This window comes from Tiliqua scincoides, chromosome 1, assembly GCF_035046505.1.
Source record: "Tiliqua scincoides isolate rTilSci1 chromosome 1, rTilSci1.hap2, whole genome shotgun sequence".
In the NCBI taxonomy this organism is placed as follows: domain Eukaryota; kingdom Metazoa; phylum Chordata; class Lepidosauria; order Squamata; family Scincidae; genus Tiliqua; species Tiliqua scincoides.
The window spans coordinates 29,975,646-30,047,734 of NC_089821.1; the positions used below are offsets into that span (position 1 = coordinate 29,975,646).

Genomic DNA, 72,089 nt, shown 5'->3' on the forward strand with positions numbered 1-72,089 from the left:
ATCACCAGTCAGCACTGGACCTCGGCACCAGAATGATGCGCTGTGGGAGCTATAGCTGTTACGTGTTTCCGCCAGATGACTGTGAGGTTTTTGGGGGCAAAGGGAGAGTAGAGGAAGACAGGAAGAGCTGAACTGGGTGAAGGGAGGGTAGACCGATGGCAGGATCAGGGCTGGGAGGGGCAGGGATGGTGGCAGAGTGTGCCACCAAATCCTAGGCCCCTCTTGAGCGTGAAAGGCCAACATGGGTCACCTTGATTCTGCACCCACTAAATAGCGGGTGCAGCTCCAAGGACACCCATTGCCAACAGCAGAGCCTGACACGGGGTAAGGGAACAACTGTTCCCTGATCCTGAGAAGTCTCCGGTGGCTGCCCTAGCTCCATAGGATACAGCAGCGGCCATTTTGCCACTGCTATACTCAGTGCTTTTTTTGTAAAAAAAAAGAAAAAAGAAAAAAAAAGTGCAGGAGCGTTGTTCCCTTGTGTTCTATTACAAAAAAAGCCCTGGCTATACTGCTGGGAACCTTGGGGGCATGGGACTGGGCTTTTTGTCTGAGATATAGCACGTGGCTCAAGGTCAGTCAGTAAACGGGGGATGGAGTGGGAATCTGAACTGCATCTCTGTAGTGCATTATCCTAATCTCCTGCCTCTTTTTGTTTACTATCTTTGTAATAGTCACCATCACATTTTCAAGAAGATTTCTGTACAAAAGTGGGTGTAGATGTATATTTTTTAAAAACAGGTTTCTACTTTTTGCATTTACATTTTCAGTCTATTTTAAGGACAAACTAATCTCATCACATACTGAAATCATGAAAATTGGCAGCCAAGTTGAACAGAGGCGACTATAATGGAAAGCCCGGTTTTTCTCTCCTTCTGGGATCGTATTGTGAAAAGCAGCAGTATAATTTGGAGATTCTGAAAGCACCTTTGATTATAACCATTATAAAGGTAACATTGTTTGCAGAATCTCTTTGAGACAATAGGACTTCTTGTGGTCCCTGGAACTGCCTTCATTTCCAAGGAGGAATCATAAAATCAATCATCTTTGTGTTGTAAATGCCAAGCCGCAGAAGGGGAAAAAAAAAACAAAAAAAAACAGAATGTAAGTCAAATGTGTACATAAAGCATCTTCTATGCTTCATGAGGTACCATGTTTTTGAAATCCCCGTATGCATTAATGCCAAATAGACTATAACCATATTTTTTTAAAAAACTGGAAATTAATGCTGTTTACTGAATTAATGATAAGGAATAGGTATATAAATAGCACTTTCTTATAACAAACATCACAACTTGAACTGTTACTTTGGTACATTAAAGCCGCACTGATTCAAAGGAACACTGCCTTAAAAAAGATTTAATGGGACATGAAAACATAAAAATAATGCATTATTTTATAAGCCACTACGGCATTCCTGAAAGAAAAGCTTCCCACACTCAAGGGCTATTTTATAGATCCGGAAGCCCCTCTAAATGTTCATGTTGATTTCTCTACTTTTCAAGCATGCTATTTCTTTAGTAATGGGAGTTTGGACCTGCATAGCAGTACATCTGATAAAACATGGTTTTCTTCTTTTCAAGATGTGCATAATGATAATTCAGAGTAAGTCTTTTTTTTTTTTTCTTCTTCCCAGAAACCAGAAAATGTTCTACAAATGCACTCAGATCGTGGTCATATTTGTGGCACTGTTGTATATTTTGTGTTGGAAAAATATTCTTCATCTGTACATAGGTGATGCGTAGAGGTGTGGTTTTTCGTTTTCATTTTTGTGTAGATTTTGTTTTTTGACAAGAATTAGAAGTGCAGAAAGTGGTGATATATGTTTTTATTCCAAGGCACATTTTTATAAATCATAATTATATAAAAATTTAGAATTTTTATATTATTACCATTATTACCATTGCTTCTAAATTGTACTAGGTAGGTGATATAGGTGGTATAGTGTCAGCAGATGCAGCCACAGTCATTACCCCTTATCTACGAATAATGGAATCTAACGGAATGAAATTATTCCATTAGACTCCATTATTTACCCCATCTAGTGGCTGAATGTGGTATAGCATCTATATTGATGCACTTGGGGGCAAAAATGGAAGAACAAGAAACCCAAAAGTGGGTCATTAAAGTTATCTTTAACCCTGAGAAATTTGCAAATGATGCGGTTTAACAGTGTGAAGGTAGGAAATGAAATTTTTGCACTTTCCCCCTTGTTACAAGACATTTAAAGGTGGACCCTGGTATCAGTGGCGAGTCAAATCAGTGGATGCCAAATCAGTGGATAACAAGGCACGACCTGAGCAGCATTTCTGCCTACTGATAGTGCTCAGCATGGTGCAGCTTCATTAATAAGTTTAGCAAGATGTATATAGTTTGCCAAATTGATAACACAAGGTCAAAGCACATACCTAAGTTAAAGCATTTTCAGCCCACACAAGGTGTCATTTTTCACCTTGTAATACACAGAACCCATATGGATTTTATGAATCTATAAGAAAGCTAGTGGCCTACTGTGTAGTTTGGCATATAGCCATCTTAGGGTCATCTCAGGGTCACAAGAGCACTGCAGGCCTTTATTTCTCTGACATCACCTCTAAAGAATCTGGGGGTCCAATCCTAACTAAAGGCCACTACAGGGCATAGCAATTCCAGCGCGGGCTTCACTGCATTTTGCAGGCAGCCAGAGACCATGCTGGGGGCAGAGAGGTAAGTAAACGTTTCATTTACTTACCTTACTCTGTTCCCACATGGGCTCCTATGGGTCTACTCGGGCCAGATGAATTTCACAGCCCATGTTCTGGTTTGTCTACTACAGTGGTTCTCAAACTATTTGGGAGATTTACTCCCAAAGTAAGTCTTTACAGGGGAGGGGCGAGGGCAGCAACGCGATCCCCAGGATCATGTAGCTATGGGGAATAAAGGGGGGGGGTGCTTTTATTAATTATTTATTACATTTTTATACCACCCTTCTTCCAAAGAGCTCAGGGTGGTGTACACAGCTGCTCCTCTCCTTTTTTCCTTACAACAGCCCTGTGAGGTAGGTGAGGCTGAGAGAAAGTGACTGGTCCAAGGTCACCCAGGAAGCTTCATGGCTGAGGGGGGATTTGAACCTGGATCTTCCAGGTCTGAGTCCACCTCCCAAACCACTACATCACCCTGGCTCTCACTTTCACTTACTTTCACTTACTGAGGGCTGCTGGAGGCTCCAGGAGTTGTGGCGAGTCCTGTGCAGCACTCTGCAGGGCTCTCCGATGCTTAGAACCTTCAAAAAAGTGATCACAAACCACTTCCCTGAGCATGTCATGGAGGAAGTGAGGCTATAAGCCTTCATATACATGAAGAAGCAGTCATTCTAGAAAACCACTACCAGATGCCTCAGACATGGGTTGATCACTCAGCTGTCTCAGTGTTGTAAGTCTGGCCACCATTTCTGCAGCATATATGCTGTGTTTGTAAACGGAAGTTGGCAGGCAATCCTCACAGTTGTATCCTGGCATTCCCAAACCTGATGGTTTGGATGACAGAGTTTAACTTTTCATGGTGGTGCAAAATCTCTGTGTATTAGACTGCAATTTTCCATTGCAAATGGTGACATTAGCAAATTGTCACTGGGGCATTGCACTGTGAGGGGAAATGGAGACGTGAAGGGCATTTTTTTTTTTAGAAGAGACCAAACTCTGGGGCAGACAGGAGCACTAGGCAGCACTTTTATAATAGCCTTCATTTACCTCCCTAGTTTCAAACAGATGCTCAGTGCACTCCACTTACCCATGCATGCCCAAAGAGAGACCAAAAGGTTTCTTTATTGACATTCACAGCGGCTGTGAATTTCTGGCATTTCTGCTTAAGTGTTTGGTAGAAAACCATTTCTGGATCACTAATTAAGGCCAAATGCATGCAAGTGCCTCAGTTACAGAGTGGTCTCTTCAGTATTCAGGTTGTCCAATTACCTTTAAAAAGTTGTGACCAAATGTTTGCAAACAATTAGGTTTCTGAACTTCCATAATCTTTGAAAACCATTGCCTCTGTGCTTTCATTGAAAGCAACACTGAGAATATGTCTTTTAACTCTTACTCTGCTCTCACATGGGCCTCCTTTAACTGGCGCGAGTCAGAGTAGAGGCAAGGGGATGTGTAGGAACCAAAACAGAGTGATTGGCTGAACCATAGCTACTGATACTCACCCCGCCCTGCTATGCCCCCCTAAGGCATAAGAACATAAGAACAGCCCCACTGGATCAGGCCATAGGCCCATCTAGTCCAGCTTCCTGTATCTCACAGCGGCCCACCAAATGCCCCAGAGAGCACACCAGATAACAAGAGACCTGCATCCTGGTGCCCTCCCTTGTATCTGGCCTTGATCCCCTCTCCATTCCACTGACTTACTGTTACTGGCAGGATAGCTGGGTCTGTCGGTGAGCCTTCAGTGCCACTGTCATTTTCAGTGGCACTTCTAAAATAGCCATTGGCATTGCACACACTCCCAGAGACAATTTTGCAACAGCAGAACTCTGTTCCACTGTTGTTAAAGCCAGACCAGCCCTAGTTAGGATTGTGTTGCCCATCTAGGAGAATCTGGACTATGTCACATCCTCAGGCACCAATGTGAGTGTTGTTTCTTTCTGCTGCTGCCCCCACAGTGGTCCAGCAATGTAGGAATGAGGTTCCGCAACAGAGGGGCTTGATTACATTGGATGAACTGTAGTAGTGCCAAGTCTATCCTCTGATTACATGGCATTTCTGATATTATCACAACCCTCCCAAATTCCTTCATTCCTACACTACTAGGATTCAGCTATAGGAAAAAAAAAATCTCCACACCACTCCAGGTAAAAGGGAGTTGATCCTTTGTTAGCTATGCTAGATGGTGTGCCAAAGTCAATAGGAGGCTGGTTGAAGGCGGTATGGGATCTGGTAGGAAAAGAGGATCAAGAATCAGTGGGGAAGAAGCAGACCTGTGGCTATAGCATCCAACACCTAGGGCTGATTGCACATGGATAAACTCTCGTGATGGCAAGTAAGTGCAGCCTTCAGAGTGCAGAGAGCAAAATCATGCAGGGGATGGACAGAGTGGATAGAGAGACGCTCTTTTCCCTCTTGCATAACTCCAGAATGAGGGGACATCCACAAAAGTTGAGTGTTGGGAGACTTAGGACAGACAGAAGAAAATATTTCTTTACCCAGCATGTAATTAGTTTGTGGAACTCTTTACCACAGGAAATGGTGATGGCATCTTGCCTAGATGCCTTTAGGAGGGGATTTCTGAAGGAAAAGTTCATTATGGGTTACAAGTCATAGCAGGTATGTGCTCTTGGTTTTAGAGGCAGGCTGCCTCTGATTGCCAGATGCAGGGGAGGGCACCAGGACACAGGTTGTGTCTGTTGTCTTGTGTGCTCCCTGGGGCATTTGGTGGGCCACTGTGAGATACAGGAAGCTGGACTAGATGGGCCTTTGGCCTGATCCAGCAGGGCTCTTCTTATGTTCTTATGAGTGCTTGGCTTTCCTGTGGGTCCTGTTCCTTCCTCTTGAAGCAATCACTTGTTTTTTCTTCATTCCCCAACAGGAAGTACAAAAGGAGGGAAGAGTGAAAGAGGAACTCACATTATAACAATCTTCCTTTCCTTTTCCTACAAAATTGGGAAAATAATGGTAAGGACATATTATTAACATTATTATTAACAGTATTTATATACCGCTTTTCAACTAAAAGTTCACAAAGCGGTTTACAGAGAAAAATCGAATAACTAAATGGCTCCCTGTCCCAAAAGGGCTCACAATCTAAAAAGATGCAAAAGAATACCAGCAGGCAGCCACTAGAACAGACACTGCTGGGGTGAGGTGGGCCAGTTACTCTCTCCCTGCTAAAAAAAGGAGCACCCACTTGAAAAAGTGCCTCTTACCCAATTAGCAGGGGTTATCCTGCTTTTTGGATATGTCCTGCTGACATATCCTTGTGTTCACATCAAAAAAACCACCCTAGTTTACTCTTTTGGCAAGGACTATGATGGCTGTGAATATGGAGTAGAGACTCGCCAAGAGTTGACACTGAACATGTAAAAAATGACACCAAATTGTGCCCCCCTTCTGTGTAAGTGCATGTGAGTGCACCTCACATCCTAATTACACACCTGAAAATATAGAAAATCATCAAACCGGTGTTTTTACAGAGTTCTCAGTAAAAGCTCTATTCCCTCTGTGTTATTACAGTAAATGACAGTAAACACCATTTCAGCACTGGGTTATTCCAAGATCAACACTGAAATTAATGAAACTCCCTTGATTAATCAAAATTATATATTATCATTCTGATTGCAATCATCTATCAAAGTATCATTTTCCTCTGTAATTTTTAAGATGCATAATCAGTGGCAAGATTTCTGCTGCCAAAACGTGAGCTGTTAAAAGACATATAAAGCACAGGGCCAAGTCTGGCCAGCCCGTGAAGGCTCCTCTGGTGCTCCGATAAAGTATTTTCAAAGCCTAATTAACATGTGAGTTACATTTTCTCTCCAATGATACTTAAGAAGAGAAGCTTAAACTATTTGCTAATGAAAGGGCAAATTACTTTACAGTACCATCTTTATTTTGAGTTGTTTTAACTTCATCCTTTCTTATTGCACACACACATAATCTAAAGCAGCATTTCTTCAATGTTTGTCCCCCACCGTACCACTTCACATGGTCCACCTGTTGGAAGCACCACCTGAAGTAACTGGCAATGGTGTCATCACCTGTTACGTCTGGATTGGAAGGCCAGATGCAATGCAACAAGCACCAATAAGAGGCTCAGGGTAGATGGGACAAATTTTTGGAGTATGCAAAAAGCTCATGCTGGAGCTCTGCCTGCTACTAATGTTTGTTGTGTTGCATAGCTGGTCTTGCTGCCAGGTGGTGGGGGGTCTGGGGGTCCTGCACGTACCATTGGATACCACCCACTGGTTGAGAAATGCTGATCTAAAGCATTGCTCAGTTATTCAGTAGTAATGCAATTACAACTGAAGTTTCCAAAAAAGGAAGATTTCACCACTTCTTTAATTATTTATCTCAGTCACCATTTTAATCATCTGGAGAGACCACTGCACAGTACACAAGACAATACAAAAGGAACATTGCCTCCACACCTTTCAATAATGTGCAGGACAAGCAAGGCTGGACTGAAACGGGACAACATTTTATTGATCAAATACAAAGAGTTGCAATGGTCCTAACACCCTTTAGGGTGCGATAGACAACACTGAGCATATTCAGTCTTACATATGCTCTTAACATTCGCACCAAGATCAATGCCAGACTCAGGCCTGCATGAAAAAGGAATAGAATAAAACACAATCTGTTGCAACCTGGAATGTCACGTATGGGCTCTACCTGAATCACATTCCCTGAATGTCCTTGGAATCACCGCAAGCAACTCTCCTACAGCAGCTCAACAGGCCAAAACACCCTGGGCCCAATGGGGCTATCCGCTCACATTGCATTAAGCATGCTTCTTTATTTAAATTACTTGCTTTGCAGCCCCACTCCCTTCTCAACATGAACAGTTCCTTAGAGACTTGGCCTGCTAGAAATTGTTGTGGGCAAACCAGGGGTGAAAACAAACAATTTCAGAATGGAATGGCATAAATCCTATGTTGCCGGCTTTTCTGATTTGCTGCCTTGGCACATGCAAATAACTTCAATATGCCTGGCTAATATACTAACTTCCCCTGGGAGACCTTAACAGCTGGATAAATACATAATTAGGTGAAAAAAAAATATATCATTACCTTCGGCTGAATCTGGTACTCGACCAGCAAGCTTGATACTGCCCACACAGACTGGCAGAAGCCACTAACATGGCTGGGGGCAGACAGTTCCCCGCTCCACCTGGAAAAGTCAGGGAACAAAACTGGTGCATGCAAACCCAACACTCTGCCACTAAACTAGCACCCCAACCCACATTATACCACATGACATTTATGGTCACCATTGCCCACTGGAAGTTTTGGAGAAAGCAATAGCAGTCTCAGGCTAACGCACAGGAAGCCTAATCTAAGACAAGGCCCCAATGAATGGGACCGAATATGGAGTGCTAAGGGAGCAAAATGAAGGGGGCCACTTGTACAATAATCATCCCATCAAGAAAGCCACCCTGTGGCTGATGCACAGGGACTAAAACTTTTGTAGCCCATTGCATTTGCTACATAAAAAGAGGTAGACACAGGTCGAAAACCTACCGTGACAAGTTCATGAAACTATTCTTTAGCAGCATAAAACTACTCGTATATTAAAGAAGGGTGGGCACAATTGCAACCATAATAATGTGACATCCCCCGAACCTCATGGGTGAGTTCGGATTGCTCCATCAATTTTCCCTATGTTCTTTGTATAGAGAAAAAAATACTAAGGATACAAGAAGCAGAAGCTCCACAGTTGCCCCCATGTTGCTTCCAAAGGCAATACCTGATGACATGTCTGAGATCTCAGCTGAGCTCAAGCTGACAATGGAGGCCTCTCCTTCTCTCAGTCACTCTCAGGCATAGCTAACCTCGACCATGAGTTCCAAGAGCATGGCCCAGAGTTCCTCCACCCTCGGTGACAATTTTGATGACACTAGCTGTATTAGAGTCCTCCTGTTGCTTCTCCACCTCCATTGTCATAGCAGCTCCAATGAGCTACCACATTTGGCTTGCCTGAGCCATGACAAGGTGGTGCAAAACATCTACCCCATCAAGGCCTCATGGTCGGCATCTATTGAAAACTGTTCCTGTTAAATCAACATGCAGGACATTTGAGGACTATTGAGAACTGTTCCTATTAAATCAACATGCAGGACATTTCTGCCCTGCCCTGTTCTTCACCCACCCCTCCTTCTACCCGCCCTCCTCCCTCCCCAAAAAGCCTTGCCAGCCACCATCAGGAAACTTACTGCTTGGCACAACAGTGATACACGCACTGTAATTGTGCACTGTGACGGTGATTCAGGCACTGAAGCCCAGCGCCAACTGACACTGGCCTCAACCCTGGAACAGTGTCCTCTCTGCTGGTGCAAAAGTGCTTTTCGGCAGCCATCTTGGAAAACGGCAAAAGACCTAGGCGCCGCCATTTTGGAAGTGAGCAAAGCCTGGGCATCGCCATTTTAAGCTTCCCAGCATTGAGACGTAACTAAGAGCGGCTTGCACACGTGCAAAGAAAGCAGTGTGCCGCTTTTCCCCAGAAAGCATGCTGCTGCCTTCCAGCTGGACCTCCCTCTATACTTGGAGGCTTCCCTCAGGGGGGCCAATTGTGGAGTGCAGGCTTGGATTGCAGGCAAAGAAGGACCGGGAGAGATGTGGACAAGCCAGCCAGGCTTCTCCCCACCAATCTTTGTCCGCTTGACTGCCTTGACGGGATGGGTTGCCTTGGGGTTGCAAGACAGAGCAGCTCCCCCCACCCCCGCAGCTGGACTGGGCTGGAGAGTGTAGGCAGAGACCTGAACACAGGGCTTGGGTGACTAGAGGCAGACTTGCGTGATTGCCCCTCTTGTGAGTCTGCCTTGAAAGCAGCATCACCGCTGCCACCACCCCACTGCCATTCTTGTCCTCTGCATCACAACCTCTCTCCCTCTGTGAAATTGCCTGGAAGCTGCAATCCTTTCTTGCCCTGACTAGCACGTTCTCTCTTTATATCTTTACTGAGGTGAGGGGGGATCCCTGGTTGCTTGGCTGCCAAGAGAGCAGCAAGGAGGGGGGGAGGAGGGAGGGCAAGCCTGGCATGTGGGGGGGGGATCACCCAGGGAGAGTGCTGTTCCCCCAGCTGCTTCTCTGATGTGCACCCTTCCCCTCTTCTTACTTCTCTCTTAGGTTGCAATTCTGTCTACTCTTACTTGGGAGTAAGCCCCGTTGCCAATAATGGGAGTCAATTCTGAGTAGATGTGCTTGGGGGATATGTGGGGAAGCGTCCCTGCTTATCTTCCTTCTGAGGGGGATACTACTTTTTATTGCCTTTATTTCAAAAACTCAAGCTACTTCTTGTCTTGAGGTGCACGAGTAGGGTGCATTTGTTTCTGGCTAGTGCTGAGCACAGTATCAATAGCCACATCAATGTTTGTTAGTTTCAAGCGCAATACAAGAAATAGCTTGAGATTTTGTAAATAAAGACAGAAATAAAACAGTAGTAAATAAGTACACAAATATTTTGTTCCAGATGTTTTATTTTTTGCTTGATAGCAATGTTAGCGAGGGCAGGGAGAATTGGAAGAAGCTTCTGAGCTGGAATACTGTCTCTTGTCATTTACAGTTTGAGTTTCTAGGCAGGACCTTCCTGCTTGATGACATCACCTCCGGCTCTGACATCACAGTGATGTCACTTCCTGTTTGATGATGTCATTTCTGGCTATGACATCACTTCCAGGTTGCTGACATCACTTCCAGTGGGCCCCAGACAGATTGTCATTCTCAGAAGTGGGTCCCGGGCTAAAAAGGGTGAGAACCACTGGTCTAGTCAATACATCAATGGGAGTCTAGCTATGAGCTTCAAAGAAGTTTCTCTGACCTTAAAAAAAATAGTTGGGTACCATTGGAGCTTAGCCAAATGTTCAACTACAAACATTTTTGTATGAAAGGGATGAGGGCAGGGGAAGGGAGTTTGAAATTATACCCCCCATAATTGTTGTTGTTGGCATCCTTCAGTCTCGGAAGACCATGGTGTCACGCTCTGAATGGTGGTTCTGGAACAGAGTGTCCTCTCCAGAGTGCGAAGCCTGGGTAAAGTAGGTATGGAGGATAGGCTGTTACCCATGCAGCAAATCCCCCCTCTCCACGTCGCTGAAATGGTCCAATGGAAAGGCAGAGGCCAATACGGGTGGTTCCAGCGGCGTCGCAGGATTTGCCAGAATGTGACTGTGTTCAACCACGAACTGCCTCAGGGACTCCGGCTCCTGATTTTGCCTCGAGGTTGACTCCTGAAGCCTTTTCCATAACTGGATGTAGCCACAAGGCAGTGGAGGTTTGGGATCAGAGTTTTCCTTCTCTCTGATGAGCTGCCTTCCCAGGCTGACGAGTCCCATCTACCCGGTGGCTGTTTAGTCGCCTCTTACGACAAGTACAGCCAAACTGAGGGCCTATTCTAATCCCCAGCCCCCAGGGGAATTAAAGTCCCCATAATGTTTTATCTTTGATGCTAACTCAGTGGCATTTACAGTTCTAATCAGCCGCTGTGTAGCTGTATTCCTCCCCCGCCCCCGTCATCTTTTATTCCTGAAAACAGCCAAGTCAACATGGAGTTAATGAGTTTTGCTGGGGATGATGCCACTGGGGGCAAATGAAGCTAATCACAGAAAGGGATTTTCCCTCATTCTGAATTAGCTTAGCTTCATTGGGCTTCAGTGGCGCCATCTTGTAAATCTCATTGACTATGTGATGACTTTGCTTTTTTCCAGGAAGAGAAGACTGATCTGGAGAAATAAAATGGTCCCACTGTAGCAACCAATTGAGCTGCAAAAATGCTGTTTTTCTGGGACTGTTGACACCAGAGGGATGAAATTGTCACCACTACTGCACAAGAGAAATAAGTAGAGCGTGTTTTTCGATTAGGCAGCATCTGTCAGGCGAAAGCATGGCTGTCTATAGGATTGAGGGTGTCCAAGCATATTTGTGTTCTTTCAAGCCCCTTCTAAATCACTGATGAAAAAGGGAACACGCTTCACGTTTTTGTCCCCAAAATGTGATCCCCTCTGATTTGATCAGTCTTGGATGTGTGCAGTAAAAGATATGCTATCTTTCAATTAACCAATAGGGTGCCTTCTCCAGTGTTTCCTTGTGTATAGGAAAGAAATAATTGAGTCCTTCCAATCACACCAGCTGGCTTTCATCTCAATCACTTTTGCTTGAGATAAGTGTGTTTTTTTCCAGGAAAGAGAAGAGACACACTTACCTCAAGCAAAAGAGATTGGATGAAAGCCAGCATGTATGACTCAATGGATTCACTTGTTAGTTTCCTACAAGTGAAGAAACACAGGATGATGAAAGTCCAGCTTGGTTAGCAGGTTGATTGTGAAAGAGCAGATGTTGTATAAGAAGAATGCAAGCCACACTACAGTTCAGTCAGTGACCTTCTTGTCCTGCCCAGCCTAACCTCCTTGCCTGCACAAAGCAAGAAACACAGAGCCCTCACTGATTGAGCCCTCATTCCCTCAGCCTTTTCTCTCTTGTTTGTGTGCTGAGCTAGGCGTTCAGAACTCAGGCAATGTTACACCCACCCCACCCACCCAAGGGATAGTCTGAGATCAGCTGGCTACACTTGGGGGTTTAGGAATGTTTTGCTTTTCACCTCATTGGCATGTGATGGTGGGGTCCTTTGGTGAGGTGCTAGCCAGTTTGGTCACTTCTGGCAGGTACAAGGTGGGACTGGGAGCTGGAGTAGGGATCTGGTGTGCATCCTAAACTATGCAATGGCCAGAAGGGAAATCAGTACCAATCTCAAGAGTCTGTTTGCCTCAGGGATGCTGGCCTGTGACCCCAAGACCTCTGAAAATTGCCTATGAAATTAAGAGGTAGTTCAGCCATTGCTGCTGCATTGCCATGCAGAGATTGTTAGAACTGGGCTGCAAAATCCTTGACAATGCTATCCAATGTACATATATTTAAAGAAGTAAGTCCAATTTAATGTAATGATACTTACAGCCCAATCCTGAGCTGCCCGGCACCCAGAGGAGCAGCAGTGCCAAAACGACTGCCACTGCACCCTTTGTGCACTGGGCGGGCGCCGGCATTTTGTCAGGGGAAGGGGGCATTCGTCCCCCTCCCCCAAGTAAGGGTGCAGGCCCCACAGCGGGGCTACATGTCTGTGCCAGCTATTTTGCTGGCACAAATTTGAGAGGCCCCTTGACAGACCTTCTGACCCAATGCTGGGTTCAGGATATGGCAGAGCTGAGCTCTGCCAGTCCCTCCCCCCCTCTTGCCCTGCTCCCTCCCCTCACTCAGCCCTCTCCCCACCCCAGAACACCTCCCCCCTGCCCCAACAAACCTCTCCACTGCCTGGAGCTCTTCCCTTGCTCTGGGCAGGGTGCAATGGGCTTCCAGCTAGTGCTGGACATAAAGTGGACTGGCACTGAGCTGGGGCAAGTGCTGACCCGGTGCTGAGTGTCACGGGTGTGCCAGCACTAGGAGCTCAGGACTGTGCTCTTACTTCCAGGTCCGTGTGTATAGGAGTGCAACCAAACTGTCTTTACATATGTAGTAAATTGCATTAATTTCATTAGATCTCCATACTTTTTTCAGTCACTCTGTTCTCTTATGTAAGCTGCATTTTTTTTCTGCTGCATCCAGAATGTTATTGCTCATTAACAAGTCCACCACAAATGTGTAATATATTCCTTCAAACTGAGACAGTGCTTGCATTCCTGATCTCCAACTATGGAAATTAATTAAGAAACCTTCCTAATGGGTGAGGTGCAATTGGAAGGTCATTTGAAAGCACAGATGGAAAACTGAGATCTTTCCGAGAAGAGATAAGCCCTTGCCTCATTGGAAACCCTCTCATGTACATCTCGTTTAAAACATAAAAATAAATTACGGCATATTTTGAGTTTCACCTCAGCTTGCTTGTTGTTCTTTCCAGTTATACCAAGCAAATGATTGGCAGAATAGACAAGAACTTATCAACAACAAGAAACTGAAATCATGTTCTCTTTATATAACTTTCCAATTTTCTCATGAAGAAACCTTGAGGAAGGGAATGTTCATATGCTATATTTACAGCACCTTTGACCTTTCTCCAGAAGGAAAGTCCCCAAATGATCCTTCCCACCACCAGTGGTGTAGCTGGAGGGGGGCAAAATGGTAAGTACTGCAGGTGTCACAATGCACCGTGTAAGTGGTCCCTCCCACTCACCATTGGAGCCAGTCTGGGCAGCAAGGGCAATGCACAGGCTCTCACCAAACCATGGGGTCTCCTGCACATTGGTGTCACTGTCTGGAATGGTTCCATGGGAGGGGTCTCTTACATGGCACACTGCAGTGCCTGCAGTATATACCATTTTGTCCCCCTCCAGCTACCTGACTACCCACTACAGTGGGGAAGAAATGCAAGAGTATTTTGAATAGAGTGACCAGAGGCATAAAAGGACAAGAGATTTTTTTTAGTGTGTTTTTTAATGTCTCCTTAACTTTTCAGCTGTACTACTGGCATAAAAAGTGAGCCAAAACATGATTCTTGAATGAGCATATTTCTTATCTTGTTTGGAAACTAGGTTTGAACTGATGTGATTCTATTTTTTTTTCCCCCCAGCTCTGCAGAAACTCATTTCATGTGTTATTACTTGGGTTAATTAACAGTAACCACAGCAAAAGCTAAATAAAGACTTTTGCATATCGAGCAATGCCATGACTTTACTACAGCTAAACCCCACGGCAGCCACGCTCTAGCATTTATCTGAATCTACCTGCACCTTCTGGGTGGAATTTGCTGGCCTTCATGTTTATGAAGCTTGAACCCTGTACACCTGTTGACTGAAAGACTTGTCAAGTTGATACAACTCTGAAGACAACCCTTCCTCCACCCAGCTTTTCAAATTACAGTAGAGCCTATAAGGCCACAGGCAGGAAAAGATTAGCTCATCTTTCATTTGCAGCACAATCCTATTCATGTCTACTGAAGAAGTCTCCTTGTGTTCAATGGGTCTATCTCCCAGGAAAAGGAGAATAGCATTGCAGGTGTAGTTTCCTAATAAAGCTGTGAAATCCTCCAAAAAACTTTTAAAATCATCCCCATTTGAGAAAGTAAACTCTCCTAAATAACTCATCCCCTAAGTAGAAAAAAAAAATCTGTGTAAATAAATGTATAGATAGGAATTATTATCTGAAAACAGCATCCTATAAACCTAAAGCTTAATTTTTGTGGCTAGTGTCTTATCTAAGGAAAACAAGGTCCTCTTGCCTATGTTTATCACAGAAAAACTGGTGTGTGTGTGTAATAAATTTCTGTTCTGCATTTGTGAGCAGAACTGGGATCAATGAACTAATCTCTTTCTTGTTGACTAGGCATCCTCACCATGTTTCACAGTGAATCTCTCCCACTCCTTAGTTCTTTCATACAGAGTGTCTCATCCATATCATGTTAGTAGCATGATGTTACCATTGATTGCATTTATGATAATAGTTAGGGGCAACACTGGTGGTCCTGGCGGCCTCTGGACAGCCTTAAACAGCACTTTTGGTTTTCGGCCAAACAGAAGTGACGTTTAAAGGCCCTCCAGAAGCCGTAGAAGGCCTTCTGAGGGCTAGGGAGGCTGCATGCGGCCTCTCCAGCCTTCGAACACCTCCGGGGGGAGGCAACAGATGCAGGCAGCCCTCAGGCCAGCATGGCTAGGATGGCAGTGGTACATTCACTTGTACCTGCAGACCCCCCTAGGAATGTCACTAAGGGGCAGCATCAGGGGTTGGCCTTGGGGCTCTGACCAAGGACCCATAGCTATTTGAGGGCTATCAGTACTGTTGGCAGTAGTACTGCCCAATTCACCATTAGGAAATGGTAAGGATAACATGAGGAACCAAAAGCCTCCCAGCATCCTGGTACAGGCACTTTTGAATGCTATGGAGCCAGTGCAGGGGAAATCTATGCCAAATGGCCACCAGAATCTCCTCTAAATTGGCTGTCACATACCATCAAATCTTCTGGCTATTCAGGGCATGCCCCCCACACCCAGCATCATCATTACTGTCCCACCTGCAAGGAGAGCTTAATTCTGTCCTCAGCATCCAGCACTGCCATCTCTTTCAGTTCCTCTAATGGCCCGGGAGGGAATACTGGCTCCCAGCCTTCCTTCCACTGGCTACTAGAAAAGTGATGGCAGCAGAGACAGCACTCTGGATGCCAAGGTAGAGAGGTAAGCCCCCCACCCATCTTCCCTTTGTATGGTACTGCATGAGAAAAGGATGGAGTTGGTCCAGACTCCATGGAAGTGGCTGGTTTGAAGAAGCAATGGACAAGTGACTGATAGCGGACAGGTGACCCCTACTAACTTATTGCTTCCTCCAAATCACCACTTGCTGTAAAGCTTTAAACTCACATCATGGTCAGGCTGGTCCTGAACCAGAGACAGCTTGGATGAAGCACTGATACTAGCCATAACCAGTGTTCTGGTGTTCTGGTAATAAGGTCATAGGTAAAAAATGTAGAGTAAAACAAGGGTGAAGAAAACATAAGATGGTTGTTTGCTTTTTGGATGGAGAGAGTTTGGCTATGTCAACATTGTACAGTTTCCTCTTTGAGAATATGATACAACTCTTCGAGGTAAGCCCAAGAAGTCTCTTCTTGATAAGGTGCTAATTGTTCTATGAATAGGGTTCTATTAAATGAAGATGATACAATTTGCCAGGAACTTTGTGGGGGTGAATGGCAGCGGAGGGGTAACTATATGTTTTTGATAACTATATGTTTGGTATGACACCTGTACATTTTTCCTCACAAGGCAAACAGGAACTTGAGGTGGAGGCAAATAGATTGAGGGAACAATGCAGGGGGAAGGGTTAAGCACTCCATATCCTGAACCCCCAATGATTGCTCTTAATCTTTTTTTAAAAAAATGGCACCATCTGAACTGAACTTTATATCAATACTGCTATAGAAATGTAACTCCATCCAATAATATAGCAGAAACCAATCAATTTCCTCATGGAGTGAGACCAAACATATCATTGGTCCTTCTGTGCTTTGTTTTCCTTTGTGAAAGGAAGATACAAAACACTAAGTAAGACCTCCTAAAAGTTGAGGAATGCAAGAAGTATGGAGTTGCAGGTAATTAAAACCAAAGCTTTATAATTTTCCCACTTCTCCAGGTCAATCTCTGACCTCAGTCTTTGGACATGGGCTAACTACACAACTGGGGAATTTTAAAATCTACAGTTTTAAAATATTAGTTTATAAAGTACGATTTCATAAGTATGGCTAGAATAATAGTATTCTTCTGCAATGAAGTTTCCAATTTTGGAATTCTTAATCCACTTCAGCTTTACTCCAAATTAAAATCTCCCAGTTAAATCACTGACTGATGGACCACATTGTTGGCAACCTTCAGTCTCGAAAGACTATGGTATCGCGCTCTGAATGGTGGTTCTGGAACTAGGTTCTGGTCTAGTGTGACTGAAAAGGCCAATTTGGGAGTGACAATCCCTTCCACAACGGGAGCAAGTGCAGTCTGTCCCTGGTCTGTCTCCCTGGCTATGGGCCTTCCTTCTTTGCTTCTTTGCCTCAGACTGTTGGTCAAGTGTCTCTTCAAATTGGGAAAGGCCATGCTGCACAGCCTGCCTCCAAGCGGGCCGCTCAGAGGCCAGGGTTTCCCACCTGTTGAGCTCCACTTCTAAGGCCTTCAGGTCCCTCTTGCAGATGTCCTTGTATCACAGCTGTGGTCTATCTGTAGGGTGCTTTCTGATGGACTATGGAAAAACATAATAGGCAGCTAACGGCTCAATCCTATTTAAGGATTTTAACTTGCATTCCGCAGGCGTAACCTCCTTTACGGCCAGTGTCAAGTGACCAGTGGCCAGATCTGCATGTTAATGGATGCCAGACACCTGTCAGAGGAGGTGAGCAGGCACATGGGCTTGAAGGGAGATGGTGAGGTTGTTAAACAGGGCAGAGGGTAGGTGGAATAGGGGAGGGGTGGTCACAACAGGGGGAGCACGAATCTGACCCAGGACATGGGTGGGACTAGCATCAGGACACATTGAATCCCAAGCCCCTTCTTTGGCCTGATCCATCTTTTCATAAAGCAATGCAGACTTGCGCCAGTGCTTGACCTGGTGCAGGTCTGTGTTGCCCCATAGCAACTGCTGGGGCTTATCCTGGGGCAAGGGGACAAATATACCCTTACCCTGAGGAGACCTCCAGCAGCCAAAAATCCACCATGGGATGTAACAGAAGCCACACCAGCGTTGCTGCACCGTCACATAGGGATTTAGGTCGGATAGGGCTGTAAATATTTTAATACTGTAGCTTTAATGGCCTATATCAGCAATTTTCAACCTTGTGCAACTCACAGCACACTGACAAGGTGCTAAAATTGTCAAGGCATACCATCGGTTTTTTGACAATTGACAAGGCTTATCATGCTGCTGGTGGGGGGATCACATCCCCTAAAGACCCTATTAATAAATGACACATGCGCGGCACATCTAAGGACCGTTCATGGCACACCAATGTGCCACAGCACACTGGTTGAAAATCACTGGCCTCCATTTATGCATTTAATGTGCATTTCTTCCACCTTTTAAATACTTCATTTAACCCAGAAATCTGATTTCATTACATGATGAACACCAACAGGCTCCTAAACAGCTTGGAAAATGAGGATGCTCATTTAAGTGTCTAAATAGAGAAGTAGTTGCCTAAATTTGATTATCTGATTGCATTTGATTGATGATGTACATATGCTTTGACAGACAGCCTTGAATTTAGACAGAGGCTAATTAATTTTGAGCCTCTTTTCTAAATGGGACCAAATTTAAAATTTTCAGATTCATGTGCTTGAAGATCATGTTCAGTAAATAATTGAAAATCCATGCAGAATGAGATAACTGGCTAGCTTCTCGCTTCTTCTTGGTAATTCTGGAAGGAAGTACAGTATAACCATTAGACAGATAGAAGAAGCAAGCTGTTGTGTTAGTTCACAAATGTCATGAGCCCCAATCCTGTCCCCCACCTGCGTATACGGCAGAAGACCCTTCTGCTGTCACAAAATGGCTGCTGACAAACTATGCAGCCTTCTGTTGTGGTTATTTTAGGAATTCTGCCCAGGGTGACCAGACGTCCTCTTTTTCCAGGACATGCCCTCTGTTTTTGGCCTTGTGTCCTGGAAAATAACTTAATGCCCTCCTTTTTCTTCTGAGCAGGACCCTGCAGGCAGTATGTCACCTTTTTGTAATTAATAAATATGTAATAAATTATCTGTGATATGGTTTTAAATTTAATAATAAGTGATATAGGGTTTAAATTAACCACATGAAATCAATATACGAGTATTTTAAAGCTTTTATTTTGTCATGTCCTGCATTCTTCTTGAATGTCCTACATTTTGAGGTGCCTTGTCCTCTTTTGCAGTTTATGACGTCTGGTCACCCTGGTCCTGCCGCATGAGGTGGCAGTGCTCTTGACCATTAACAGAGTTGCCTGCAACCGCTGGAGCAGGGAGAGCAGTGGTAGGGGCAGGGAGAAGGCAAAACTGGGTGGGGAGAGGTGAAATGGGATGGGAAGGAGTTGTGACAAGGTGGGGAGGTTGTGGGAAGGAGTGGAGCCAAAGGTGCATGTTCACAGATTTAATTCCCATTTCCCTCCTCCCCCCACTACTGTATGCACAGTGCCTGTTTTTGGTCTAGTTGCATGGGGGGGGGTAGCACTGCGCTCTAAGAAGACCGCACATTTGCAATAGGCTAAGTGTCAGGCTAACTGCAAACAAAGCGACTGTACCACACGAAAAAGGAAGGAAGACCTCGCATTGATACCAGCAAGACCCGGGATCAGAGAAAAGTGGAGGAATTTGCACGAGCGCTTGAGGAATCTCTTCCAGGCCCGGCCGACGCAAACGCATCCAACAGATGGGAACATTTCAAGAATACCGTTTACAACAACGCCTTGTCCATATTCGGCAAGAAGACCAACAAGGCGGCAGACTGGTTTGAAGCCCACTCTGAGGAGTTGACACCAGTCATTGAGGAAAAGAGGAGAGCTCAAGCAGCACACAAGGCCTGTCCCAGTGAGCGCAACCTGCAGGTCCTCCGAGCTGCTCGCAGCAAAGTCCAGCAGACTGCCAGGAGATGTGCTAACGACTACTGGCTCCAGCTCTGTTCTGAGATACAGATAGCAGCTGACATGGGCAACATCAAGGGGATGTATGATGGTATCAAGCAGGCCCTAGGTCCAACACAGAAGAAAATTGCCCCTCTGAAGTCTGTCACAGGTGAGGTCATCCAGGATTGGACGCAGCAGATGGAACGCTGGGTGCAGCACTACTCTGAGCTATATTCCAGAGAAAATGTAGTCACCGAAGAAGTGCTGAACAACATTGAGTGCCTGCCTGTGCTGGAGGAGCTTGACAGTGAACCAACCCTAGAAGAACTTCACGTGGCCCTGGACTCCCTTGCCTTTGGCAAGGCACCTGGAAAAGACAGCATCCCTGCTGAAGTCCTAAAGTGCTGCAAAGAGATCATCGTCACTGAGCTGCATGAAATCCTCTGTCTCTGCTGGAGAGAAGGTGGAGTACCTCAAGACATGAGGGATGCAAACATCATCACGCTGTACAAGAACAAAGGTTACAGGGGTGACTGCAACAACTACCGCAGCATCTCTCTCCTTAGCGTTGTAGGAAAGTTGTTTGCCCGAGTTGCACTAAAGAGGCTCCAGGTACTTGCAGAGAGCATTTATCCAGAATCACAGTGCGGATTCCGAACCAACAGGTCCACCACTGATATGGTATTCTCCCTTAGACAACTGCAGGAGAAATGCAGGGAACAGCGACAGCCACTCTTTATAGCCTTCATAGATCTCACGAAGGCCTTCGACCTGGTCAGCAGGAATGGCCTCTTCAAGATTCTCCCCAAGATTGGATGTCCACCCAGGCTCCTCAGCATCATCAGATCCTTCCACAAGGACATGAAGGGCACTGTTGTCTTTGATGGCTCCACATCAGACCCTTTTGACATCCAAAGCGGAGTGAAGCAGGGCTGTGTTCTTGCACCAACCTTGTTTGGGATTTTCTTCGCTGTCCTGCTGAAGCATGCCTTTGGAACTGCAACAGAAGGCATCTATCTCCGGACCAGATCAGACGGAAAGCTCTTCAACCTCTCCAGACTGAGAGCAAAGTCCAAAGTCCAGCTGAAATGTCTGCGTGACTTCCTCTTTGCCGACGATGCAGCTGTCACTACCCACTCTGCCAAAGATCTCCAGCAGCTCATGGATCGTTTTAGCAAGGCCTGCCAAGATTTTGGACTGACGATCAGCCTGAAGAAAACACAGGTCATGGTTCAGGATGTGGACTCACCTCCCTGCATTACAATCTCTGCGCATGAACTGGAGGTTGTCCATGACTTTGTGTACCTTGGCTCAACGATCTCCGACACTCTTTTTCTCGATACCGAACTAAACAAACGCATCGGTGAAGCAGCTACCACGTTTTCCAGACTCACAAAGAGAGTCTGGTCCAACAAGAAGCTGACGGAACATACCAAGATCCAGGTCTACAGAGCTTGCGTCCTGAGTACACTTCTGTACTGCAGCGAGTCATGGACTCTTTGCTCACAACAGGAGAGGAAACTGAACGCTTTCCACATGCGCTACCTCCGACGCATTCTCGGCATCACCTGGCAGGACAAAGTTCCAAACAACACAGTCCTGGAACGTGCTGGAATCCCTAGCATGTATGCACTGCTGAAACAGAGACGCCTGCGTTGGCTCGGTCATGTCGTGAGAATGGATGATGGCTGGATCCCAAAGGATCTCCTCTATGGAGAACTCGTGCAAGGAAAGCGCCCTACAGGTAGACCACAGCTGCGATACAAGGACATCTGCAAGAGGGATCTGAAGGCCTTAGGAGTGGACCTCAACAAGTGGGAAACCCTGGCCTCTTAGCAGCCCGCTTGGAGGCAGACTGTGCAGCATGGCCTTTCCCAGTTTGAAGAGACACTTGGCCAACAGTCTGAGGCTAAGAGGCAAAGAAGGAAGGCCCATAGCCAGGGAGACAGACCAGGGTCAGACTGCACTTGCTCCCGTTGTGGAAGGGATTGTCACTCCCGAATTGGCCTTTTCAGCTACACTAGACGATGTTCCAAAACCACCTTTCAGAGCGCGATACCATAGTCTCTCGAGACTGAAGGTTGCCAACAACAAAGTGTCAGGATATACTAGCCCAAAGAGAAAATGAGACAAAGACAAAGCCAATAATTACAAATTAATTTTGAACTCAGGATACAAGATACTGGTGCTGTGTGTGCACTATCAGCATCCCAGGGATTTTTGGCTAGTTTGTAATATTCTCACTATATGAGATATTTTTTTTTCCTTCTGAAGCAAGGAATGCTGGAGAAGATGCAAGAATATTCTTGACTTTTGAATCTTCCATGGAGCCCCATGCATGAGAAGCAAATGCTCGCAGTGATTTCACTGGCTTCTGGCAGCTGGTTTGCAATTACACATGAAAGGCAAGGTCGTAGCATTTCAAAAGCCATGATGAGTCTTCCTCCATGGTTTGTGTGTGTGTGCACTTCGCTCAGTTCTCTAAACAACATTTGTTTTCACAAACCAATATCTTAAACCGAAGCACTTCTCACTCCCTCGTTACATTCGGATGCTTTATTCATACAAAATGCAATATGTTTGCATAATGCTGTACAGCAGCAAAGCAATGCCAAAAAATTGAAGCCTTGAAGATACCAGTTACAACAATGCAAAGCCAGGCAGGACAAACTCATAGGGTCTTGGGGGGGGGGGGGGGAATGACCTTCGAGCACTTATTTGAAGCAAGGAAGAAAGAGAAGAAAACTTCACACAGATACAAGGGCCAGTTTGGATGATCCTGACCGAGCCAGGGTTCTGCCTCCACAATTAGAACATACGCAAGTATCTGCTTCCTCACCTAGCACACTATTCTGCCCCCCCCCCCTGTGCCATGCAATAATGGAGCTTTCCTGGGGGGAAGGGGACAAACGTAGTGGGGCCTCAGAAGGCAGTGGTAGCTGCTTTGGCACTGCTGCACCCAACAGTGGTGGTGCCACCTTTAGGATTAGGCTGCCCATCCATTGAATGTGAAGAACAATCAACTTTCTCCTTCTCCCTTCCTCGCCATCCACGTAATAAACATTTCACCATTTCTATCTTAGACATTTCTAAAGATAGTACAATGCACCCTATTCTATGTATAATTTTTTTTTTACATTTCATATTGTACACTAGAAGTGCAGTCCAAGCATACATAAGAAGAAGCAAATCCCAATGAACTTCTTATACAGGTGTGTGCCCCTTAACAACCTTCCAGCGATAGGTCGCATAGGCAACAGTCACTGCTGGTCAGGAAATGCACCCCCCCCCCTGTTCTAGACGAAACCGGAAGTTGCGTCTCTCATGTGATTCCGGCATTCTGAGTCTTGCAGAGGCATCACACAGACATGCACTTGGGTAGTTAGATGGGGGGTGGAGCACTAAGTTTTGCAGGGAGCCTCCCCGCTGTGCCATCTGGGTGGGGGGGGGCAAAACAGAGGCAAATAGCTCCCAAGGGGAGGAGGAGGGGCTGCTTGCACGCTGCGGGAAGGCTCCCTGCAAAACTTAGTGCTCTGCCCCCCCTCTAGCTATGCCAATGCGGACTTGCACTGCCTCTGGGAGGCTCAGAAAAGCCTCTGGAGGTGAGAGGAGAGGAGTGGAGCTTCCCCTTGCCTTTAGAGGCTTTGCATAGCATCAAACCCTGCCTGATGACAGGGATGCTGCTCCGCACCACGTCGTTAAGCGGCACAGACTGTTTTAGGATTGGGTTCTTTATTTGGAGCGTATATTAAGAACTGCATAAAATTGGAATGGTATAATGGTGTGATCCAAAATTCCACGGTCCCGTTTATGTTCACAGGTTGGTCTATTTGAACTTCTCCAGACAATTACAGTGTTAGAAGAAACTCCCTGCCTTGGAGATTGGTTCACATGCTGCCTTGACTTGCACGTTAAAGCTCTTGAGCACAATGAAGTACTGTGTGTGTGCTGGAGCTGCTGAAATGAGGCAAGTGCACCAAAATATATTCACAATAAATAAGAGTTACACTCCAGTAATTTAGTTTATACATTTATATTTGAGGAATTCTTTTTAAACTGAACCAAAATGAAAATATTTATAACACTTTGGAGCAGAACATCAAAGAGGATAGAATAATGGAAATAAAAACCATTTTGTGAAGCTTTTCAGGATTTCCATGTTAAGAAAAATGATGATGATGATGATGACTGCTCATTTGCAATTGTAGAGCTACTTTTAGCTAAGGATTCCAAAGTGTTTTAAAACAGCAAATTAATTAAGCCTTAGAATACTCCTTTGGGAAAGCTATGGAATATGAAGAAATTACTTTATTCACCAAAGAAAACCAGCCATCTCTAGGGTAGAATAGAGCAGCTGTTTAACAAGGCACAACAGTAATTGTTTAGGACAAGAAGAACACTTTAACCATGGAAACAGCAAGAGGAATTCAAGGAGGGGGAACATAATTGCTTCAGCTTATTTCCTAGCTTGAACATAGGGACTAATGCCACTTTTGCATCCCCAACCAAAGGGATTTTTAATAGTCACTGGGGTCAGGAGGCTTGGGGATAATGACAAGCAACACAATGCTTCTTAAGGTTCACATATATCGTTTCTAATTGCCCTCTGTTAATTGGAATAATGGAAATTTCAACTACTTTCTTTCCATTGGGTGAATCCAAACCATTGTGTGCAGCTGTGTGAAAACTGTAAATGAAACAGCGGTAAAACTAAAAAGTACATGACTCTCTCTCTCTCTCTCTCTCTCTCTCTCTCTCTCTGGATTTGATTATTTTTCCTTGGGCCTACATAGCCCAGACCAATTGTTTGGTGTAAGTTTTCCACGCTCTGAACAACCCAATGACAGCCATGCAAGAAAACACACATTAAAGCATGAAATAATTTTAATCACAAGAGATTAAAATGACCTCATACATTCTTCATTGTGGCCGTTATCCTAAGCAAGATGGTTTTGCAGAGCGTCAGAAAAAGGGCGTTCTTGGTAGTTGCACCAAACTTATGGCACTTCCTCCCTCTCAATCTACAAACTGCTCCCTCCTTAGATGCTTTCCAGCAGGGCCTGAAGTTATTTCTTTTCAGACAAGCCTTCTGATTTCTTGGCCTTTTAACAAGAACATCTGGATTTTACAGGTTCTTATGAGGTGTCTGCAGTTGCTCCGTTTGTGAGTTTAAGGGCTCAGTCTTATCCAGCATAGCAGCAGTGGCGCTACACACCCACCACTATATCCTGTGCTACATACAAGCAGGCTGGAGGTTGCCTTGGAGGAAGGGACATTTGTCCCCTTACCTGAGTAAAGGCCCAATGGGGCTTTTTGAGTCAGCTAAATAGCTGGAGCAGACTCGAGAAGCCCTGTGACAGGCTTCCAAACCCAACACAGGGTATATGATTTGGTGGAGGAGGCCTGTGCCAATTCCATCCCTCTTGGGCCAGTGCCTCTCAGCTACCCTCCCTCTACCCAGGAACACCTCCCCCATTTCCAACCTCCACCCTTCCCACTCCCCTGCGCCACTCGGCACTCACCTTCTGTCCATCAGCAGCCATGGCTCCTGTGACAGTGTCGATGGGTGGCACTTCCCTGCCAGTACCACTTACTCAATGGGTAGTTCAAATGTGCCTTACAGCACATGCAACATTCACCACTGGCACTGAGGTTGCAGAGAAGGCAGTAGGGCAGTATTGGATCAGGCTATTATTGTAATGGTTCTCAGGTTGTTTTAAAGGTTTTATGAGTTTTAAGGATGTTTTGTAATGGTTTTAAATGTGATTGCATGACTTTTTTTGCATTTTTTGTCTTGCATGATCTTTTGTAAGCCGTTTTGGCTCCCTGTTACCCTGCACGTGCCCGATCTCATCTGATCTCGGAAGCTAAGCAGGGTCAGGCCTGGTTAGTACTTGGATGGGAGACCACCTGGGAATATCGGGTGCTGTAGGCTTATACCATAGTCTTTCGAGACTGAAGGTTGCCAACCATTGGGCCCCCCATATGGGGAGAAAGGAGGGATAAAAATACAATAAATAAATAGATAAATAAATATACTCAGGCTCAGACTTTGACATGTTGCTATAGAAAGTACATTGTGGCAGCCTATGAGGATCCCTTCCTCCCCAAAAAACAAAACAGCCTATGTTTGCCATGTGTAAACTATTTAATCCAGTATGATTCTGAACACACTTTTATCTTCCCTGTTATGATGGAATGAATGCTATAATCATTTTATTTATATCCCCCCCTTAATTCTACATCTGTCTCAACTGCAGATATTTAATCCATTGTGCAATGGTGTTAAAGTGGGATTGCAATGGTACTTGTGTGACTCTACAGATTGTTTTCTTTCTTATGGAATCCTTCTTAAAACTTTGTTCTACTCTATTGGGGTGGTGCTTAAAAGGTGAAACCTAAGCTGCTGTTTGATACCAGCCTCATTTCACACTGTCGTTTTTTAAAAAAAAATGTGTCCCAGAGTGTGGCATAACCTGGAAATGCCAGCATCTTTTGGTAGAAATGTTGGGAAAGTAAGGTAGAAAGTAAGGGCTCTAGTGAGCAAACTGCTATAGCAGCTATGAACATTTCATTAATATGTCCATGGTATTTATTTTAAATAATATATTACATTGCAACCTTTCAGTGCCATACTAGCAGTGAGGGATATGTCTCATTGCGTGAGCAGTAATTATCACAGCCATGTGCGTTATACAAGAGGGCAAATAGCTAACAGTTTCTGTACAACATAGCACAATCTGCTTGAGAAATGAAAAATAGTTAGAGGCAGAAGCTTCTTCCTTTCCTCCTTACTGCCTCAAGATGAAAACTTGGCCAGAATAATCAAAGTCCACTTAACTGTCTATAAATAATGAAAGCTGAGGCAGAAGAAGCTGTTTGGTTAGTAGGCAATGATCAAAAGCTATCTGGAACCTTTACATAGGTTAGGGAAATAATTCTAAGTTTAGAAAGCTTAATCATAAGTAGGTTCGGCAGGTTTCCACAAAGAGCTGAGACTAATATTAGCAGCCTCTACCATCTAATCTTTCATTTGATTCATTTATTTGAATTTTACCACACAATGTTTTTCCCATTATTAATATTTGTGTAATAGAAGGTCTTAATTTTAACATTCTCATTTTGGAGATTTTGACTGACAATGGAATAGAAACCCACAGCTGGCTCCTGTCTGGTAAGGTGGAAGATACAGGCCACACTGAATAAAAATCATAATTTGCTCACCAGTTTTGGTCCTTTTAGGTCAGTGATTAAATAAATACAAGATGGGAGTGGAGCAACAGTGTGTATCACAGGCTTATGGTCTAATTCTCCAAGGCTGCAGCGCCAGTCTCAGGCATGTGGCCCTGGCAACAACTGAAGCAAAAGTACCATAAAGCACTTTGTGGTGGCCAAGAAGATGAGATGGACAGCATGGAGGTCAGTGCGGGCAGGTACTGGGTCTCCATGCTGGTCCAAGATGCCCTGGGAGCTGTCAGTGTTAAATTTGCCACTGAGCAGTATGGAGGCATTCTGGGGCGGGGGGAAGGGCTGGGGGAAGGCAGGGAGGGGGTGAATCTGGGCAGGGGGAGGGTGGCAAGGGGCAGGAGATGGCCAAGCCAGGCCCAGGAGGCCGCTTGAGCCAATAGGGTGTATCAGTTCACATTAAACTCATAAAGCAGACCTTTAAAAAAATTCAAAAACAGAAGAACAGGTAATAAAACCTTCTGCCAAATAGTAGGGCCATTCAGCTATCAACACCTTAACATACATAGGAGGAATCCTGCAGAATCCACTTGGGCCCCTCTACTCAGCCATTCTGTGACATGCTGGATGCCTCTGGGAAGCTGGCAAGCAGGGCGTGAAAACTACAGCAGACCAGAATACTCCAAGCACAGAGCAGAGTCACTATGGAAAGCACCTTCTGGGAAAGTAGAAAAAGTAGCCGCAAAACATACTTTAACAATTCGATCTTACACATGTCTACTCAGAAGTAAATCCCATTGACTTCAAAAGGCTTACCCCCAGGAAAGTGTTGTATATATGTATAGTTGGCAACCTTCAGTCTCGAAAGACTATGGTATCGCGCTCTGAAAGGTGGTTCTGGAACAGCGTCTAGTGTGGCTGAAAAGGCCGATTCGGGAGTGACAATCCCTTCCACACCGGGAGCAAGTGCAGTCTGTCCCTGGTCTGTCTCCCTGGCTATGGGCCTTCCTTCTTTGCCTCTTTGCCTCAGTCTGTTGGCCAAGTGTCTCTTCATCTGGGAAAGGCCATGTTGCACAGCCTGCCTCCAAGCGGGCCGCTCAGAGGCCAGGGTTTCCCACCTGTTGAGGTCCACTCCTAAGGCCTTCAGATCCCTCTTGCAGATGTCCTTGTATCACAGCTGTGGTCTACCTGTAGGGCGCTTTCCTTGCACGAGTTCTCCATAGAGGAGATCCTTTGGGATCCGGCCATCATCCATTCTCACGACATGACCGAGCCAACGCAGGCGTCTCTGTTTCAGTAGTGCATACATGCTAGGGATTCCAGCATGTTCCAGGACTGTGTTGTTTGGAACCTTGTCCAGCCAGGTGATGCCGAGAATACGTCGGAGGCAGCGCATGTGGAAAGCATTCAGTTTCCTCTCCTGTTGTGAGTGAAGAGTCGTTTGATGGTTTTCCCTGCCAGAAAAATGAGAAATTTCTCTCCTTGACAGATCTGGAATCTGGCAGCCTAGTCTCTTGAAGGGCGACAATGTCCATCTGCAGTCTGCTCAGCTCCATGTCGATGACAGCTGTTTTGCGTGCATCGTCTATTGCTTGCAGGTCATCAGAGAAGCCAGGTGTCATTGTCCTTACGTTCCAGGTGCCCAGCTTTAGGGCAGGAGTTTTCTGTTTTCTATTGCATGGTGCAGAGTTGTCGATCCGCTTGTCGGTTTTCACCCTAAACCCCACGCACCCCGTGAGGTTAACGGACCGTGTGCTCCCAGGAAAGGATTGCAGCCTTGGACAACACAAGCTCAGTGAAAAACACTGTCCTTAATAGCTATCAAAAAGGGAAACCTTTTCAAAGTTGACCCCTTAGTAAACAACCTGCCAGGTAATTTTGGGCACACTTCAGTTCGCTTAGCCTCAGTGGAAATAAGAATAATACAACTGACTTACTTCATAAGGGTGCTGTCAAAATTAATGAGATAACATATAAAGTGTGTCCTTTTTCATTAAAATGTGCTCTATAAGGGATTATTAGGATATGAGTTATTACCATACTTTTAAGAGATTCAAGTTTTTGGAGCAGTTTTACATTTCCTGCCATTGGTCATATACAAACCAGGTAGCAGAAAGGACTATATGCTTCTCTGCTAGTTGATGGGGCAGAATGGCCTTGGTTTCTCAGGACAGTAATTTCCTGCAGAAGGTACAGTACAGATAAGAGGAACAAAGGGATCCATGATATGGAGCAGCATTCGTATGAGCTGAAGCTACAACATAGATGGCCAGTAGCATTCCCAGAGGGGAGCACAGTGCTAAGTTTTGCAGACGCCTCCATGGGCCGTGTAAGTGGCCCCTCCCCCTCCCCTTCAGAACCATTCTAGGTGGTGAGAACAAAGCAGCAGATATTCCTCTACTTTGCAATTGCCGCCCGGAATGGCTCTGAATGTGATGGAGGGGCTGCTTATACAGTGTGTTGAGGTGCCTGCAAAACTTAGCACTGTATCCCCCCCTCTGGAAACGCTAATGTAGATGGCAAAGGTATGTGATTGAGAGAATGAGCCTATGCATGTCTACTCAGAAGTAAGTCCCATTGTGTTCAATAGAGTTTTCTTTCAGGAATGTTGGTATAGGATTGTTGTCTGTTTAACAGCTTAGCAACTGTGGGATGAACAGGAGATGTTTATTCATGCTGCATTACGCAAAAACATAAGAACAGCCCCACTGGATCAGGCCATAGGCCCATCTAGTCCAGCTTCCTGTTTCTCACAGCGGCCCCACCAAATGCCCCAGGGAGCACACCTGATAACAAGAGACCTGCATCCTGGTGCCCTCCCTTGCGTCTGGCATTCTGACATAGCCCATTTCTAAAATCAGGAGGTTGCACATACACATCATGGCTTGTAACCCGTAATGGTTTTTTCCTCCAGAAATTTGTCCAATCCCCTTTTAAAGGCATCTAGACCAGATACCATCACCACATCCTGTGGCAATGAGTTCCACAGGCCAACGACACACTGAGTAAAGAAATATTTTCTTTTGTGTAATAGCATGTGTAATACTGGATACAAATAAAAGAAAGAACTTTTCATGTACAAGATAAAATTATCCTGCAGCATTTGGTGTTACTGTCATTAAGATCAAACGCATTCTGCATTAGAGAAACGCAAGGACCACAGATGCATCTGTGGTTCACCTTCAGTCAGACTTCTATTGCTCGAGGCTCACAGGATATATGTGAATCATCAGATCTACATCTTGTACTGTCTCTCTGAAACCTGCAGCCACTCAACATCACCGGACACCAAATACTGAACCAATATGGCTTCACTTCAGCACAGCAACTTGCTGAATTCCATTCTTGTCGCCCCTCAAAAAGATGAGCCATTTGTTCCAAAGGCTGCAGAAAATGATTGGCCATGATTAATGATCCTGTTTCTACTTCAACATAAGGAAATTCCAAAAATGGCACCGAAAGTCAGCTGGTTTTGGTGACCTTCCAGTGATGTTCTGATGTCCTTCCAGCAACAGACACAAAGGGAAGTTTTCATAGTATTTGGAAATATAGAAGTGGATTTGGAATCTAAAGCCGGCTACACACAGATCTTTTCTCCTATAAATGCCCATGACTTTCACTGGCCTTGCGAATGGTCTGTGTGCGATCCCCTTGTCTTGCATGAACTGTCCGACTTCTGTTGTTTTGACTCGGATTGGCTCAGATTGACAACCATTTTATGTGGTTGAATAACACAATCTAACTTTTTTCCCCCTTATGCCAAGAATAGACACACACTGAGAGCTCAATCCTAAACAGGCTTAGTACCAGCGCTGAGCTCCAGTGCTGGCACTGGGTGTCACAAACATGCCACAAGGCATGTCTGCGGCACCCGGAGAGGAGGGGTCATTGGTACTGGGCAGCACCAGTTGCCACAGGGCCTCAGTGCCACATGGCTGGCTGGTTGGCGCTCCTCCAGCAACTGTTGGTGGTGAGTATTTTTGGGGTGTCACATTTAAACAGCATCAGTCACTGCATCCCACAAAGCAAAGAATGGCTTGCTTTCTCACAGGTATTTTTTTTTTTTTTCTGTCAGATTTCTAAAGATGTCATAAAATGCCTAGAGTTGAAACAGAGCTTGAAATTAGGCACCTGCCAGTCTCTCATTTTGAGAAGAGATTTTCACTGTAAAACTACCAACAGAAACAGGTCAGACAAAGGTTTTCACTTTCGAAGGAGCCCAGGAGAATAATGGTTCAAATTGCTTAGAGTATATTTCTTGGAATCCTTATGAAAGGCTCTCCATGGAAAAGGAAACCAGCTCATTTAAGACTTTTTCAAGGAGTTTTGTATTAGCTGGTCACCTTCGTGGAATAGTTAACAAATTGTCCAATTTGTAACAAATTCTCCAATTTGTTAACTGTTATATTGGCCAGGTACCCACCCACCCCCCATTGATCCATAAATAACATGATGCAAGATCCAGTTTTGGTATGAGATGGACAATGGCATTTCTCCCCTGGGGCGAAACAGGGCAGATGCCCTGGGTGCCAACTGGGGTGCAATTCTCCAATTGTGAATCAATTGGAATGCATGTGCCCTCTCAGCAGCTGGTCAGGCAAAATAGCCTGGCTGGCTGCTGATAGTGTGTGGAGAACCCCAAAAATGACATCATGATGCTACATGGTGTCATGTCATCATGGTGTTGCTGCCCTGGGTGCCAAAAGCTGGGGTACACCTCTGGAAATGGGTCACTTTGAGCCCAATCCTATCCAAATCTACTCTGAAGTAAATCCCATTTTTGTCAATGGCACTTACTCCTACGTAAGTGTGGATAGGATGGCAGCCTCTATTGATTACAAATATCAAACACACGCACACACGCGCGCGCACACACACACACACACACACACACACACACACACACACACACACACTTAAGCAATTCCTGTATAGGTAAAACTCCTCCGCCTATACTGCAAGCACCTATGCTGGAGGAGACAGATGCAAGCCAGACATCCTCTTGAGATCTGTTCTGTTTCCCCTTCTGACTCCTGTACCTTGGAGTGAACTCTGGATCTCTAATCTGACTCCCTGTTTTGTACTATACCTGCCAGAAGTGGCTGACCTGGCTAAACAAACACCATAATCCAAAGAAAGAGCAAAAAAAAAAAAAAAAAAAAATCCCAGCAAGGACAAATCAGTTGGGAAGCAAAAAAGAAAATTCCCACCCAGCTCTGAGAAGAGGTAGACAGCTAATCTCAGACTATCCCAGGCTCCAAACGCCAGATTTGGGGCTTGTGTGTCCAATATACTGCCTTAGCCCCAGTGGCGGACCTCCCCTCGAGGCGCCCTGGGGAAAAGCACCATGAAGCTGCCCCCCCCCCATATGAAGCCGTCCCCACTACCTGGATCGCCTCAGAGCTTTGCGCAACTCCAGAACCGACAGGAGAAGCCGTCTCCCTGTGGTCTTAAACTGTGCTTCTAGAAATCCGGAAGCAGTTTCTGACCGTGTCAGGAGCCTCATTAGGGTTTCCTGCACGGACCTGGAGGCGCGCAAACTTTGCGCCCAGGGCTTTTGCCCCATTCTTCCTATGGACGTCTGCTGCTGCTTAGCCCCGCCCAGACAATCCTATTCACCAATCCAGTGTCACTCTTCTCTGCCTTGCTTCCAGCAGAGTGGGATTGGGTAAAGAAAATTCCCTGAGTTAATATAGCGAGGGGGTGTATTCAACCATTTTTTAATTACATCAACTGTACAGTTTAAGGGTTTGTGAGACATACTTTCATCTTTTTTTTTGGGGGGGGGGGGTGATTCCCTCATCCCTCCACAGCCTTCTCATGTTCATTCTGCTCCAGGGTAGACTTTTCTGGGGAGATGGGGAAGTTCCTTTAACAGGTTTTACTGATTTATACACTTGAATAATCTTGTATTTTTATCCCAGATTCTTACCAAAAAATGTTATCAGGGTAGCCAACAAACATAAACGTAAAAAACAAATTTAAAACAATACAACAAAACTATCAAACAAAGCAATCAAACAAATCCTAAAGCAAAACAAATATCACACCAGTGGCGTAGCTAGCAGGGGTGGGGGTGATCCGAGTGCAACCCTCAGGGGGTGACACCACTAGTAACCAAATTGCAAAAATTGCAGTTCTTAGGAATAATACCATCATATCCTATACCATTCAGTGCGTAGTTTACAGCAGAATGCAATGAAACAAACCTGAGTGCAGTATCTCCATTATGACAAAAATTATGGCCCAAAAAACAGAAAACAAAACCACAACTGTCTTACGTAAGAAAAAGTAGATTTCTTTAACTCAAAATGGGCCAATGAGACTGATTATTTGAAGAGCCAATGAGATGTTATTATGATACAGCATTGAACCAATAAGGTATTAGTAAGGTGGGTGGGTGGGTGGGTGACACCACTAGTGACCAAAATTGTGGAAATGATGGTTTTTAGGAATAATACCATCATGTTACATTCCATTTGATGCGTAATTTATAGTGGAGCACAATGAAATATCTGTGTCAAAAGCTATAGCCAGATAACCAGAAAAAGAAAACACAACTGCTTTAAGTCACAAAAAGTGGATTTCTGTAACTCAGAACTGACCAATGAACCTAAGTGTTCTAAGAGCTAATGAGGTAATATTATGACACAGCATTGAACCAATAAAATATTATTATTGTTGTTGTTGTTGTTGTTGTTAATTTATATCCCGCCTTTTTGCCCCATGGGCACACAAGGCGGCTTACAACAATTAAAAAAAAAACAATAATTAAAACAGGTACACATAATTAAAAAATTGAATCAGCTCCCTTTTCCATGTATCAGACCTAATACTCCAACTCCTATTCAGTTGTGTGTCATCAAGTTGGCCACTGTGGTTTTGTTTCTTTTCCTATTAGTTACTGATTGGTTGGGTAACCAGAACTGCTCTATTGTTAAAGAAATAAGTAAATAAGTAAATAAATAAATGGGGTGACACCATGAATTATCAGGAATGACACCAAACCTAGTGATGCCACTGGAAGGTTGAGTGTTGTTCATTACTGGCTTAGATGACTCTTAAAGTGTATTAAAGGAGTAATAGCAGGGGAAGACAATGTTGTTCATCCGTTGCTTGTGGGGAAATATTCACTGCATTTATTTCATGACCATTACAGGTTGAGACTAATTATTTGCATGGGTTCCGTTCCAAGCACTCACATGGATTAAAAAAAAAAACACACTATAGCAAATCAATTTAAAAAACAAAGTTTCCTTGCTCCAGTGATTGAAAAACAGCCTCGCTGACCTTTTGACTTGAAGATAAGAGTCACTAAGAAGACAATCCATCAGCACTTCACTTAGCCCCTCCCTTCACCAATGCAAAATGATCATGTTTCTTTCATGTGCTGGGGGAAGGGAGGGGTCTGAAGGAGAGAGAAGGATTGACGGATTGTCAGCCAACTGCCCCCCCCCTCTCTCTCTCTCTCTCTCATTAAGGAGGCTGTTGTTAAAGGACTGTTCAGTTTTTAAAACTGATTTTAAAGGGATGCTTTTCCCCTTCTCCAGGGATCAGCACATTCTTTCTCATTTGCAGGGGCCATTCGTGTTGAGTCAAATCTGTGTATAAAAAATCCGTGTATAAATAGGCTGGATCTGTATTATAAATTCACTTCATGAATGATATTCATTTCTATTACTATCTGTCAGTTTCACCTACCTCACAGGGTTGTTGTGAGGACAAAAGAAGGATAGGACCCATGCACACCACCTTAGAGGAAGGCTCCTTAAAGGAAGGGTGGTATAAATATGTGGAAAAGATTGATTATTGCCCAAATCCTAACCAACTTTCCAGCGCTGACAGAGCTGTGCCATTGGGGCATGTGCTGCATCTTGCAATTGGGTGGGAGTCACAGATGCCTCCTCAAGCTAAGGGATTGTTTGTTTCCTTACTTCGGAGCTGCATTGCCCTTACCTCAGTGCTGGACAGTTGGTTAGGATTGTGCCCTATGTCATATAGGGGTGTCAAAAATTTATGGGCTTCAGGTGTCAAATGACCTAGCTATGCCACTGTATCACACTGCCGCAGAACATCTAACTATCAGCTAGGAAGTTCCACATTGTGGTGGGGGGCTCCTGATTCGCAGCTTAGTTTCTTAGCAACAGTGCAACATCAGTTCTTAAATTATGGGTAAACATGGGGTATATCTGTATGTGCGAACCAGTCCTCCCTCTTTAGAAATATGTCTGAGAATGTTTCAGGACTAGCAGTTCAGCAGTTTGCAAGGGGGTTGCAAAAGTCACGCTACAGCAGCTAATTTTACACACACACGCACGCACACACACACACACACACACACAGATTTTTTTAAAAAAGAGTAAAGCAGTGACTCTTTTGTTGTTAGTATTCTGAAAGCACATTCCAATAAACTTTGTGTATTATTAGTACACATTCTTCTGCAAATACAAAGATGATAATCTGTCTCCTTCCTTATAATAGGCTAATTTCCAGTATGAATTGACATTACGAACACTTTTCAGATTTCTAATATTTCAGGGATCTATTCCTGAAATTAGTAAGTATTTTGGTTTGAAACTCTCTCTTTGTCTTTCCCAGACACACCACATTAAATTGCATTTTTATACCTTGTTGGCTGTTTCTACCCGGGTGTCTCATACTGTTCTGCCAACATTTGAGTAATTGGCTTGAGTATTATTTTAAGAACGTGGTTGAACATTTGAATTTCATAGGAGAGAGGTAGGTGGCTTCCTTCTAACAATGCCTTTATTTCCATGTATTTTCCATCAGATTTCCATAATTCCTTTATTTCCAGTTTCCATATACAGATGCATGACTTGCATAATGAGGTATCGGAACAACCTGAACTGTGCCGAGTTTTGCAACACGGGTGCAGAGGGTGCAAGAATCCCTCTCTCCTTTTCAGCCATTATGCAAATAGAAGGCATAATCCCAAAGCTGCTCTAGGTACAAACAGCAGAATTAATTCTTGTGCTGCTAAGAACAGGCTAGGGGACAGAAAGAAGGCAACCTAAGTTTCACTATTCAATATTTGGGTGTCAGCAACTGTGTAGAAAATAATCTGGATATTTCCAAGTAAGCCTGCCTAGGCCTGGGCTGCAAATCAATCAAATTCTACCTATAATAGCTAGTTATTTCATACCATGTGTACAAGTTTCAGACAGCTGCCAAGTTTCTGCTAGCAGAGTTGTTCGATCTAGTACTAAGCGTAAAAACCAACATTCTAGGAGCTCAACTGGCATATTTAAAAGATGTAATGTAATATTGAGCACATTTAAACTTTATTTTGGGTTGGTTTTTGTTTAATTACACTGGCAACAAAATGTAATTAGATGTCTCTAAAAAGCAGCCATTTTTAATTCATTTTGGCAGAGAGAGAAGGAGAAAGCTTTCCAATTGGTGGAAGCACACTAAATCCTGCTTAGGGCCCAATCCTGTGGGCACTTTCTGGTGATGGAGCTAGCGCTTCATCAGCAGAAGGCCTTCTCCTTTGGGCTGCACTGAAGTAGACTACCTCAGAATACCAGATGCAGGGGAGAGCACCAGGATGCAGATTGTGTCTTGTTGTCTTGTGTGCTCCCTGAAGCACTTGGTGGGTCACTGTGAGATACAGGAAGCTGGACTAGATCGGCCTTTGGTCTGATCCAGTGGAGCTCTTCTTATTTTCTTAGTGATGATACATACAATAGGGCTACCAGTCTGAATGGTTGGCAATTGCACATGCCATTGGAGCATCCAAATGATCAGCCAATCACAATACTCCAGGCATAGCTTCATCACTGATTTGCATAACATTGATTTGTAATTGATTTTATGTCTTCTTGGCATAAGTCTGAGGAGACCCATAGGCCATCAGGGGGGCCTACGCAGAGGTAAGGGAAAATATTTTCCCTTCTTGCAGGCCTCCTGATCACCCCCATCCCATGTATAGCATGCAGCACACACTTCCATGACACTCCTGTGTGCTACAGCGTGGCGGGGGATAAGATTGGGCTATTAATTTGCACAAACAGGCAATGGTAAGAAGAAGCTTGCCTTTAAAAAAAGGTGGAAGTAAATATACTCTAAGAGGATTTTCTGCCTAAGGCAGGGGGTAGAACTAGATGACCTATTAGGTTCCTTCCAACTCTATGATTCTATACTCCATTGTACTACCATATAATTTTGAATGACACCATTGCATGCTCCCTGATCACAAAAATGACTTATTTTGAGGCAAAATGTTAATGTCAAAAGGATAAAAAATATGTTTGTTAAAGAGAGAGCACCCTTTTGGAAGTGATGCTAAAAATTCCTGGCTATGCATTTACCAGAGCCTTTTATTTATCCAAACCAGCAATAGAGCATATGGCCATTCAAAAGGATAGTAGTGTGCAGAGCTCAACCAACACACAATTCATTTGTTGCAAGAAGCTGTCGAATTTGGCATCAACTTGTATGGGATTTCCCCATCTACAACCCACCACCTGGCAGGCAGTGAGGGGATTGATCAGCCGAGTCTGGAATTCTGCTTTGGCTGCAGTGACAAACTCTTCCAGTGTCCATCAACTGGAAGCCTGGTTAGAGAACTGCCAGCTGGTGCGACAATGTGGTACGGAGCAGATGCATTTAGAAAACTGATGTGGAGTCTTGGAAAGAACCACTGAATGGGTGCAATTAGAGGAATGGGGAAGCGAGGCCAGATCTGCCATGTGAAAGAATCTCAGTTTAAAAAAAATAAATAGTAAAGACTGATCCCAACAGTGGTAGGATGCAGTTTCTATTCTGTAGCTTATTCTTATTCTCATGCTCCCAAATCACAAAGCTATGTACAAAGTACATTAGAGAGGAAAGGAAAAGGGAATGGGGACCTTTCAGGAGAAATTAGAGTCAATGAGCCAACCTTAACAAGGTATTTGGATGTAGAAATCAGGGACATGCAGTGTGGGGACAGCAGATGAGGCAGAATCTTCCTACCGTAGTCCACAGAAAATAGCCACAGGTTCCCCTGCAACTGTCCATGCACTCCACATGTGCACACTTTATCAGAACGCAGGTGTAGTGCAGTTACAGGGGAGGCTGTGGCTATTTTTTGTGGAGTATGGTAGGGTGCAGTGGCAGACCTGCCATTAAATCCAAGGGGCAAATGCCCTAGGTGCAGAGCCTCTAGAGGACTGCGCGGAAGCCTCTCTGAGGCTCCTGACGTGGTCAGAAACTGTGCTTCCGGTCTGCCAGAAGCACAGTTTAAAGCATAGGGGAAGCTCCAGGGGGCTACTTCGATGCATCCTGGAGTTGCATGAGGTTCTGTGCGCTCCAGGAAAGTGGGAAGACGGATGTACACGTGGGAAGTGGCGACATCCCACGGGCGGGCGCCATCACAGACCTTTGCCCCAGGGCGAGGGGCAGGGGAGGTCCGCCACTGGTAGGGTGGTTTTGCCTCACCTGTCACCCCCACACCAAATGTCTCTGGTAGAAACAGAGGTGGAGATCTACATTTCAGGTGGAAGGACAGTGATTCAAAGTTTTAAGGGGAAAGGAATTGAGAAACGGACAACTATATAATTAATACACAAAGCCAGCGTCAGGTTCCACCAGGTTCTGGCATAGCCAAGGATGTGCTCCAGGCACTGAGGCTGAATCACCAGTCAAGTCGCGAGTCAGCAACCCCGCTGTTCGATTCATGAGTCATAGTGCATGGCCATTGCATCTTGACATCAGCAAAATACACACCAGTAGAGTCATTTTGAGGAATGTTGAGTTGTGAGTCAATGGCTTCCTTGAGCAAAACTTTGCAGAAAAAAGGGAGGTGGTAGGTTGTGTGTGTGTGTTCCTCCTCCCCTCAGTGCCCCCGGCCCCTGCCTCCTGGGACCAACCTACCCTCCTTCCACCATGTCTGCTGCTGCTGTTGGTCTGGATTATTATTTATTTATTTATTTATTTATTTATTGGATTTGTAATCCACCTTTCTCCCCAAAGGGCACCCAAGGCAGATTCCAGATCACACAGTAGGTCTTTGGTGCAATGTGGAAGCGGTGAAAAAAATAAGCAAGAACACTAAGGGCGCAATACTATCTTGCACTGGAGCAGGCAAGCCAGGAGGCTTGCGCTGTATTCAGCGCAGGATAGGTGCCCAAAGTGGCTCAGCCAGAGGTAAGGGGAAACCTTTCCCTTACCTCCGGGTAAGCCACCCTGGCTGCAATGGGTTTCCTCAGACTTGCGCCACGTCCTGGCACAAGCCCGAGGAGAGCGGAACAGCTTGAAGCTGCTCCACACTGCTTGGGGAACAGGGTTGGGATCCGGCATAACTGCCCACCCACCCCAGAGTCTTGTGTTAGCTGAGCTTGGCCGATGCAAGGCTCGGTGCCTCCGTCGGTGTGGAGGCTTAAGTCAGCCTCCGCTCACTGGCCTAGCTGCCTCACAAGGAGGCACAAACGTGACAAGGGCTTGTCAGGATTGCGCTGACACACACACAGAACACTAAAGAGAGTTGGGACTCGAGTCATTTTGCGTTCTCTTTTCTTGAGTCACTGGATCATTGGTGTCTTATACAAGCAAGCACATTGATAGGGCTGATGGCATATTCATTGGCTTCCGTATGGCTCGTGGCATAGCCATGTATTTCATTCACTATGCTGTTTTTCTTCCTCTGCAGGAATCACTCATTTATGGGCCTTAAGAAAACCATCAAAAGTGTATGTTGAGGTGCTGAGTAATCCCTTCACACTATCAAAAAGTAAAGAAAGATATACATTTTAATTTAAAGCCAGAGGTACCACTGACAGTTATCAATTCTGCAGGTGTGTCAAAATACAAGGGAAGGCTTTTGCTATGATAAAGAAGCAGTTTATAGGAAGTGTTAACATCTCATCAGATTTTTACTTTGAAAGTATGTTCTAAGGCTAGACAAAGAAACAGCAAGACGACATCTATGTTGAGGCCTGACTAATGCAGTCCCTTCACCATTGGTGACACAAGAGATTCAGTAGGTCTGCTGCCTTTGTGCTTTTATGGTGGCTCTAACTGTTAGGCGTTCTACTCATGATCACTCAAGGGAGTCAGTAATTCTAGAGGGTGGAGTATGTATGGTCAGGTCTGCATTGATCACCCTGCAGGCTCCTTTTCCTTCCTTTTACTGTCACTTTTATTGATTTGCTAATAGCTAAATCTAATGAAAACAGCTCCTGGCAGGGAGAATCAATGTAATCCCAGGGTAATAAAAGTGATTATTGTTTAAAATATGATCATTGGAGATACATATAAAAACTGTATACTGACTTACAGTCCAATACTGTGACTCAGCAATGGATTGACTTGGTACTCCAACCTTGCTATTTCGTTGGAACAATCCGGTTCTGCTCCATTTATCTTTCGAATGCCTGCCCTGTCCATACCATTGGATCATGACAGCAGCGGGAGTAAGCGAGCACCGGCAAGACTGACCTCCACCACAATGCACTCACCGAGTGCCACCCCCGCCCACGTTGCACTGAAAAAATGCAAACTCCAGAGAGCCATTCCAACATTCCAGAACATAGGGGGAAAGGCTCGCTGGTACAACATTCATTCCTGCAGAGAAATGAGATACACATGGGTGGTGGGCTCCATGAATGTGAGTGGCCATGCTTTCAACCCTCCCCCATTGTACAGATTGTGATCCTGACTGTGTTTAAGCAATTTGAACAGGTCTTTTGTTACTGGTGATAAAGGGCTATGCCGTTGTTCCCAACTCCAGAGTGGGAGAATAGACTTTTGTAAGTTGTCTGATAGCTCACATCTCGTCTCTTTGTATATTCCCACCAAAGTTCTCATCACAACCCAAATAAATATCCATAAATGGTTCAACTGTGGTTCAACTGTGGTGTAAGAAAAAGCTGTACACTGTGCCGCCACCACCATATATTCCACCCATTTTTCACCACAGATACATGAATGGAAATGCATTATAATTTATGGTTTTCCATTACATGAGCATGTGCTGACTGACATATAGCCCAATCCAACCTAACTCCCTGCCCAACCATGCAGCCACGCTAACAGGTCACATACTGCTTCCGACAAGGGTGTTTCCAGTTGTGAAGGTCTCCTTGAGATAAGGGAATTTGTTCCCTTGCACTGGGGTAAACCCTTGCAGCCCACTGGGTCTATTCAGACCTGCACCAACTATATAGCTGGCACAAGTCTGAGTGGACCCGGGAAGATGGATCAAGGCTGGGAGAGGGGAGAGGATATTGCTGGTGCTGCTGCCGCCAGTATTGCCCCTTTCCCAGCTTCATTCCACCCTCCTTTCAGCCCCATCTCCTCACCATTTCTCCCATTCCCCACCTCATTCTGCCCACTCCTGCCTTTCTCCTGTCCTCAAGCTGAGTGACTGGCACTGGGGCTCTTTCTATACAGGCCCAGTCACTTTTTACTTGTGGCAGTAGCCAAATGGTGCCATAAGCTTGAAAATGTCTTATTTGCATTTGATATTGTGATGCAAAAAGGAGCTCAGTCACATATTTCAAAGAGCCACACATTATATAACATGATATACCAAAGAGTCGTTTGCGGCTCTTGAGCCACAGTTTGGCCACCCCTGCAATATGGTGTGTCACATTTTGCAACAGCCATAAGGGACCTTATGTTCTCAGAACACTAGAGTCAGCAGTGTATGGCTCTCTTAGGACTGGGCTGTTAAATCGTACATGATTGTATTGTATACAGTGGTGTCACTAGGAGGGTGTTGGCCACACTGGGTGATGTGCATGGGGAGAATGACACCACTACTGGGCAAAATGGTTAAAATATTGGTGTTTTTGAATAATCTCACTATGTTATATAGCATTCGATGCCTAGTTTCATGTAGAATGCAATGAAACAAACTTGGTTGAAATATCACTATTCTGTCAAAAGTTATAGCCAAAAAACCAGTGGGGTTGGGGTGATGGTGTATCACCATGCCCAACATCCAGGGCATTGCCCCACCCACTGCATGGGAGGAAGGGTGATGCAGGTGACCCCCTGCATGTCAGGGGGGTGACGTACTGGCCTCCTGCACCGGGTGATGCAAACCCTAGTGACACCACTGATTGTACACATGGGCTAAACAGGTCTTTCACTCACAAAGGTGAAATAAATGCAGGAGAATCAGCATGTGTGAAAGAGATGGGAAGAGGAAGGTAGCTTGTTGCTGCTGCACAGGTTGGACTCCTCCATCAGCATGAAACAAGCATTCCTTTACATTGGCATCAGGTCCCACAAAATGCTCAACACCCTCAAAGCGTTTGTCGACTTCAGGGAATCTTCTGAAATGCTAGTAAATAAATTGTCTTTGAGCTGAGAGTTTCATTCCGTTGAAATGTGACCGCCTAATACTGTTCAGTCCTCCATTGGCTTAGCAAATTCATCTGGTAATCTGCAGCATCTAAAAGTCTGATTATATTCTCATTTATGCTAAGGGAATCTGGAGTAAATTCAATGATTTTAAATGAATTAAGCTGGGGCGGGAGGAAGAATCAAGGCTTTTACCAACAGCTTGCCGACATTTCTTGTATGCGAGCTGTAGGTGGAGAGGAGGTTTCATATGCATACATTTGTCAAAAAGCATTATGGCAATAGGGAACATTCTGCCAATGTATCCAATGATCTTGCATTTGCTGCTTTTATATGTTGGATACGCTGCTATTCATAAATATACATAGCCTGTTTCATACATTATGGTCCCGTGAATGGAAAGCACGCAAGGGGGCTAAGGGAAGCACAGTGGCTAACTATTCCTTGGCTACACCCTCCGGTTCTCCTCCTAGGTGGCCAGCATTCTAGAACAGGGGTCTCTAAACTTTTTGACTGAAGGGCCGCATCAATATCTGAAACAGTGTCGAGGGCTGGAAAAAAAATTAAATATAAAATTTAAATAAACACATTAGAGATGGAACTTGAATGAATGAATGAATGAATGGGCTCAAACGTCCAGGACTTCTCCAAGCATGAACACAGCCCAAGAAATATACACTTAAATGGACCCCCATTCCCTCACCCCACAAGCACAACTCTGGTTGTATTTGGTCAACTGGACCAGAGACTCTCAGGGGATCAGAGGCTGGCCATAGACCAGATAGAGTCTGGTCGCGGGCCGCATCTGGCCCCTGGGCTAGAGATTGGAGACCCCTGTTCTAGAACATCAGGAAAAGTCCTCCCTGTGTTCAGTGGTTCAGACAAGCACTGAGAGAGCCAGTGGCATAGGCCAGGACTGCATCAGAGGGCCCTAGTTTCTGCTTAATGTGAGCCAGCAAAACATCTCAAATTCTTAGCTATTTCTGGGTTTTAAACATAAGAACATAAGAACAGCCCCACTGGATCAGGCCATAGGCCCATCTAGTCCAGCTTCCTGTATCTCACAGCGGCCCACCAAATGCCCCAGGGAGCACACCAGATAACAAGAGACCTCATTCTGGTGCCCTCCCTTGCATCTGGCATTCTGACATAACCCATTTCTAAAATCAGGAGGTTGTGCATACACATCATGGCTTGTACCCAGTAATCGATTTTTCCTCCAGAAACTTGTCCAATCCCCTTTTAAAGGCGTCCAGGCCAGTCGCCATCACCACTTCCTGTGGCAACGAGTTCCACAGACCAACCACACACTGAGTAAAGAAATATTTTCTTTTGTCTGTTCTAACTCTCCCAACAATCAATTTTAGTGGATGTCCCCCTGGTTCTGATGTTATGTGAGAGTGTAAAGAGCATCTCTCTATCCACTTTACCCTTCCCATGCATAATTTTGTATGTCTCAATCATGTCCTCCCTCAGGCATCTCTTTTCTAGGCTGAAGAGGCCCAAACGCCATAGCCTTTCCTCATAAGGAAGGTGCCCCAGCCCCGTAATCATCTTAGTCGCTCTCTTTTGCACCTTTTCCATTTCCACTATGTCTTTTTTGAGATGTGGCGACCAGAACTGGACACAATACTCCAGGTGTGGCCTTACCATCGATTTGTACAACGGCATTATAATATTAGCCGTTTTGTTCTCAATACCTTTCCTAATGATCCCAAGCATAGAATTGGCCTTCTTCACTGCCGCCACACATGCTGCTTGCTGTACCCAGGTAGAAACAAAACTCTCCTCCTGCAATACTAACCCCATAAAGTCTCAGAGAGAATCTGTGAATTTTCAGAAGCTCACAGCCTCAAAACAGTGCTTTTTTAAAAAAATTCAGAACTTATCACTGACAGAGAGTGAATTGTGAATATAAGGTCTGCTTATCGTTCTGTTTCAAGAGCTTACTAGACAAATGCCAAATGGCTTCACTGCAGAAATCTCAGGGGAAAATGGGGTACAGAACTGCTTCAGGAAACTGCCACATTTCACTACTGATCAGGCAACGAATAAACCACATGGAGAAGGATTATTCAGGGCAGAAGAGCTTTTATAGAAATAGCAATGAGAACATGCCTAACTATCAGTGTTGCATTGTAGTAGGGAAGCTAGCTAATGCACATTGATGTTATAACAATATGGTGAAGCGTTTTCCTAAGATGGAAATAATGTAGAAAGGAAGCTCTCTCAATACTGTGAACCTGCAATCAACCCACATTTTATATTAACAATGGTCTTTTCTACCACTGCATGGTCTCTTGTATAACAATGGATTCTAATATGTGATTGCTAGAACTTAGCTAAAGTACCCTGATTCTTATTCTTTGTTGTTGTTGTTGTTAATACAGTATTGCTGCCTGTCTCGCAGTGAGTGAGAGTCTGAGGATGTAATCCTGAGGCGTGTTTGCGCTGTAATGCTGTAAGGCATGTTTGCGCCTCCTCATGCGTTGGTTAGGCCAGTGCATGGAGGTGCACCGGTGTGCAGAGGCTGAATTCAGCCTCCACACCAACGGAGGAACTGAGCCTTGCATTGGCCAAGCTCAGCTGACTCAAGGCTCTGGGGTGGGCAGGGAGGAGGCGGGAGGGAGGCATTCCAGCGTGGGGGGAGAGCGAGAAGTGAGCGGCCTCAGGGACGGGTGGGCAGTTTTGCCAGATCCCAACCCTGTTTCCCAAGCAGTGCAGAGCAACTTCAAGCTGCTCCGCTCTCCTCGGACTTGTGGACTCAGGAGGTGGCGCAAGTCCGAGGAGACCCATAGGGGCTGCAGTAGCTTACCTGGGGGTAAAGGGCAGAATTTCCCTTTACATATGACTCTCTGTGGTGCCCTGTCTCACACTGGATACAGCACAAGCCTCCTGGCTTTCCTGTTCCAGAGCAAGATGGGATTGAACCCTTACAGACACAAGGTGGTTCACATAGACAGGCTATAATCAAACTTCTTAAAAAAAAAAGTGGAGTTTTTACAATTAATGTTCTATGAGAAACTCACAAAACTCCTCGTTTCCAGATATCTTCATTCACAGTGTGGTCATCATTCTTTTTGCTGACACATGCCGTCACAGCTTTCAGCAAGAGCAGCCACAAATCAGCCAGGTGTTGGTCATTCTTGGCAGCTGACCTCCACACTCACCTACTTCGTGGTTCATCTCCCTGACTCTTTTGCCCTCTCACGATCTGAGGATCAGCAGCGACAACAGCTTCTCAGGGCTCCATCCTCTCACAATGGCTTATTAGTTGTGTCAGTCTCTCTTCCAAAGAACAGCCAGGGTTACTCCCACTCAGCTTCTTCAGGCAACGCAGCAGCTTAACCTCCTTACCGCACCTCCTGTTCAAAGTACCCCTTGCCACCATTTTTTTTTTTCCAATGGGATTGCCCAGGACAGGAGTAGGATCAAATTGTGCAGACATAAAATCTTACTACTTAAATAATCTTATCCAGGTGAACTACTCTGAGGATGTTGTGTTGACAATGATGGATACCAACCAATGGTTGCCAAGAGCAGTAGCTGCCACATTGAATCAGAACAGGTGGCAAGGAGTTTCAGCTCCTTCATTAACCCTAAACCACCCTAGATGTAAATTGCATGATGACTAGGTAATAATGAAGTGGAAGATACAGCTTTTGGGTTAAACAGGGACCATAACTGGTATTCTTGAGACAAGCAATATAAAAAAGAGGGCTGACAGCATGTTCCCAGCATTTTGATATCCCATTCTAATGTTAAGAAGATGCTTTTTCCTACCGTAAAGTTGGTCATGCATCCAGTATAATACCTGGGGATATTCATTCATTCATTCACTACATTTATATCCCACTTTTTTCCACAAGGGGCAACCCAAAGTGGTTTCCGAAGATACTTTCATCTTCCAATTAGGGATGAAGAGTTTGTTGATTTTCAAAGTTAAAAATTATATGGGGCAGTTCAATGGGATTTAAAGTAACCAATAGCACAGTCCTATACAGAAGTAAGTCCCACTGTGTTCATTGGGTACGCCTTCACAAGTAGACTTGATTGTTTCCATGCAAATTGTATAATACTGCTTTGTTGTCTGAAGCTTTAAACAATGACGGACAAATTTCAAGTCGCTGGACAGTTCACTTTGGACAAATAGCCAAGGCTGTTTTTCCAACTATCAAGTGTAACATATTTCCCTTGTGCATGCCCACTGACTTCACTCATGCTCGTACTCTGATTGAATTTTGTCTACTGCGTATTTAAAATTGGTCTGAAGTAGAAGTCTGAGTAGAATAGATTCCCCCGTGAGTTTGCTGGTGCTTTCCATTTCTATTTAAATTGGAAATTTCACAATAGCAATGCCCTACAAACAGTTAAGGTGAAAGAAGGAAACAAACAAAAACCAGCCAAAGCATACAATTATAGATTTGTGTGAAAATGAAATCCTACACACATGTACGTATTTGGAGAAGTGAACCCATGCTATTTACTTCGTGTTAAGTGTGTTGCTAGCATGATTACAGGGCAAGGTCTATTCTAACCAAATTGCATCCTGGGATTATACCAGCTTGGACAGTTTTGGAGAGACCTGGGGCTATGTTAGGCCTTGCCACATAAACATGGAGGACTCAGTGATGTCATCAACTAAAAACATAATCCTAATATTCAGCTCCACCAGAGCAGTAGCTGCTGTGCCAGCCTAGACTGTCACAACCATGCTATAAAGCAAGTTTGTGACTACTCTGGTGCAAGCAGTGGCGTCGCTAGGGAGGGGTGGGGGTGCAGGCCACACTGGGTGATGCGCCAAGGTGACGCTCCAGGGGGTGATGCGCCCTGGGGGGATGATGCACTAACATCATGGCTTTAGGAGCTACCCCATCATGCCATACACAATTGGATGTGGAATTCCCAGCGGAATGCAACGCACAAAACCTGAGTGAAATAGTCCCTTTCCTTCAAAAGTTATGGCCAAAAATCTGGAAAGAAAAAATGAATGGATCCTTATGGAAAGTGAAAGTGAGCCGTATCACGGGTTTCTCGCAAGTAGGCATACTTACCATAGTCCGTCAGAAAGGGTAGACTGAGAGGAATCCAATGACACTGGAATGGTCCTGATCCAATGAATGCAGCCCCAAAAACCCGAGAAGGAGGAGATGCCCAGCTGCGAGTCTATTGAGCCCGAAACGAAGCCTCACGGTCATGTTTACTTGCGAGTAGGCAGACGTGCCTCTGTTGGTGGTCAGGCCAGGCAAAGGGGAATGTGAGGACACCAGAATGGTCCCGATCTGATGGAATTGGAGAAACAAATGCTCCAGAAGGCAGCCTTTCCCCCCCACTAAAAAGGACAAAAAAGAGGCTTGAACTGGTAAGGGAATTGTTTTCTATTTTGCACTTGCAAAGCCAGGAGGGTCTTTATATTGATGTGCTTGAAATAGAAGAACTTTAAACTGGGCACTGGGGAGGGCTGGAAATCTCACTGATTCTTTTTTGGGGGTGTTATTGCAGGCAGACTACAGAGAAAATTCACTTGGTGGAACTGGACTGGCTCCCCCTTATTTAATTATTTCTTTTATTTTAATTTAATTATTTATAATTATTTATTTTAATTTGCTTGATGATGTCACTTCTGGCCATGACATCACTTCCAATGGGTCCTGGACAGATTGTCATTCTAAAAAGTGGGTCCCGGTGCTAAAAGTTTGAAAACTGCTGCAATAAGGTGTTAGTAAGTTGACACGGGGTGTGTGTGTGTGTGTGTGTGTGTGAGACTTTACAAGTTTTCAAAATCACTAAAATCAGAGTTTGGAGGAATAAGACCATCATGTTATATATCAATCAATGCGTAATTTCATGAAAATGCAATGGAACAAACCACATTGAAATATCTGTGTTCTAACAAAAGGTACAGCCAAAAAACCAGTGGGGACGGGGCGATGGTACATCACCACGCCCACCACCTGGGGCGTTGCCCACCCACCTGCATGGGGTGATGAGCAGGCTCCCACACAGGGTGACATGAGTCCTAGTGACACCACTGGATGCAAGCAGAACCAGTGGGAAGTCCTGTGCCGGGCTGCCAGCACTTTATCCACAGGAAAGATTACCGATGGAGATGAATACTCTGCTGAACAGAACTCTTATGAACTCTTATGTTCTTATGGGGGAAGGGTAGTAAGCGGGCAGAATGGAGGAGAACGGGTGTTAGAGACTGGGGGGAGTGGAATGAGAGTGGGACAGGCCTGGGAGGGGCAAGATCAGTGGAGAAGGCCTCCTCTGTATCCTTACCCCTCTCCCAGGCCTGGCAGCCCAACACAAAACTGTCTGGATTTGCACCAGGGATTTAGCTGGTGCACATCTGAGTAACCCCATTGGACAGGCTGGAGCGTTCCTACCATAAAGTTGGTAGGCATCCAACACAATATCTGGAGATATTTATTTACTACATTTATATCCCACTTGCCTTTACCCTGAATCAACTTCCAGCCTCCTCCTAACCAGAGGAAGCGCAGCTCGGCTGCACCAGTGCAGGTGAGGATTCTGCTGCAAGTTTGGTGTACAAAATGGCAGAAACTCTCAACACATGAGTGATCATTCTAGGCTCTGTCTTACAAGCTCTGCCTTCACTAGCTCCCAAATCTGATCTGAATTCAACAGATTCAAAATCTTAGTCTACCAAAGCAGATGAGAAATGAGGGCATTTGCCTATCTTTAGTTTTAAATCTCTTCGTATTTTATCTTAAAATGCTGGGTGCCATAGCTCTGGGATGAAATTACTCCTATTCAAGGTTGCTCTGTGCTACTGCGCTCTGGATAAATGTACCAGTAGATGTACTAATTTTGTTTGAGCCATCAGTCTACCAGAGTGCAAATAACCAATTGGGGTATCTGACTTGCCCACACAAGGAGAAGGAAAGGCAGCTTTACTGCTGGGCAATACACTGTGAGAACAGAAGGTTGTTCTTTTTTTTTTCTCCCACATGAAAGAATTTTCCTTCACTGAGCCCAGAATGTCTGAGTTCTAATCGCCACCAGTGATTTTCCCTGTGTGTCATTCTGGATTGTTATAAGACTGCGATCCTGGCCGTGATAAAACCAAGCGTGTCAATCTTATTTTATTAAACTTAGTAGCAGCAATATCTGCCAGCATGATATCAGTCCATCTCTATTTAGGATTATGTATTTTTTTTTTTTTTTTGCCAGGATCAGTACAGCATTAGGGCCATATATATGGCACCTTCAGAAAAACCTCACCATTTCTGTATCCAAACAAGTAACGCTCAGAAAGGGTCGGATTTATTTCTGAATCAATCGGTGGACAACAATCTACCTAATTCAGCCTACAGATAAACATTTTAAAGGACAACAGCAAAGGGGTTTCTGTGTTTGTTCTTGATTGTGGGGTTGACATGAATAATGTCAGTGCTTTGATGTAGAATGATGATCAGCTGGGGAAATATTCTTTTTGAAAAATGTTATCCACCTAAATGAACCAGCCAAACAATAAAAATGAATTGATTGGGGGTGCCTGTGTGTGTGTGAGTCAATCCTAGCATGGGTACAGCACCCACACATGCTCCATAAAGCACTAATTTCTTCTCTCAGCATGTGTACATTGGTATCTAGATGTCTGTACCTTTCATCTAGCTCTCATTTTTCATGATACGTTAGCTGCAACCAGCAACCTCCCTGGGGTCTCTAGCAAGCCGGTACCAGCATTGTTCCATAGCTCTCTCCCATTCTCCCCAGATTGCACTTATCTGCCCAATATTATATTTTAGAGGGTGAAAATTTCCCCAGATATGCATACATACATAGCTCACATTCTGTATGAGCTACAAGAGTGTTTTGGCATTGGTGATGGGGGTTGCTGTAGACAGCGCTCCTTCTCTGCACAATGCAAATGTCCATGGATACAGAATGTCTGAAAATGACATGTGTTTTTTATCATCGTAACTCATTGAACTTTAACTACGCTTTGTACGGCCATGTAGTATAGATACATTTTCCTTTCTTCTGCTTTCCTCTTTCTTGGGGACCATTTACATTTTCTGAGATGCATGAAAAATAGACATGTGAGTTCAGTTCTGCACGCGTCTACTCAGAAATGATTCTCACTGTGCTCAGTCAGACTTATGCCTAGAAAAGTATGTGTAGCATTGCAGCCTCAGGGTGTTAGAGGGCTGCACACATGTGAAAGGTGGAGTCACTGGCACATTGTACTGTTTTTCCGCATGTGAAGGAGAGCTCAACTACAATGGCAGTATTAGAAGAGACAAACAGAGCATGGAATAGAATGGAATTATGTCCTCCACACTTAATTTTTGTACAAATGATCCCATCTCAGTTTGAGTGTGTGCCATAACCAAGAAGAGGAACCCAAGAATTGTGCCACACCAGAACTCAACTATATAGGTAGCCCAATCCTACAAACATTTACTTTGTTCAGTGGGACAAACTCTCAGGTACTAGGCAACCAACAGTCCAATCCTAAGTTGCCCCGACATTGTGAGGTACAGTGATGCCGAAGTCTCCTTGAGATAAGGGAACATCAGTTCCCTTACCCCATGTTGAACTCCACTGGCACCAATGGGTCTCCTCAAAGCTGTGTCTGCTATTTAGTGGGCGCAGAACCAAGGAGGCCTGTGCCATGTGGCATAGCTTGGGAGAGGGCATAAGATTCTGTGGCAGCTGCTGTTGCTGTCCCTGCTACCTCCCGGACTGGATCCACCTGCTGGCCCTCCCTCCCTCCACCTAGTTTTTCCCCATCCCCACCTTCCCCCACCCTACCCCAGGCTCCAAAATTTCCCTGCTGCCTGGCTGGATATTCACTATCTGGCGCTCCTCCTGGGTGTCTTCTCAGTGCTGAGGCTCAGCTCCAAATGACCCCGGCCTCTCCACCAGTGCTGGGTGTCTCCTGCTGGTGGTAAAGTATCTCATGGCATTTTTATGACAGCCAGTGCTGGCAGTATGCCGATTAGGATCTGATTCCAATTCAAACCAGGTTGCTTCTTTGTTGTTGTTCTGCATATTATCAGAACCTTCAAGACTCAACAAAAATAAATTTTTAAAAAATTGCAGTGTGATTCTTTCTTGATCTATTCCATTTGATGCACACATTTATGTTCCCCTTTGTTATTGAGAGTGGAGCTGCAACCCTATGAACATTTTCCTGGGAGTAAATCCCACTAAACACAAATTTACTTCTGAGTAAATATGTTAAATATATAAATATTCTTATTTTATGGGTGCATAGAGGTAAAACAATTATGTTCCATGAGTATCTGATCTCTTTATGCATAGGTCACCAAGTCCAATAGTTACCCAATTGTATCTTTATGGTACTTCTAGTACTAAACTGCTATCATACTCAATTCAGGAATGAGTCGTACTGTATATATAAGCTAAATATAACCTCTTTTAATTCTCATTTTACACTCATGGCCATTGTACCTCACTGTGATTCTTGTATGCTTGTAAAAACAAACAGCTTGTAACTTTCCTTGGAGACAAGCAAGTGAACCAGCCTTGTAAAGCTGAGAAAGGGAACTTGTATGAGTGCTTGTAATTTTTCTGTCTTGGGCTTTTTTTTTAAAGCTTTCATCATTCATATACCTAGTTATGGGTTACATAACTGGAACTTTAAAGAAGATCCATTTTGTTGTTTTTCTCTTGGCAAACAGAAGGCTTAAGGACTTTTATCATCTTTGCAACAACAAAAATTTAATCATGGTTCCAGCACATTCAATTAACATTTTCTTCCCTTCTCCATTTTACAGCCTTTTTATGTCAAAGCAACTGTATTGACAAAGAGGATGCTATTTCTCATCTCAGCAGTAAGGGTTATTTGAACACCCCTATGATGTGAAGGTGTAGGCCTGACTAGTAAAATGGATGTGAGGGCCTTTAAAGAGAAGCGCAATAGCTTTCTTCTAAATAAAAAAAAATATGCTATAAAATTGAATAGTGGGAGATCATTGTGGCGAAGGTCAGAGTTCTATCTTTCCCCAGCAACAGAGTTTGAAATCTGGGTGGCTGCAAGAACCTTGCTAGCTATAGCAGAAGTGAAACTGAATGCTTACATTATACTCTCCTGAGACAGGTCTTGGCCATGTGTTTCTCACTCTTTCTAGTGTTGTCCACATCAGCAGGAACTAGATTGCTGGGAAAACACTGCCCGTTTCCAAGAACACTGGTGATTTGCACAACAGCAGCTCAAGTCTCACTGGTGATTTGCACCGCAGCAGAAAATGTGCACATTTTCCCTAGAGCAGTGGTTCTCACACTTTTAGCACTGGGACCCACTTTTTAGAATGAGAATTTGTCAGGACTGGAAGTGATGTCATGACCGGAAGTGACATCATCAAACAGGGAAGTTTTTAACAATCCTAGGTTGTAATCCTACCCACACTGAGTAAAAAGCATAAACATAGTAGTACAGATCTATCATATTTCCCCAAATGCAGTCACATATCATAGCAGCATCAAGTCTAATATATTAAAAATAAAATGTTGACATGAATGGGGACCCACCTGAAATTGGCTCGTGACCCACTTAGTGGGTCCGAACCCACAGTTTGAGAAACACTGCCCTATAGTAAGTTGATTATGAATACAGGGTGTAATTATTTGCTGCAGAACATCTATGAAATTGTTTAGCAACACTTATGGGTCTTGACCTAGAGATATTTTCCTGCAGGATAATAAGTTAACAAAAGTTATCCCAAGACCTCCTGACACCAGAGGTGGCATGCCTAATGTGGTCCCCTTTATCCAAGCTATAAGAACATAAGAGCCTGGCTGGATCAGGCCAAAGGCCCATCTAGTCCAGCTTCCTAGACTAGAAAGCTGGCCCACCAGATACCTCAGGGAGCACACAAGACAACAATAGATGTTATCCTGGTGCCCTTGCTTGAGTCTGTGTTCCCCCTGCTCACCAAAATTCTAACTCAGCGTTCTCCTATCCTCCACATTTTTTCTTCCTCTCTGTCCTTCTCTTCCTTTTCCAGCCCAAGGAGTAGAAGGAGATGGAGGAGGGGTAGAAGCAAGTAGGTGGATAGCAATGGGCCCTGCTGCCTGAGGCAACCACTTCAGTTGGCCTCATGGATAGGACGGTCCTGTTAGCATCCCTAGTAGTGATGGGCAAGTCCCCCTGTCTGCAAATGGACTCTGCCAGTATTAACACAAATCAAGTGTCCTTTTGAATACTTGGGGGGGGGGGATATCATCAGAAAGGTAATGATCATCATTTCTCTTTTTTCTATATAGTTTGCCACCTGTTCCTGCCCCCTTGCCCCCAAATATGACTTTTTTTTCCCCCCTTGAGGAAGACAAGATGAACTGACAGGGAAAGTGGGATAGTGGTAGGTTTGTGAATCCATTTTGAGTAGAGCCCATATCAAAGGATCGGATTCAAAATGGGGTCAGAATTTTTGAGTGGGGTAGTTTGCATTTTGACATTCCCTCCATGACAGCAACTGTTACCCTGCACATGCCCGATATTGTCTGATCTTGGAAGCTAAGCAGGGTCAGGCCTGGTTAGTACTTGGATGGGAGACCGCCTGGGAATACCAGGCTGTAGGCTTGTCCTGGAACGTGCTGGAATCCCTAGCATGTATTCACTGCTGAAACAGAGACGCCTGCGTTGGCTTGGTCATGTCGTGAGAATGGATGATGGCCGGATCCCAAAGGATCTCCTCTATGGAGAACTCGTGCAAGGAAAGTGCCCTACAGGTAGACCACAGCTGCGATACAAGGACATCTGCAAGAGGGATCTGAAGGCCTTAGGGATGGACCTCAACAAGTGGGAAACCCTGGCCTCTGAGCGGCCCGCTTGGAGGCAGGCTGTGCAGCATGGCCTTTCCCAGTTTGAAGAGACACTTTGCCAACAGTCTGAGGCTAAGAGGCAAAGAAGGAAGGCCCATAGCCAGGGAGACAGACCAGGGACAGACTGCACTTGCTCCCGGTGTGGAAGGGATTGTCACTCCCGGATTGGCCTTTTCAGCCACACTAGACGCTGTGCCAGAACCACCTTTCAGAGCGCGATACCATAGTCTTTCGAGACTGAAGGTTGCCAATACAAAAGGCTTGTACCATAGTCTTTCGAGACTGAAGGTTGCCAACCATTCCCTCCATTCAAAAACTTGCACCACTCCAAGTGCCCACATGTGAAGGAAGACTATATTTTTGCCCCCTCTGTTGTGTAAGCTCACACATCCCAGAGCCTGGTTTTTAGTATATTTGAGGCCACATCAAAAGGCCTCTCATGTCCCATCAATCCTCTACTTTCTTATAGACTTGGAAGTTGCTGTGTGAAAACAGAGCTTTCTTGAGGGCAGCAGTCTCCTCTTTCCTTCCAGTGAAAGGGAGGACTAGAAGTACATTTCTTTGTGCTTATAGACAAAGACGTGTTCTCTGCCCTGAAAAAGATGGGTATCCACTAGAATAAGTGTAAAGCCTGTTTTGAATGAAGTCACTAAAAAGGCAGAATTCCTTTAGATTTCCACCTCTGCTCACTCCTAGCCCAAGCACTGGGTGACCAGGTGTCATAGCCGCAAAAGAGGACCAGGCACCCCAAAATGTAGGACACCCAAGAAAAAATGTAGGGCATGGCAAAATAAAAGCTAAAAACACTTGTGTATTGATTTCATGGGGTTAATTTAAACACATTTAAATATTATTTATTGTTAAATTCAATACTATATCACATATACCTTATTACATATAATTTATTAGGCTAGGCGCTGCCTGCTCACAAGGAAAAAGAGGACATTTAAGTTATTTTCTAGGACACAAGGCTAAAAAAGAGGATGTCCTGGTAAAAGAGGACATCTAGTCACCCTGCCCAAGCAGCTATACCAGTTCTTCCCAAACATTTTAGCATCGGGACCCACCTAAAAAAGTTTCACTTTCCAGTCGCTCCAACCTCTTTGGCTATAATGGTGATTTGAAAGCATGCTCCCTCCAAGAAACAGGTTGTTTAACCCCTGATGCACATAGCCTAATCTGCCTTGTCAGTTCCGTGGCCCACCACAAATTGGGTCATGATCCACTGATTGACCACAGACCACAGTTTGGGAACTGCTGAGCTAGACCCATTAGTTTTGTTAAGCGTTCTGTAACTAAATGGACATCTTTGAAGTAATCTCTACACAAACCTTGTTTGGAAGAGTATGGAGGTGTAAGTGAACTTTTCATTCATTTACAATTTGTTTACTTTCTCATACCATTAGCAAGCTTATTAAAAAGGAGATACAACTAAACTTTGTGCCAATTACATAAGAGAATAATTGGATTTTATTAATCCAAGAACATAATCAATTTAAGCATTGGTACTCTGGCCTTATACAACTCATTATTTTTCATGATAATTAATCAGAACTACGAATGAGCCTCTTTGAAATACGTCTCTTTATTCATTAAACAGAAAAAAAAATATTTAACAGGCCATTGCTACTTTGGGAAAATGCTTTTTTTTTTTTTTTTAACATTAATTTTGATTTTCCTAAATGAGGAGTCAACCACAATACCAGTAGTCTCTCTCTGAGCAAAGGATAAAACTTCTAAAACTCTTGCCACTACAAATCTTGCTTTGCAGTGTTCTGCTTTATTTACAAGTTAGCATTTATTGAGTGTTCTAGAATATTCTAAATGTTGCACTTTTATTAGCTCGGTTTTCCTTACAACATTGTAACATAAACTAGTAGTTTAATCCTCATATTGAAGATGCTGGGATGGAAAATGCCATGACATCATCCTAATGATGTCACAATGACTGCTGTCGTTAGGGTGACATCATGGCATTGTCCAGTAAGAGGGGAAGGAGGGGGTTGGTACGGCTTCAGCCATGCCACCATGACACAGCCCATCCAGCAACCCCACTAGCATTCTTTGGCACCTTGATACTGACCAGAAGTACTGCCCATGCTAACCCTTACCCATAACCCTACTTCAACCTATGGAGAGCAAAGACTCAACCATTGTCTTGCATCACAGCTAGAATCTTGTGGCTTTCTCATTTCTCCTTGTACATAATCAATCTCCTTCCATGTGCACATACTGCTAGCCAGAAAGGTGTGGTGGGAGGGGAGGGATGAAAAGTACTCTGAGGAGAAGCAGCCATCCATGCATGGCTTAGTAATATCATGCGGGCTGCTTCATATTTGTCTTTTCTCTCTGACAAGGTCGTTTTGGGAATAGGTCAGAGCTTTTCTAGTGATGCACATTTGTACTTGGTGGTCAAAAGCGATGGGCAAAAAAAGAAAGGTTGCTTACCTTGCTGATATGGTAATTACTCAAGAGGTTGCCAGCATAGGCCAATTGATGTTGGCGACATGCTGGCTGGGTAGCCAGGAATGGGGGTGGTGTGCATGCTGAGGTAAGCAAGGTCAGGGGGTGAGCCAGGACCGATCTGACAACACTTGTCCGGGTTAGTGAGGCTGGCTGGCAAGCCCCCTGGCTGGTTAAGCAAGGGCCGGTTCACAGCTTAGCCTCTGCGGTTCAGTGCTGGCCAGCTGCCTCGACCCCTTGGGTTTGGCTGGGATAGGCTAACCCTGTCTCTGACAGGGTGATGCCTGGAGTAAGGATGTCACGTCCATGGGATCTTGGGAGAGGTAAACAGCTAGTGCCGTTTTGCCCCAAGCTCTTAGTGGCCAGCACACTTTGGGATTTTTACTAGCTGATTTTTCCCTGCTGCAGGTTATTTTTATCAATTCAATAAATTACAATCATCCCAATCCTCTGTCTCGTGTCCTTCTTGAGAAGTGCCTGGGTAAAAAGAAAGGTTGCTTACCTTCCTGATATGGTAATTACTCAAGAGGTTGCCAGCATAGGCCAATTGATGGCCAACATAGGCCAAAATTATGCAGGGGATGGACAGAGTGGATAGAGAGATGCTCTTTACAGTCTCACATAACACCAGAACCAGGGGACCTCCACTAAAATTGAGTGTTGGGAGGATTAGGACAGACAAAAGAAAATATTTCTTTACTCAGCGTGTGGTTGGTCTGTGGAACTCCTTGCCACAAGAAGTGGTGACGGCGTCTGGCCTGGACGCCTTTAAAAGGGGATTGGACAAGTTCCTGGAGGAAAAATCCATTACGGGTTACACACATGATGTGCATGTGCAACCTCCTGATTTTAGAAATGGGCTATGTCAGAATGCCAGATGCAAGGGAGGCCGCCAGAGTGAGGTCTCTTGTTATCTGGCGTGCTCCCTGGGGCATTTGGTGGGCCGCTGTGAGATACAGGAAGCTGGACTAGATGGGCCTATGGCCTGATCCAGTGGGGCTGTTCTTATGCTAGCCACCATCATTCTGTTATTGGTAACATTCATCATTCTTCTTTATGTCTAAAAGATGCTCTTGTTGATAAGCAATTAATGACATAGGTTTACAAAAAAATACATGTACTTCAGTAATCATGCAAATTGAGCCTAACAGCACAATCCTAGGCATATCTACTCAGAAGTCCCACTGAATACAATAGGATTTACTCTCAGGTAAGTGCGTACAAGATTGCAGGCTTATGGCCCAATCCTATGGCAATCAATCATGTGATCCGCTTCCATAAGTGCCGTTCCAGCCATGCAGCAACCATGTGCTTTGGAGTCACTGGTGTGAACAGCCAGATACTCTGCATGTGCCAGAGGCTCCCAGATACCCTTATGGAAAAGGTAAGGTGACAGTGAGGGCAGTTTGGAGCTGGTTCAGGGGAGGATTGGGCTGGTGACTTGGCTAAATGGGTTCAGGGACAGGAGGATCTCAGTGGCAGCATGCATGCCAAGATCCTACAAGATAAAATTATGCTGAGAGGCTAGTTTATATGTATGTCCTTCCATTTCTGAGAGTTTTCCCCTTTACAGGTAGTAGATATTTTTCTTACCATAAATGAGAATTTAGTTATTCATATTCTAAGAGGAAACTCTGCCATTCATGTTCAGGAATGCATTCATCTTTTTCTGTAGAGGTTGCTATGATAGCAACATGAAAGGTAGGTGCTCTATTTGCTCAGAGTGATGAAGTCAGCATTTAGGTGTTTTCCCAGATCATTCTGGTGATTTTGATCTTTGGGGTTGGTTGTATTGTAATAAAACCTCCATATACTAACTGGTGTTGAACGGTCTCCCCTTGGCTTGCTTTGGAATCTGCTCAGTAATGACAAACTTCCTTGGTGAATTTTTTTTTTTCGGGGTGGACGGGACCTCAGCTCTTTTCTAAGAGTTCTCTGCCAGTTCATAGCACAACCTGACCACACAGGCTAAATGGAAGACCAACCCTGGGCAGCCAGGTTTACCTGGTGGTTTGACATGGGCTTTACATTAGGAAGCCCAGCAGACCTGAACTCCGGAGACTTTTCTGGCCATTGCTACCCTCTCCTGCCCCATTTTGATCCTGCCCCTCCACACAAGGTGACACCAACCCATGTGACACCACTTAGTGGAAGTGGGGGTTTGCACAAGGGGACCTGTAGATCTCAATCTTAATTTTTAACTTATTCTCCCTTAAATTTTCTTTTTCAGTTGTTAAGAGCTTATTGTCTTTTCGCAAGCTCAAGTTCTTTATTATGAATACAAAACTGATGTTATACTCTGAGATTAGAATAATTCTAAGAGGAAAGCTTTTAGAGAATCAATATCACATTAAATAGCTTAAAAATCACCAGGAGTAATTAGGCTTATAAAATGGGAACATGTATTAGATATGAAATCTTTCGCTTCTTGGGATTCAAATCCAATACTTGATAACGTAAACACTGCAGTATTTGCATAGCAGATGGCCCAATTTTTGACCACAATAGCAAGAGCTTTGATCTCTGCCTGATAAATGTTCTGGCAGAAAGTTACTTGATATGTGAAGGAAGTAACTATAATACTGAAGAAGCCAAAGTATAGATAGGACTGTTGCAACCATCTGACCTGGGTCTATGAGGACTTGAGCAAGTGATAGAGCAGGACCAAGTAGACCCAGTGGGCCAGCACAGGCTTACCTGTTGCAAGGAAACAAATGTTCCCTCACCCAAGGAGGCCTCCAGAGGACAAAAGTCCCCTGCAGGATTCAGCAGTTGCCAAGCTAGCACAGCTGTATCATCATGGAGGGAGTTAAGTAGGATTTGGATAATATAATCTAACCCTGTTTCTGCCCGTTTTCTCTTGTGTAATTTTACCATGACAATTCTAGCAGCACTAACTATTCTGTCTCCAATGTATTATGCAAGTGTTTTTATTAGCGTAGGAACCCATAGAATTGACCCGACAGTATAGTGAACCATATTGCAACTGCAAATTGGATTAAACCCGACTGCTTTTGTGGGATGCGAGTGTCACAGTGTGACCCTCTGTCATGTCAAAAATCTTTTTTTTTTTCACTGCTTTCTTTAGACTACAATATGAATTTGGGAACCGGTTGCTGGCAAAAGCAATATATATATATATATATATATATATATATATATATATATATATATATATATATATATATATATATATATATATATATAGTTCAGTGGCAGACCTCCCCAGCCCTGCACCCTGATGATGATGATGGCCCGGATGGTCTATGATGGCACTGCCTGCAGGATGCCATTGCTCCTCCACATGCAAATCTGCCCCCACACTTACCTGGAGCACACAAAGTCTTGTGAGACTCCAGGACACACCCAGGAAGCCTGCTGAAGCTTCCCTGGGCAATTAAACTGTGCTTCCGGCAAACTGGAAGCAGTTTCCCACCATGTCAGGAGCCTCAGAGAGGCTTCCATGTGGTCCTAGAGGCACACAAGACTCTGCGCCCGGGGCATTTGCCACTGATACAGGTCAAACAAAGGCAGTTTTTTTTTCTCCACTCTGGATCAGATTCAGTTCCGTTTTAAACAGGTTGTGATCATGAGATTTGTAGTGTGCTTTATTTAGCTATTCTGGAGATGAAACTGCATACTGAATCAGCTCATTGGTCTATCCCACTCCGTGTCAGTGACGCTGATTGGTGGCTCATCCGAAAGGCTTCCCCATCATCTTCCTGGTGGGGATTGAACTTGAGGTTTTTGCATGGAAAGGGTGTGCTCCACCACTGAGCTACGGCCTCTCCCCCATGTTTGTGCTTAGATGAATTGATAATGTTGTTGGATATAGTCATCTTAGGGCCCAATCCTATCCAATTTCCCAGCACCTATGCAGCCGCAATGCAGTCCTGAGGTCAGGGAACAAATGTTCCTTTATCTTGAGGAGGCCTTCTGTTTTGCCAGATTCCAAGGCCAAGCTCTGCCTGGAGAATTATGCCCACTTTAAGCAAATTAGCTCCCCTTCTTCCCCCCAGCAAATGACCCCTGGTTCTGCCCTGCAATCCTGCTGGACCCCACCTCCAGGGTAGCTTGCCTGTTCAACCTGCAGAGGTCCCTCCCGCCACTACAGCAGCCTCTTCGTCCTCAGCAGGTCTTGGGCACAGCAGCCACACACCAAACTCCAGTGTCTCCAGCAGTCTGTTCCAGCAGTCCATTAGTCAGTCTGTTAGTCACAAAGTCATTCAGAGTATCCAGGGCAGAGCCCAAAGTCAATAAGCCAAGTCACAGTCCGAGGTCAGATTCCAGGTCACCCTCACCTGCACTCCTTCTACAACCCACCAACCTTCCTGCCTCAGGTGCTCCTTATATCCCTGAGGGCCCTATGGCCTTCCAGTGGCTGCAGCTGTGCAGCACACTCTGCTGGATGCCCAGGCCTTACCCTTAAAGGGGCCACTGCTGACACCACATCTACCTCCTCGCCAGATCTTCCAAGATTCCAATACACCTTCATGACTGCATTCCCACTGCAGGAGGCAGTGCACCCCCCCCCCCCATGTATGGCTGCATCAGCCCTGGAATACTGGATAGGATTGGGCCCTTAGTAAACTCATAGTAATGTTGCACATTACTGTTTCCAAGAAAGGAAGGGAAGGGAAGCAAGAAGCCAATTTCAGTGCAATACTGGAGATGGATAGCCTTCATGGTGAAAGCGGGATTTGGATAGTAACCCAAGCGGCATTTTTTAATAGCAAAGACACTGTGTTATGAAAATACTAGATGCTGTTCTCCGTCTTCTTGACTCTTGACAGCTGAGTTGGATGATCGCTACAGTACTATTTGCGATGTCTGTCTTTGAAGTCAGTGTAATGTTCAGCATACCCACTCCTCTTGTTTGTTCTTCACAGCCTCTGGGGTATGAAGTTAGAAGAAAAATCTATATCAATTTCAAATAAGTCCCAGCTGCCTGCTATGAAAATAAACTACCTTTGACGTTATTTCTATAATGTGCATTGATCTACAACAAAAGTAGTTTTGTACAATGTTTGGGTCTGTAAAGTCATTTATATTACCTTCCTTTGCCACCTTGCACAGGTGAAAACGAATCCTTAAAGAGAAAAAGAAAAGGCTCACATATACACAGTTAACCATATATTTTATCATCTTAAACCAGTAGTTCCCAAATGGACTGCTGCCACAATGTTCTTCATCCATAGCACCCTGTTGTGGCAGCACTATTGTGTGAGCTTGGCTGGCGAGCTGGGATGAAGAGTCAGTGCTGTGCCCCATGAGTGGGCTGTTATGTCCTGAGATGTATCACTGGGAACCACTGTCTTAAACTAATGCAATGTGTATACCCTGTGGGTTGAGGTCAGATGGTATAACCACTTTTGTCACTTCTCAGAAGGTCTCCCAGAGACCTCTGAGAGGCACTTTGGGTTTGCCCCCAAACTGTAAGTGCCTCTTGAAAGCTTTCTGAGGTGCAGGGAGACAACACATGATCTCCCTGTGCCTCAAAACACCTCCAGACACTACTGGGAAGCACTTCCAGTTGTGTCCAGAGGTCCTCTGTGGGTCCTCCAGCCATGGGTTCAGAAACCAAAGTGGGACAAATCCGTGAGTTCTGAATCTGTGCAAAATGAGAACCTGCTCTATACAGTATATCTTGACAATGCAACATCACTTTTGGAACAACATGGAAATATTTGCAAATCCCCTAGGAAAGTTTTCACACATCCCTAATTACAAGGACAAACAATTAATTTATTAGAACAGTGGTTTCCAAACTTACTAACAACAGGCCCCACTTTTTAAAATGACTCTCTATTGGGAACCACCTAGCTTTATGAGATGGGGAACCCAATCCTAATCTGCACTGGATCAGGCAAATGTGCTTTATTCAGTGCAGGGTTGGTGGTGGCTGTGGTGCAACTCAGGGCAAGGGAATATTTTTTTCCCTTGCCACGAGCACCGCCCCAGCCACCGCAATGGGACTACTCAGATTTGCACCTGTTAAATCGCTGATGCAGCCCAATGTTAGGCCAGATCCTAACCCACCTCCCAAGCAGCCCAGCCTAAGTGCCAGAGGCCGGTCCCACCCCTCTCCAGGGCCTGGCCCACCCAATGGTCCATCCACCCTCCCCACATCCCGGAACACCCACAGAAGTCTTCCCCCGCCCTTCCCCAAACCCCAGTGCTGGCGGTCTGCTGACAAAATGAACTCACTTCCTCTGGATCTTGATCCTTGGGCTGGCCTCCCTGACTTGAAAGGAGATGCAGTCGTGCCTTACGGCTGGTTTACAACACTCCTTGGCTGATGCAAGAGACATGTGCTGGCCAGTTGAGCGCTCAGTATCAACCTCTTTAAAAAAGGTGATCTAAAAAGAAGTCATTACTTATTTATTTGCAAAAGGAAAAAGCTTTGATTTCTCATAATGAGGCAACCCTAACGAATACCCTCAAAGGTTGAGGAGCTTAGGGCACAATCCTAACCAACCCTCGAGCAGTGAGGTAAGGAAATGAATATTCCCTTGAAGAGCCCTCCGTGATTGCTGCCCATGGAGACAGCACATGCCCCATTGGCCCAGCTGTACCAGTGCTGGAAGGTTGGTTAGAATTTGGGTCTTATTTATGTGATCCAGGGTTCACCTGCCCCAGCACCTGTCACTGATGGACTTGGAAAAGAACACACCAGGAAAAAGATGCTCAATATTTAGCATCCTATCAAAAAAGATGTGCTCCCTATATTTACACATGCTTGCAAACTGCAGGAGATCAGCTCTTTGCAGAGCAGTTAGCAGTTATCTGATTTTTGAATAGCCTCAGGCCTTGAGGCCATTAATCATCATCTGATCTTTCCATCACCCATGCTTTCATTAGAAGCGGTGCAGGGCCCACCAGAAATCAGGTTGAGGCCCACCAAGTGAATCCTGACCCACAATTTGAGAAACGCTGTGTTAGAATAAGGTAATGTGCATACCACCGAGATTGCGTGCGTGCATTTAAGATGAAGCAGCGGCTCCATATATTCCTTTAATTGAAATTACCAATGCAATTACTACAGTCAATGTATACAGAGAAGCAGTTTATATGTGTCCTTGATATTGTGATCTTGCCCATATGCTGTGTACGGCACAGGAATGAAATCTGATTCAGAGCTGCTTCCTTCCAGGAAGGATGGGGTAGGAGGAAGCATACAAAGATCAAATGTGCTTTTTTTCTGCGTGTGACATCTATCTTTGTTGTCTGCTTTGGTTTCTACGCATACATTGTAATTTTTTTCCTGTGACTGCTATGTGATGCATTGCATACTAGCCGTTTCGACAGCCAGAGTAAAAACTGGCAATAACAAGCTACCCTCAAATCACCAGGTATCGTGGAAACTACGCATGGAAATGAAAACGGCACCTAAAGTTAAGTGTTTCCTCCAGCCATCCCTCTGTAGGTTCCAACCACTGATTTGTTGATTGAAAGGCCAACATCTGAAGTTGTCAGAACTCCGAAAGGAAAGGGTGAAAAACAGATGGCTGAGCAGGAAAGAAAAATAGCATTCAGAATGTTTTTTTTCTTCTTCTCAGAGACAGTTGACAGATAAGCTTTCATGATGTCTATACATAAATCGAGCTTTTGAAGCACTTAGATATTCCCTGCCTAATTGGGTGCCAAAGTTCATTATCATTCTCCTAGTCCCCACCTTGTCTCCCATTTTATATCTATCCTTTTCCCCCAGTAACCCTGATTTTTATCTGGAAATTGCTGCAGTGACTTTCCCACAGGCAAGCTTTGCCTTTTGGAGTGCAAAATATATTTTTTTTTCCTTTTCTGAAGATTTAGGCTAAAGTGCCTTTTTGTTGTTTGTCATTGTACACTTTTTTTTTTTTTACCTAGTGAAATATCATTGGAGTTATCTTTTAATTCAGAAATGCCATAGGGAATAAGCAGGATGTGATTGGATTTGTCATGCATTTCCTAGAAAACTCCCTTGTTAACCCTACACTTCAATCCCCCACGTAAGATATAAAGGAAAAAAAGCAAAGACAAGATAAAGAAGTGTACGGCTCAAAACATGTGCATGTAAGAGACTCATAGTCCAATCCTATCCAGGGCTGGCCCACAGCATGCAGCATCGCTGATGTAGTCTGCACTGGATGCTATGGAGCCAGCTGGAGACCAAGCAGCCCAGGAGAAGTAACATTTTAATTTACTTCTCCATAAGTTACCTGGTCCTTAAAGGGTCTCCTTAGACTTATGCCTTTGGCTGTCATAAGTCTGAAGAGCCTCTGGGTTGAGTCTGGGCCAGGAAGGGAGAATAAAATCCACCATGCATGGCTGCCACTGATATCTAGCCCCCTTCCGGCCGCTGAACCTCTCCTGACTCAGCTTGATCCCTGCAATGATCAGCCTTGATCCATCCCTGCTGCCAAGTTACAGGTGATGGTGGAAGTCCACACTGTCATCTGTCTGTGGTTGCCTGACTTTTGTGCTGATAGCAGCTCTGCAGTGTGCCTGCCACACCAGCAGCTAGTGAGATATCATGGCAGATTCTGAACTCTGCCATTGTATTCCATGAATATGATTAAGCCATCAATGCAATGAAGGGCTGGTCCATATAAGGAAACACTGGCATGCAAGTGAACCATGCAAGTGACGACAAGGTGAATAATCTGTTTTATTTCTATTCTGCATCATCTTCTATGGGGTGAATAACCTTCACCTTCATTCAGGAATTTGGATTGCTTTCAGCAGTCTGGTTTAGAGGTTACTTTGGATCTACAATATTCTATTCAAATGGCACTGGGGGATCTTTTAAGCTGGTAATGTTCTAACAGCCAATCCTATTCCCTGTCATCGTATGCAGCTGTTCCAATGGACCGTGTGATACATGCTGTGGTGGGGGGGGGGGGGGCAAATGAACAGCCTGCAGGAGTAAGTAAAAATATTTTGCTGGTGGAAGTCTGATTAGAGTGACAGGGCATGTCAAGTTAGAAAGTGGGAGGTAGGATATGACAAAAGTTGCAATCGATTGATATAACCCCTCCTACCTCAACACGTTCCCCAATCCCCCCCCGTAGCTGCACCTCCTGCTCTGCTTCTCCTTGCCCAAGAACTGCCTCCTGCAACAGTCTGCCTACCATGGGATGCCCATCTGGGCCCATCTGGGATCCATGGTGGCAAGGATCCACCACTGCAGCCTCCTTGTAGCAACGGCCTCAAATGACCCAGCAGTGGCCCAGATCTTTACACCACATGGCCCAGATCTTTACACCAGGGGGATGCTAGGATTTGGGCCATAGGTCTGGTGCTGACACAAACTTTCTCATATGTGAACGTTTTTCCCGGAATCTTTGTGCGATGGTCTCAAGAATCTGCCAGGGTTGGAAGAACCTGGTTTTTTCACGTTTTTATGCCTTCTCATTTTTTGCAGTTTGTCTGTTCATCCCTTGTCAACACAAGTCTTCTGCTACAATCTGTCAGCCACACAGGCACCAGCAAGCAGTAAAAAAAAGGAGTATTGTGGCACCTTAAGCCCTAATCAGTTTATGTCAGCATAGTGTTTTCCAACTAAAGCCACGGCTATTAGATGTTTTGGATGATCTTCAAATGCAGTAGGTACCTACATAAAAACACATAAACACACACCCATGAGTTAAGAGGAAAAAAAATAAAGCTACAATCAAGAGTATCTGATGATAGGAAATGAATGTTGCGTACAGTGTACTCCTAAGTTCCACTGTGTTCTTTGGTGCTTACTTCCAAGTACGTCTGTGCAGCCCAATCCTAGCCCTGCCCCTGTTATTGAATTAGCATTCTGATAGCAGGGAGAACTTTATGGCCTCCTCAAAGGGCCTGCTGGCAGCACACAAAGCCACAGGCTAACAGCTCACCAGTGTAGAGGTTGGAGTGGCCCTGTGTGGAGCGACAGCCAGGAGAAGGCTCGCCCACAAAGGTAAATAGGTGTGGGAAACAGGACAGGGTGGGGAGAGTGGAATGAGAGCAGAATAAGGATGGAACCAGATGCAGGAGGGTGAAATGGGGTGGCAACAGGACAGGGGAAGAGCATATTGTGTGCAGAAAGGGGGCAATTTTTTGTAGCAGCGACAGCCATGAAATTGTGACTCCCTTCCCAGACCTGATCATGCCTGGGTTCACATGGACCTGCAGAGGTCCAACTACACCCCTCTACACCATGGAGGCTTGAAACTGGGTGCAAGTTTTGAAACGGGCAAAAATGACTAAAGAAAGCAAAACTGGTCTCATCAAGAGAGTGAGAAGTACTTTTCAGAACATGAAAGAAGAGATTTGCAGCAGCCCTAGTTAGCCCATTGCACTTTATTTTTTTTAACAAGTAGCTGAAAACAATCAGTTGTGGAACACTTGGCAATATGTAATGACTTGAAAAGATGACCTTGTTAAAAAGTAGTGAGCTAAACATTGTGGCAATTGATTGGAGAGCATTTCATGCAAACCATATTATTTGTATTGATATCTGTTGAAAGAGTTATCTGGCTGGAAATCCATTGACTTAAAAATTTAGCAATGCATAACTTTTATGCGACTGGAATAGCCAACAAGCTTGATAAGGGTGAGCTTGAAGACTTTCTTGAAGACAAACGGCTAACAGCATTTCTCAGTGCGGAGCAAAATGGTATTTTGCGGTCACCTGCCATGCCATAACAAACAGTGGTGAGTAGTCTGATCGTACAAGTTCCACCAAGAGAACTGTTCATAAAATCCAGACTCTCTGTGCCAATTTGATAGTTGCCATTGACATACATGGCTATGTTGAACCTGTATACGTGCACAATACTACTCTTTTGTACAAATTGTTTACCACAGTGGTGCTCAAAGTGGTGGGTCATAACCCACCATTGGCACAAAAAACGGGTCATTTCCCCTTAAGGGAAGTGACCTAGAAATGGGTGCACCGGCAGTGCCACAGCAATAGTGGCGCCGTGGGCACCTTGAGGCTTGCCAGCCTACCTGAGGAGATCTGCCAGCCTTGGAGAGCGTCCAGGAGGCCTGCAGCCCCCTCTGAGCGTCTCCCCCAAGCTTCGTTTCGCTCTGATCTGAAGCTTGGAGCAACTAGTGGTAAACTGGAAGTAAACTGGAAGTCAGTTCAGATTGGAGTGAAATTAAGCTTGGGGGAGACCTGCAAAGGGGGCTGCGGGCCTCCTGGACCATCTCCAAGGCTGGCAGACCCTCTCACGTAGGCTGGCAAGCCTCTGGGTGCCCACAGCACCACGATTGCTGCAGTGCCACTGGGGCACATCCCCCCTCCATGCTCCCACCCCGGCAAACACTTTCCAGTGGTTCTCGGACTCCCAAAGAGTTTGAGAACCACTGGTTTACTGAGTTCTGCTTGCGGCAGTGTTTTGGTAGATAAACAACATAAGATACTTCATCTTAGCTTAGTGGTTTCATACTTCTTGGTTTGCTTAGTTCCATTTGAGCCCCCAAATTAGTAGATGTTTCTAGAATCAAGGGAGACTTGGTGGACAATGGATCAGAGATGAATGTCTGCTTACGCATTAAACCAGCAGTTCCCAAATTGGTGGGTTATGACCCACCAGGGAACTGGAAGTGGGCCAGGAAGGTGAGTGGCCCAGGAATGCATGCCCCGACAGCGCCACGGTGATCACAGTGCCGTGGGAATCCAGGGGCATTTTCCTGTACCTGGGGGCATCCTGAAACCTCCTGGAGGGTCCTAGAAGCTCACAGCCCCCTCTGCCACCCTCCGTGCAGTTGCAGCAAGCTCTGATTGGCAATCAGAGTTCAGTGCAGTTGTACCGGGGGTCTCAGAGAGGGCTGCAAGCTTCTTGGACCCTCCAGGAGGCTTCAGGACACCCCCAGGTACAGTAAAATGCCCCTGGTTTCCCATGGTGCCTCAATCGCTGCAGCGTTGTCAGGGCTGCTCAGTGCTAGGCGCTTTCTGTCTGTTGTAAACAATAGAAACTGCAAATGGAAAGTGGTTTGTGGAATGGGAGCAGTCTGCAGAGAATGTTATCTCCAATATATTAAAATGACTCATTTTTAGAAATGCCAAATACCATATTTTAAAATATATGCGGTAGGCAGATCTACAATATTTTTTTGCTATGCTCGCCAAAATTTTGATTTGTGAAGTGCAAGGGATTTGAAATATTGCAACAGATCATGGTTTAAAGGGTGAGTAGCACTTTGTTTAAAAAAAATTATTTATTTATTGAATAAAGATATGGGTACAGGAACCAAATATACATGAGTTGAAGGTAGTACAAAGGGAAAAAAAAAAAACATTGGGAATTCACAGAACTGTAGTTACCATTTTACATCACCATCAAAAAAACCATTAATTACTACTTTCCTCCATTCTATAATTTAGCAAATATTTCAATCTAATATAGTCTATCATTATCATGAACATTAATATATTTACTTTCGTCTATTTTGATTTTACTTAAATGACTCATAATCGTTTGTCTGAGAATCCTGCTGGATCAGGTCAAGAGCCCATTTAATCCAGCTTCCTATATCTCACAGTGGCCAGCCAGACAACTCAAGGAGCACTCAGGACAACAAGAGACTCCTATCCTGTTGCTCCTTCAATGCATCTGAGTTAGGCTATCTCTGAAACCCAGAAGTTGCATACAGTCATCATGGCCTGTAACCTGTGATGGACTTTTCCTCCATAAATCTGTCCTATCCCCTTTTATAGGCATGCAGGCAGGTTCCATCACAACATTCTGTAGCAAGGAGTCCTACAGATTAATCACTTACAAATCTCCTTTTGAGTGCAATCCAGAAGCACTCTTCAGCCGGACTTGCACCAGCCTGGAGGTGTCACAAAAGTGCCATAACGCACTTCTGTGCACCGCAGGAGGTGTGGCGGCCTCTGTGGCACCAGTATAAGGTTAGTTTGTGCTGGCAAGGGGCCACCAGAGTGGAAGTCTGGAGGAGGTGGGGCGAGGGCATTTTAGGGGCAGTCTGGGGCAGGAGGAGGGCAAGTGGTGGAAGGGGTGGTAGGAGGACTGGGCCTGGGAGGGGGGGCGGGACCAGGATCCGGCACCTAAGCCAAATCCTAACCCCGCTCTGGGTTGGCTCGGCCTACCACCAGGCTGTTCAGATCTGCACCACTTCTTTTGATAGCGCAAATCCAAGTAGTCCATTAGGCCCGCTGCCGCGTTGCTCAGGTTAGGGGGAATTAATTCCCATTGGCCCAAGTTGTACCACTGCCACCCCTAACCACGCTCAGAATGCAGAGTAGGCCAGCCGACCAGCCTGCGCTCCAGGGCAGGTTAGGATTGGGCTCTGTTCTAACTGTTGGGCCATTCATTTTTAGCGGATGTCCTCTGGTTCTGGTGTTGTTCAAGAGCAAAAAGAACATTCTTTTATCCACTCTGTCCATCTCATACATAGTGTTGTATGTGTCACAGCCCAGTTCTACCTATCTCCCTGTGCGGTGGTACAGCAGTGCCAACATGGCATCCACTGTATCCCATGGGGGAGTTATGGCATGTTGAGGCCTGCTTGGGGTAAGGGAACTGTTGTTGCCCTAGGGCAATCCCCCACTACTGCCATGGGAAGGGGGTTTGAATCCGACAGATGCCACTGCCACCAGTCCTGCCCATTTTCTGCTCACAGGGTCACCCTTAGCGCCAGTTTGGAAGCAGGTAGTATCTCCTGGAAGAGGAGTGCTAATAAGGGTATAATCCAGTCCTGGGTCCAATCCACACACACACACACACACCCGACTCTATTTCCTTTATATCTTTGCTGCCCTTTTCCCTTTATATCTTTGTTTTAATTGTATTGCAAACTCGAGAAATTAACCCATGAGTTTGTGCATGATACATTGTATGGGACTTTTATGCTATATTGTCCATTAGGTCTAAGAGATTAGGCCAAGCTGGAAAAATTATGAAGACTAACGTAGAGTGGTTGATTTTCTAGGAGAAACAGGGTCACTCGCTTCCTTCCAAGGAATGAGATGCAACTCTTCAAGGCAAGTGAAACAACTATCTAGCAGGGCAGCAAAGGCTTCAGAAGAGTTGAGGCTCCATGTGTGTCAGCGGTAAAACGCCTGTGATGTAAGGCCTTGAAAGCATGAATAAAACATTTATTGCTGCTGTGATTTTTTTACTTCCCATCCACTTTAACTGCAGAGTCACAAAATAGAGGTGGGAGCCAATGCAGCGAAAGTGCAATCCTATGTTTCACAAGTAGTGACAGCCCCTTAGAAGGTTATGATGGGGGTGGAGATGTGAAGTTTTGTCTGCAACCGCCCCCCCACTGCCATCAATGCTCAAAGAGCCATATGAATGCTGGATCCCTATTTTCTGCTCACAGGGTCACCCTTAGCGCCGGTTTAGGAGCAGGCAGCATCGCCTGGAAGAGGAGTGCTAATGAGGGTATAGTGTTTGATTTAGGGCCAGCTGTCACCCTGTAACTGCACTGGGACTCTTGAGTCTGATCAGGTGCTTTGAGATTTGGGATCAGAATGCCAAACAAGAGGAGTGAAATTGTATGCGTTAAAATTGCTTGTGGGCGATCAAGCAAAATTATTTCCAAAGCCATTCATAAAATCAAATAACATTATGTTCTACTCCGGTACTTTGGCAGTGGTTGTAGCATCAGCCTAGGGTAATCATAAAGCATCCAAATATAATGTGCTTACAAGAAAGATGCAGTCTGATGCCGTGCATATTTACTTGGAGTTAAAGGCCATTTAATTAAGTAATGCAATATGAGCCTAAGCATTTCTATTCAGAAATTTGTCCCATTCGATCTAATGGCACTTCATTCAAACTAATGGCACTAAAGGGGAAACTTTTCCTCTTACCCCTGGGAAAGGTGCCCTTTCCCCTATGGGTTTCCTTGGACTTGCTCCACCTCTTGAGATGGCACAAGTCCGAGGAGAGAGGAGGGACTTGGAGTCACTCCGTTCTCCCTGGGAACGGGGGGTTGGGATCCAGCATAAGCACTAAATCCCAGCCCCGCCTCCCGCTTCTCACCTGCCTGCGCCCAGGGCCACCCACCGCCTGCCTTCACCCTGCTCAGGAACGCCTCCCTCCCATCTTCTCCTCACTCACCCCAGATGCTTGTGTCAGCCCAGCCGGGCTGGGAGGAAGAGGAAGAAGCTGGTGTGGAGGCTTATGTCAGCCTCTGCAGGCCGTTGCTCCTCTGAGCACTGGCCCGGCTTACTCCTGAGGAGGTGCAAACAAACCTTATGGCACGTTGCAACCCTCCTGGGCCGGTGCAAGGGACTCGTGCCGGCCCATGGGTGCCTCTGGGTTGAGCCCTTAATCTTGGTTTAAAGATCAGATATTTATTTTGACATAGACACAATACCAATTTGAAATTAGAGACCTCTTGCTAACATCCGCTCTGAAAGGAAATCATACTAGGACTCTGTCAGTTGCTTGTGGTCATTCTGCAGATGATGCCATCCATCCACTGGTGTACATCTCAGTCATTTGATCAAATGGGAGATCATTTGATACTGGGAGACCGGCATGGATTGGGTTGTTAGAATGTCTATCGGAAGAGGGTAAAAAGATATAGAAATGGACTTGTATCTCTGAGCTATATGGCAAACACATACAGAGTGAG

At 44.9% G+C, this 72,089-nt stretch overlaps 1 pseudogene; it reads left to right on the top strand.

Moving 5' to 3' along the window:
- The first annotated feature begins 25,554 nt into the window (after nucleotides 1-25,554).
- LOC136638035 (5S ribosomal RNA) lies at nucleotides 25,555-25,674 on the top strand (annotated as a pseudogene).
- The last annotated feature ends 46,415 nt before the right edge of the window (nucleotides 25,675-72,089 follow it).